This window comes from Salvia miltiorrhiza, chromosome 4 (genome assembly GCF_028751815.1).
Source record: "Salvia miltiorrhiza cultivar Shanhuang (shh) chromosome 4, IMPLAD_Smil_shh, whole genome shotgun sequence".
In the NCBI taxonomy this organism is placed as follows: Eukaryota; Viridiplantae; Streptophyta; class Magnoliopsida; order Lamiales; family Lamiaceae; genus Salvia; species Salvia miltiorrhiza.
In genome coordinates this window covers 22,839,864-22,911,952 of record NC_080390.1, presented here as the reverse complement: position 1 = coordinate 22,911,952, position 72,089 = coordinate 22,839,864, and the positions used below count along the sequence as shown (strand labels likewise).

The window sequence follows — 72,089 nt, the reverse complement described above, 5'->3', positions numbered from 1 at the left end:
TTTCGTAACAAAATTGAAAATTTCTTACGCAGTACATATTGGATAAGGAAAGTCAATTATGTAGTAAATCTGAATTTCCATAATAAAATTGGCGTCAATATTGGAAACACGTAGGTTGGATAAGGAAGGTCAATTATTTGATACCAATTTTACCCTAATTTGATAATTTCTTACGCATTACATGTTATTGACCCACGAATTGAATGCATACGAAATAAGAGAACAAGACCGTAGATTAATAATTCTTTTTGGTCAAGATTAGCTCTTATTTTATACACTAAGGGGTGTTTTCACCCTAGCCCTTCTATATATATATATATGAGTAAAATTTTGAAGTAGCCAAAATGAAGCATAAAGTACAATTTATGGCCACACATTGAAAAAAAAAAAACAAAATTTGGTCATTTTTATTGATTTGGACGTTTTTACCCTTAATGAGGCGGACCGGGTAGAATCAGGCACGCGGGTCGCGTGCCGGGTCGGGTTAGGCACTTATGGCACTATTAGTGCCATAAGTGCCAGGATTTTACTTTGGTTTTATTTTGGATTTCCGTTGGCACTTATGGCACTATTTAGTGCCATAAGTGCCAACGGAAATTCAAAATAAAACTAAGCAAAATGGTCATTTTGGCACTTATGGCACTAATAGTGTTATAAGTGTCATACGTGCAGCACAAATACAGAAACAACAACATCATTTAAACCCTAAATGGAACATCTAAACCCTAAATGGATAATCTAAACCCTAAATGGAACATCTAAACCCCAAATGGATAATCTAAACCCTAAATGGAATATCTAAACCCTAGGGGGAAGTGTGCAGTTATGGCACTTATGGCACTAAATAGTGTCATAAGTGCCATACGTGCAGGACAAGATCAGATCTGGCGATGGCTGAAATCAAAGGAGGCGGAGATCAGATCTGCCAATGGAGGAGGCGGCGCAACGATCAGATCAGATCCACCACCGCTTCATCAGATCAGATCCACCGTCGCCGCTGCCTCATCCTCCGCCACCTGACATGTCCGTCCTCCACGCCGCCGATTTCAGAGGACCGAAACTCCTCCATCGCCGCCGCCTCATCCTCTACTCCGACGAATTCTGCCCAAGTGGCGCGCTAGAGAGAGAGAGAGATAAGAAAGAGAGAGGAGAGAGCGGCAGCCGCTGGAGAGAGAGAGAGAGGGAAGATCTCCTCCACCATCGCCGCCTCATCCTCTACGCGCGCTGGAAAGAGAGAGAGGGAGATGAGAAAGAGAGATAGGAGAGAGCGGCAGCCGCTGCCCGCTGGAGAGAGAGAGAGGGAGATGAGAAAGAGAGAGGAGAGAGAGAGAGAGAGAAGGGTAGAATAGTCATGACATATAAAAAATGGCCAAAATTTATGTTTTTTCAAATGGTGGACAAAATTTGATGTTGTATGTTGAATAGGGCCATCCGGCGAATTGAATGCATACGAAATAAGAGATCAAGACCGTAGATTAATAATTATTTTTGGTCAAGATTAGCTCTTATTTTATACACTAAGGGGTGTTTTCACCCTAGCCCTTCCATATATATATATATATATATGAGTAAAATTTTTGAAGTAGCCAAAATGCAAGCCCTTCCATATATAATATATAAGGGATGACTATAATAAAAACACTTTTAAGTGTATAAAATATGAACGATTTATGGCTGTTGAATCTGCAAGATCTTGTGGCTTCAAATTATCCTAGAAATCATACATAAAATACACGCATGAAAGTTTAGAGGAGATTATTGTCATTTACCCAAATCATGATCTGTTACAAAGATTTGCTTAATTAATTAAAAATTTATTTCCATATCTTATCAAATCAAATCTTTAATAATTCATCTCTAACCTAAAACGTCATTGCTGGGTATACAGAAAAAAAAATTCTCTTCTACTTAATGTCAAAAGTGAAAAATAATTTGTGCATATAATGAAATATAATTCGTAACAAAAGTACTTTCAATTCATAACATAGAATGAAAATTTTTCATGTTCCACATTAAAGATTTTTTCACAAGCCTATACATTAATTTTGCAATCCAAATTCTGAAAACTGCACAGGCCGCCGGCGCCGCAGCTATGGAGATGGAGCAATCATGTATTGCGCTTGCCTCATCTCGCTTGAAATTTAATTTATGTTCACGATATCTGTTTAAATATTTAGTGTGGAGGATGTTCCAAAATAGTTAACTCATCTTCATCTATTAATTCGTAACAACATTACTTATAATTCGTGATTACATTAAAAATTTCATAGGTTACAATATTACTTCCAGTTCGGGCATAAATTAAACTCGCAATGTATTAAATATAATTTGTAACAAAATTACTTCCAATTCGTGCATAGAATGAAAATTTTCCATTTTACATGAAAATATAATACGTAACAAAAGTACTTTCAATTCGTGACAAAATTTTCATGTGGGGTGTGTGAAAATGCTTATTTTATATGAAAAAATCGTAACAATAAAAGTTCGTAACAATTCATAACAAAAGATATGAAAAAAGCCTAACGACTATTGATATTATCGAAAGCAATCATATCAAATGTTTACTGCCATATTTATTTGGCGTGAACTTCGGAAACGCTTCAAACGCATAACAATTGAATGCAGTAAAAAAAGCCAAATACCTATATTACCCTTTAACGTAAATTTGCTACGAATTTCAAGCACTTGTGTTATGAACCGGACGCCACTTAATCTTCCAATCTCTACCGTTGATTAATACGGATATATGGTGAGGATTGATTCTTATTTTATATACTTAAGAGTATTTTCATGGTAGTCCTTACATATATATATATATATATATATAGGGTTAGGTTCAATGAAAAAGGCCTAAATGTAAGAAAGAAGAGAGAAGTAATCTCATCCGTTGATCTTATCTAATCTAACGAACATGATTTGTTCACGCCATGTTCAACGGATTTTTTCGTTGAACATTCGTGAACATATACAATATTTTTGGGGGTTCTGGGTTTCGACCCCCCATATGTTCAACGAAAAAATCCGTTGAACATGGCGTGAACAAATCATGTCCGTTAGATTAGATAAGATCAACGGATGAGATTACTTCTCTCTTCTTTCTTACATTTAGGCCTTCTTCATTGAACCTTGGCCTATATATATATATATATATATATATATATATATATATATAGGAATGGGATCATATAGATCTCAATGCTTATAATAGATCCGTAGATCCAAATCTAGACCACACATTTATGACATGTGGCGCATCAAGATGCATAAAGTCATTTCAAGGCAAAATCTGGAGAGATGTAAAATTGGAATGTAATTTTCGAAATTAAAAAAAAATAAAAAAAATAGATTTTCTCAAAATAGGTATATTTTAGATGCATAAAGTTTCATACGAGAATGCATGAACTTTCATATAATAATGCATAAAGTTTCATATAAAAATGCATAAGATTTCACCCCACCCCAACCCCACCCCCACACCCCTGAACCCCACCCCCACCCACCCCCCTCCCATTTTTTTTTTTTTTTAAAAAACTGATTTTCTGACCATTGACCCACCCCTACCCCCCCCACCCCCCCCCCCACCAAAAAAAAATATTTTTTTATTTTCTCAAAAACTGATTTTCTGACCACTGACCCCCCAACCCACCCCGCCCACCCCCCACCCCCCACCCCCCAAAAAAAAACTTTTTTTAAAAAAAAACTGATTTTTACATGCATAAAAAAATTACATGTTTTACATGCATATACTTTCGCACAGAAATGCATATACTTTCACACAAAAATGCATATACTTTCACACAAAAATGCATTACATTTTTTGAAAAAATATAATTTTTTTTGGGCTGGAGGGTGGGTGGGGGGTTAGCGGTCAGAAAATCAGTTTTTTTTATAAAAAAAAAATTGGGGGGGGGGGGGGGGTGGGTGGGTCAGCGACTCAACAATCAGAAAATCAGTTTTGAAAAAAAAATTAGGGGGGTGGGGGGTCAGTGGTCAGAAAATCAGTTAAAAAAAAAAATGGGTGGGGGGTGGGGGGTGGGGCAGGGGTAGGGTGGCGAAAATACCAGATTTATTAAAATGAAATGCATTTTTTTGTATAATTTAATGCATTTTTATGTAAAATACCTTGCCACGTGTCACCATCTTGATGCGCCACATGTCATAAATGTGTGGTCTAGATTTGGATCTACGGATCTATTATAAGCATAGGGATCCACATGAACCCAACCCTATAGGGGCGCGCTCCAATGAGACCCCTTATTTTTCGTGTAACATTGAGGACAATGAATAAGACATATAATACTAATGAACAAGACGTATATCTAACGAACAAGATGTATATACTGATGAAAAATAAAATTTTAAAAATTGGTAATGAACAAGACATATATACTAATGAATAAGGCAATATATACTGATGAACAATGCAATATATAGTAAAGAATAACAAAATTAAAAATATTCTGCTCCCTCTAGGATTCGAACCTTGCGAAAAAAATTCTCCCTCCAAATACAATATCAGCCATAGGATTGATAAAATAAACGCACCAGATCGTGCCATAGATATCACTAAAATTATGGGGTCTCATTGGAGCATAAAACACTTTTAAGTGTATAAAATAGGAACAAATCATGTCCATTAAATCATAGTGAATTAATGGCCCAGATTAAATTATATGGAAATCCGAAATTCGTAACTGTTTCCCTTGCAATTCATACGTTTTTCTTATTACGAATTGAAAGTATTTTTGTTACGAATTATATTCTATGCACGAATCTCAAGTTATTTTGTTACAAATTATGTTCTGATTAGGCAAATTTCAAGCCACGAGATTAACCAAGATCTAATGGACATGATTTGTTCCTATTATATACACTTAAAAATATTTTTATTTTAGTCCACCCCTATATATATATATATATATATATATATATATATATAGGAATGTTATGCTACATATCTTATGTGAGCACCTTACGTGAGCACCACTCACGTTTAGCCCTTGTTAGCATTATCTTTTTTATTTTAGACAATTTTTTTTCTAATACTTCATAAATTGTTATTAGGATCATTAATTTTATAAATAATAAAAAATCAAAGTCCGATTTGTTCATATTCCCTTTAACTTCGAATAATTAATAAAAAGAACAAATTAGACTTTGGTTTTTATGTTATTTATAAAATTAATGATCCTAATAACGATTTATGAAGTATTAGAATAAAAATAAATATCTAAAACAAAAAAAGATAATGCTAACGATGGCTAAACGTGAGTGGTGCTCACATAAGGTATGTAGCATAACATTCCTATATATATATATAGGGAGAGGTTCAAGAAAGAACCATAAATAAAAGAAGACCGGAGAACCATTTTCAGCCATTCGATCATCAAGATCTACGGTGGATGCATCATCTTGTTGGATGAATGCAGATCCTGGGTTCGAATCCTGAAGGGAGCATTTTTTTTAAAAAAAATTTAGTGCATTAATTTTAACAGCAAATGCATTAATTTTTACAGTGGATGCATTAAATTTGATGGTTCTCCCGTTCTCACAAATAATGTAGTTCTCTCTAGAACCACACCCTATATATATATATGGAGAGGTTCAAGAAAAAACCATAAATAAAAGAAGAACGGAGAACCATTTTCAGCCATTCGATCATCAAGATCTACGGTGGATATATCATCTTGTTGGATGAATGCAGATTTTGGGTTCGAATCCTGAAGGGAGCAATTTTTTTTATTTTTTTGAATGCATTAATTTTAACGGCGAATGCATTAATTTTTATATTGAATGCATTAGATTTGATGGTTCTCACGTTCTCACAAATAATGTAGTTCTTTCTAGAACCACACCCTATATATATATATATATATATATATATATATATATATATATATAGGGAGAGGTTCAAATAAGAACCACTAATAAAATAAGAACGGAGAACCATTTTAAGCCATTCGATCATCAAGATCTACGGTGGATGCATCATCTTGGTGGAAGGATGCAGGTGCTGGGTTCGAATCCTGAAGGAAGCAAAAAAATTATTTTTTTCGGATGCATTAAATTTAATAGCGGATGCATTAATTTGTATAGCAGATGCAGTAATTTTATTGGTTCTTATGTTCTCACGATAATTGTGGTTCTCACTATAACTGCACCATATATATATATATATATATATATATATATATATAGGGGTGGGCTAAAATAAAAACATCTCTTAGAATAAAAAATAGGAATCATTTTCAACCCTTAGATCATCAAGATCTACGATTGATTCATCACCTTGTTGAATGAATTCATGGTCCCGAGTTCGAATCTCGTAGGTAGCAAAAAAATTATTTTTCGCAATTCATACAATTACACAGCTAATTTATATATGTTTTACATAAAATTCATACATTTTACCTAGTTCGTATTTTATATGTTAAGAAGTGTGCATCTTCAATTATATTCATATTTAGTAAATATTACATGTTATTCTTTCAAGTTATGAAATTGAGGTTTATAATAAATATATATATATATATATATATATATATATATATATATATATATATATATATATATATATATCATTCCTTGAAAAAATATTCATTCAAGTTATATCGTAATACTTAAATTAATTTAGATAAATTTCAAATATTTTTTATGTTTCAGATTATTGCATATTAAATAATTCTTGGGTTTTGAATATATGCAACATTTACTTAGGGGACGTTTATTTTGCATGATTTATTATATGCATGATTGAGTATTTTTATCCTCAAGATTAGAATATCTTCAATCCCACCTTTTCTATGGATAATAATCAAACAAACTAGATTGAATGATAAAAATAATCAAGAACCTTGGGATATCCCACAGTTTCAATCCATCAAAGTAAACAAGGGATTAGCCTTGCCATTTTTATCTCATCAATGCTAATCCTCCAAATTAAAGTAAACGCCCCCTTGGACATTTAGTTTGGTGGATATGATAGCTAAGATTGATAGGATTAGAGGGGTGATTAAATAATTCACCTAACTTTGGAGTGATAGATAATCGCTCAATTGGATTATTAGATGGTTAGATGGGGGCCGGATTATCAATTACGAACCTAATCATACAAACCAAACACTTGATTAAGGTGAATTATTTTATCAATCATATCGTATCACTCAAACCAAACATAAAGTATAAACTGATATGTTTTGAAATCGATCGATTCATAATCAGTTATATATATGATTTTGCAGATCTTCAATTAAAATCGCATTAAGTGCATATCAGTTAGTATTATTCATTGAAGTTGTATATTAATACTTAAACTAAGATAGAACTTTAAATCTTATTTCAATGTTAAATCTGTATATTTAATATTCTTGTATTTTGAATAAAACATCACGACATACAATCACACCAGAAATGGGCATGTTGGTGAAGGGAACCAAATTTCAATGCCCATCTTATCAAAGGGAGATTTGCACCACAAAGAAACTAAAAAAAAGATGAAAAGGAGTTAAGTGTGTATCCTATGTACAAAGAATTAGTTATAAATGGTACAATATTCAATCACAAGCTGAAGCAATGTAATCAGTTTATCTATGTTTGTGACATTTGTATATATTTATTATTGATGATGCAATATAGTGAGAAGGTGTTGTTCAGTTAAAGATATAGAACAAAATCATATTAACAATTAACTTATAATTCAATTGAGATAATAGAATAAAATTATGATAATAATTATTAATACTGAGTAAATTAGCTCACTAAATTAACTTATACTATATAAATAGGGGGTCCAATTGCTGGACGTTTTTATTCTCTACATCAATTGTTTTTTTTGTAAGTGTTGATATAATCTCAGTTTTAGTATTAGAAAGAAAAAGAAAATGTATATAGGCCATATGTTTAAAATATTCCATAGTCAAAACAATAAATAAATTATAGTCATATGTTAAAGATTAATGTAGTCAAAACCTTTTAATCGTAGAAAATTTTAGCCATATAAATAAAAATATGAAAATAATAACATTTATGACCAAAATACTCTTTTAGTGGGTAACAGTGTGAAATACACTGTTACACACTTTTTAGAAGCGAAAAATATGTAATAGTGTATTTTGAACTATTACACACTTTTTCACTTACACATTTTACTATTATCAGTAAAAAATACACTTTTACACGATTTTCGCGATTATGATACAATATAGTGAAAATCGTATAATAATGTATTTTACACTATTACACACTTTTGCAAAAGTGTGTAATAGTCGCCATTTTGTAGGTAGCAACAATTTTTTTTTTTTTTTTAATTTTTTTTAAGAATATACTTGTACATTTACATCAAAAGGCTAGTTTTTACAGTTTTTTTATTCTCATGAATAGTTTTTTCTTTTACTCAATGAAAATGTATAATTTGGCTCTTATTAACTCTATTTTAAAATACCACATGTTGCAAGAAATAATCAAAATAATAAATAAATATATTATCAAGAATTTAGTCAATTCTAAGTTTCTAACGTTCATCAAAATTATAAATATTTAAGATCAATCAAATCACTATAAACTGTGTATCAATAATAATCTCATTATATTTATTATAACATAATTATAACCTTATAATTTATTGTACTGGTATTTAGAAAAACCATTGTTGTATATTATAATTCATCAATATATATAAACTAGGGTTAGGATGCGGACGGAGGAGAATGACAAATTAAAATATGTTCTGTGGATGGAGGAAGTATAAAATTTTAATTAGCACCCATACATATCATCAATAAATAGTAATTTTAAATGTAACAAATACTTTAAAATAACATTTAATTATAAAAAAAAATATCTCTCGTGCATCGTAGAGACACAAAATTATTGCCTTTTAAATAGGACAATTCACAATTAAAATAGATTTAGCTGTGAATTGCTAAATTTGAGATAATACTTTACTCTAAAACAAATAGATACTAATTACATCAACAACTATATTAGTGTCGTCTTCCAAAATTTCAAAACCTCTCAAATCTATTTTGGCACTTTTGTCATCCCCTCAAAGTCAAAAAGATCCATATATATATATATATATATATATATATATATATATATATATATATATATATATATATATATAAAGTTCGTGTTAATTAACCTCAGAAAATGATGGCTTTATCCAAACTAAACTTGTCAAAAACTAATTTGAACAATATCATAATGCAGCTCATAGCTAGTGCTCCTATTTGTGCAGCTCATAGCTAGTGCTCCTATTTGGTGGTGGTGTGTGGGGAAGAAGAAGAAGTTTAGGGGAAATTCCTATTTGTGCAGGCAAGCTGCTCGACGAATTGTCCCACTCAGGTTTTGGGGCAATCTCAGTTCAGAATTATTAGTAGTTGCTAAACATTGTCTTCAAAAATTCTGCGTTAGCTTCAGCTATCTGTTCTAGTGTCCGGCCGGCCGGCTTTGGTTTTCTCCGGCCGGCGAGATGACTGCTCTTTCCATCATCGAGTTCCCCACGTTGGGAAAACCCTTGGCGGATGTTCTCCCCTTACGTGCTGTCACCAATGGGATCGTGTTCTCCAACCATGTTATCAACGCGAAAAGTACCTGCTTTCCTGCGACGGAGGTTGCCCCTCTTTCCATTGAAGCGGCTGCAATTAGGGATGGTTCCTTATTCCCGGAAGTTCAAGAAATTGCGTGCTTTCAATCAAGGGTTTCTCATTTGTGTATGTCTGATAGTTCTACGACTTCTACCACGGCGTACTTTGATAGGGATCCGTTGAATTTGCTGCATGGAGTTTCTGCCGACCAGCCGGAGACGGTTTTCAACGGGAGTTTCTCTGCGAATAACGTTGCTGCGCAATCTCAAGGTTTTTCAACTTCGACGGCGGATATCAATACTAGGATTTCTGTGAAGGCGACGACGGCGGCTGTGGAATCTGATAAATTTTCTCAGGGTCTTCCCCCCACGGACTCTTTGATCGTTGCCTCCACAGCGGTTCAGGACTTTGCTCCTCATGGAGCTCGGTCGGATGAGCAGCAACATACACAAGAGCCCCGACCTAAAGGGAAGACGTTTGCCGAATCCCTTAGGGTTGCTTCTGGGCGACCTCCCGATGTTCCGGCGCATGACTTCGCGGTTTTGAAGCCGACTATGGTTGAAGATCGGCCTTGTCTCATTATATCCTCGGCTTTCCGAATGCGTCAAATCAAATCCTTTCAACATGCTATCCACGGCCGGATCCTACTAAAAAAAGGTCAATCACCGAGATTCGCCGCTGACCTTCACTTGGAACTCTCGGCAATTTGGAATCCCTCATCTTACTGGGAAGTGATACCTCTCGGTAAGGGTTTTTTCACGTTAAAATTCTCGTCACAAGAAGACTTTGCTACTGCTTTTGCTAGGAATGCTTGGCGTCTGCGTGCCGAAATTCTTGTTCTACAAGCCTGGACTCCGAATTTCAACCCGTACAAGCTGGAATCCTCCATGGCTCAGGTATGGGTTCGTATTTTCAATTTACCCCATGAGATCTGGCACCCTGAGGTTTTAACTGGTATTGCTCGACATGTCGGTACTCCTCTTCTTATTGATGGGCTATCTGCTAGAGGGTCCGTAGGGCAATTTGCTAGAGTACTTGTTGATTTAAATGTTGCTATTGATAACCCTTCGTTTATTGATGTGAAATGTGACGATGACACGTTCGAAATTGAATTTAGATATGAGGATATGCCTCTTTTCTGTTGTCTTTGTTCTTCTATTGGACATTCTACAGATTACTGTCGCAAGCTCTCCTCGGAGGCTGATGACAATGCGACAGAGCCGTCTTCTCCGACTAATACTTCGAATGAGGCTACCGGCCGACGTGGTAGGGGACGCAGGAACAAGTCGGGACGTCTGCGAGCGAGAAGTCGCTCGATCTGGCGGCCTCGACCTACGGAGGATAACGACGCGAAGGTGAGGAATGCGGCGGTCCCTCAGAAATCGGTGACTATTGCTGTTGAGGCCGATCACAATTCGAGGACTGTTACTTCAGGTATTGCCACATCCAACAAGTTTGACATGCTTGAAGATGGCATTGAGATTGATCAGGGAAAGGGGCCGAATGATATGAGCATTATCAAGGATTCTACTCAAAGGGCGGAGTTTAGTAAACAATTGGGAGATGGGCAGTGCTGCTTGATCTCGGAATTAAGAGATATTTCGGATCGAAGGAGCGACCAGAAGACTAATGAGTCCAGCGATGATAGAGTGCCTGAGCAATCCAGCCTGCCTGAGCAAAGCCGGACTCCGGAGCAAAGTCGGGAATCTGAGCAGAATGAGCTAATCATGGCGTCTGAACATCAGTTTGAACAGAGAAATCGGTTGACTAAGCAGAATTGGACGACGGAAAAGTGCCATATGCCGGAGCTCGACAGTTCCACAGAGCAATCCTGGAGGACCGAGCGGTGCATGGGGACAGAGCAGAGTTATGAGGATAGTCAGAGCAGATTAAACCCGGAGGATCTGAATACTAACCAGGTGCATTCTCAAGAACAGACCACAGGTTACATGGCTGACAAGAACAATGTCCCTTCTTCTCGGCCTGATCATTGTCAGATGGCGATCACACATCAATCTGGTACCCTCTCGTCGAATTCAAACCGTAGCCTCGGACCACATTCTCCTCATCCGAAGAAGGCTTCGGCTGCTAGACCGCCTCTCCCTCAAGGCCGGGGTGGACGGGGTGGGCGCTCCTCCTCATCAAGCGGTATCTCTTTAGACCCTCCCAGGAAACCTGGTGGAGGAATGAAGTCTGTGATGGTCGCCCGAAGAGGCCGATCCCCTGAGCCAAATGTTTTCCTTGACAAAGTTTCAGCAGCTCAATCTGCTGGTGCTTCTATCCAGAATTTCACCATTGATTCCTCCACTGCTGGCGCTCTCCAGTGTATGTCAAATATCTCGATTCGGGCTTCTACTAAACGGTGGGGAGATGAAGATGGGGATGATATTAGTGTTCCTCTTCAGGAGGATGGCTTCTCTTTCGGTTCTCAATGAATATCTTAGCATGGAATATTAGAGGCATCTCTTCCTCTATGGCTCTTCTTTCACACTACTGCAGCCTTTATCAACCGTGTTTTCTTGGTATTTTCGAGCCTAAGACACGGTTCTCTGGGATCCCAAGTTCTTTTTGGCGTTCTTTACATCTCGCTCCGGTGCATCAAAATTCACGGGACAGACGGCGCTCCAATATTTGGGTGTTTGCTGACCCCGCTTTAGTACCGACGGTTGTTTTTTCCTCTGCTCAGGTGGTGGTCATTCAGTGTACTATTATGGGGATTGATTGCACTCTGGCTTTCACTCATGCTTCTTGTAACTATGTTGAGCGTCGCCAGCTTTGGTTAGATATGATTCCTTTTATTGTGGGTCATTTCCTTATAATTGGGGATTTTAATGCTATCTTAGGGGCCCATGAGCGGAGGGGAAGACGTGTCCCTGCTTCTACCCCTTGTACTGAGTTCAGGGCCTTCATTGATGAACATAACTTGATCCAGCCGGACTCTTCGGGTCCGTTTTTCACATGGACTGACCGTCGGAGATTTCCTTCCCCGATTGAATCGGTCCTGGACCGTGCTCTTTTCTCTCAAGCTTTCGAAGATATGTGGTACTCTATCAATTCGATGGTTCTTCCTAGACTTGGATCCGATCACTCCCCCATTCTGTTGAAATGCCAGGACACGGCTACTCCTCCCAAGGGTCGTCGTTTTCGTTTTCTTAATATGTGGTGCTTACACGAGGGATTTCTGGATCAGGTCCATGCTTCTTGGTCCCAACCGCTGGATTGTCTCTGCCCGATGGTTCGGGTTATGAAAAAGCTGAAACGTCTTCGCCCGACTCTCAAGACTTGGAATAAGGACACTTTTGGGAATTACAATGTTACCCTCGCCGATCTTCAGCAGGATCTGAGTTCACTTCAGGAGAATATTGACGAACGAGGGTATACAGATGAGCTCTTTGATCAAGAGGTTAACTTGCAAGCTCGCATTGGATCGGTCCTTCTGCGTAAGTCTGAGCATCTGCGGCAGCAAAGTAGGGTCTCTTGGCTTTCTGATGGAGATAGGAACACTCGCTTCTTCCATTCTATGGTTAAGTGGCGTCGTTCCAATCAAAATATTAAGAAGCTTAATATTGATGGGGTTATCTCGGAGGACCCGGGTGTCATGGCGGCCCATGTGATTCATTTTTATGAGGATCTCTTTTCGGAGCCGATTTCTCCGCCGGTGGATAGATCTTGGATTTCCGGTTACATTACAGCTTCAGTCTCCCCTGCCCAGTCTGACATGCTCGTTGCTACTCCCTCTGCTGAGGATATTCGGCTGACTGTTTTCTCCATGGACATGAATAGTGCCCCTGGACCAGACGGGTTTAACGGCGCTTTCTTTAAGCATTCGTGGGAGGTGGTTGGGGAGGACCTTATTGCTGCCGTTCGTCGGTTCTTCACTCATAGCTATCTTCCACAGGGCCTTAATTCCAACTTGCTTTGCCTTCTCCCAAAGAAGACTGATGCGGTTCTTGTCTCTGACTTCCGACCTATTGTGTTGGGAAATTTCCTTTTCAAGGTCATCACCAAGATTCTTGCCTCTAGGTTGAACGAGGTAGCTGCTGTTATTGTCTCGGCCAATCAGTTTGGGTTTATCTCTGGGCGTTCTATACAGGAATGTATTCTGCTGGCCTCTGAAGGAGTGAATTGCATGGAGCGCTCAATTCAAGGGAGGAACATGGCTCTTAAGGTAGATATTCGGAAAGCTTTCGATACCCTGAATTGGGATTTTGTGGAGGTTGTGCTGGATTGCTTTGGTTTCCTTCAAACTTTCAGACACTGGATTAGAGTTATTTTTCAATCTGCCAGAATTTCGGTTCTCTTTAATGGAGAGCAGCATGGTTACTTTGGTTGCTCTCGAGGGGTTCGTCAGGGAGACCCTTTGTCTCCGGTTCTGTTTGCTTTGGCGGAGGAGGTCCTCAGTAGTATGCTCTCGGACGCTGCTGATAGGGGATTCATTGCCCGTATGAGGATGTCCCGCTCTTTGCTTTTTCCCTCTCATCTCCTGTATGCTGATGATGTCCTACTTTTTTGTAAAGCTACTTGGCGCAGCTGCAGGATGATTGAATCGATTCTTCATATATATGCTTTGGTTTCTGGACAGTTCTGCAATAAGGCCAAATCCAAGGTTTTCTTTGGCAAAGGTGTTTCTGTTCAGCTGAGACGTCGACTACAGCGGGATCTGGGTTTCTCAACTGGTTCCCTTCCTTTTATCTATTTGGGAGTCCCCATTTTTGCTGGTCGTGCTTCTGCTGCCCGTCTTATCAGCACTCGTGATCGCATCATCGCCCATTTTCCTAGATGGCAGGGCATGCAGTTATCTATGGCGGGCCGTCTTTGCCTCGTCACTTCAGTCATTCAGAGCGCGGCTGTTCACAGTATGCTGATATATCGTTGGCCAACTAAGCTTCTTCATGATTTGGATAGAGCTTGTCGGTCGTTTATTTGGACTGGCTGCACTACTTCTAGGCCTAAGTCATCTGTGGCTTGGAATCGAGTTTGCGCCCCCAAGACTCAGGGTGGGCTTAATGTGAAATCCTTTACACACATCAGCCAGAGTTTCATGTTGAGGTTAGGCTGGTTGCTGATTACTGCGGACTCGATGGGTTTTCAGTTGTTTCGCCATCGCTATCTGGATGCGTGCCTAAGACCTCGCTCCCCTTGGTTCTCTTCTACGATTTGGTTGGGCACCCGAGCTGCTATCCAGACTCTCGTCAGCGACACTCATTGTTCTATTGGTTCTGGTTCTACTATTCTTTTTTGGACTGATAACTGGTTAGGGTATCGTCTGGTTGATAGAATCGGCATTCCGGATACTTTTCATCATGCTCTTTTGCAGCCGATCTCGGATTACTACTTTGATTATACCTGGCACTTTACTTTGAATTTTTTGCAGATCTTTCCGGATATTGCCTTTGATATTGTCTCGGTTCCTATTAGCGAGGGAGAGGATCGAAGAGCTTGGACCCATTCTCATTTTGGTGAGGTCTCCGCGTCGCTTGCTTCGGATCATATTCGTCCCTGCTTTCCGACCGTTGATTGGGGTAAGTGGATCTGGGCTCCGTTTATCCCAATGCGGCGTTCCATTGTCACTTGGCGGGTGATTCTGGGGCGTCTTGCGACTGCTAGCTCTCTTCGTCGTTCGGGGCTGGTTGGTCCGGGCTGGTGCCCTCTCTGCCGGAATGCGAATGAGGATATTGATCATCTTTTTTGGGACTGTACTTTTGCTCGACAAATCTGGCGCTCCCTTTTCGGCTGGTTCAGGGTGGATAGTCCGTTAATTCACGACATTGGGAGTCTGCTTCTCTGGGCAATGAAGGTGCAGACTAGCAAGCAGGTTGTAAATCTTTGGCGAATGGGTGTTATGTCCACGATTTGGAGCATCTGGAATATTCGTAACAGAGTTGTATTTGATGCGGCTTCGGTCTCTGAGAGGGCACTTTCGATCCAGATCAAATCTTTTATTTTGGAAACTTCCCAATTATGTTCTGGTGAGATGGCTAACTCTGTTGAGGACTTACTGATTCTTCATGGTCTTGGGGTGCCAAGCAGACCTCGTCGCCCGACCTCTTTTGTTTATGTTTTCTGGATTCCGCCTCCGACTCCTTGGCGCAAAATCAATATTGATGGCTCGGTTCATGGATCCCCTCCTCTGATTCACGCTGGTGGAGTTATCAGAGATTCTTCTAGCGTTCTGGGTTGTTTTCATTTCTCTGCTGGACGTGGTTGGGCTTTTGAGGCAGAGCTGCTTGCCCTCATCATTGCTTTGGAGCAATCTGTCAATCATGGTTGGAGACACGTTTGGATCGAGACTGACTGCGCTTATTTGGTGGATCTTTTCAGTTCTCGGTCAGACACGGTTCCTTGGAGGTTCTTCAGCCGGTGGCGTAAGGTTCTCTCTTCCCTTGCTGGTTTTCATTTTATTATCACTCACATCTACAGGGAAGGGAACCGGGTTGCGGACTGTTTGGCTTCTTCTGTAGCGGAGGAAGGCTATTGGAATTTTACGATCCCGGATATCCTACAGTTGGTGAAGGATGACAGGCGGCAACTTCCTTACATTCGGGTTGTCAATTGAGGTGTTCTTCTTTCTTGGGTGTTCCTCTCCCCTTTTCTTGCTTGCGTTTTGTTTGTTTCGTTTGTTTGTTAGTGATTCTGCCTGTCTGGTGTGATGACTTCTCCCTTTCGCACTTTCTTGCCTCTCTTCTTCTTTGGTCCAGCTTGGTCTCCTTGGGGCACTGGTTTGTGTTTGTTGGGGTTGTTAATCTGGTTCTTTTGGTCCTGCTGTCCGGGTGTTGGGAAGGTTTCCAAAGTTTGGGTAGTCACACTTGGCGGTCCTTGCTTGTCGTGATTTGTCCGGTAGATGCTAGCAGGAGTGTCTTCACTGCGATAAGCTTAATATCTTCTCTGGTTGGTATTGGAGTTTGCTGCTGGTCTTTGCTCCTCTGATGGATCCATCATTATGAGCATGGGAAATCACGCGGGAAAACTTGGGTTACCACCAATGGTTTCATCCCGTGATCTTGACCTTGAAAAGCACGTTTTGAGCATAAGCTTAATAAGTTTGAGAATTGATTTAAAAGTAATTGCTTTAGGAGATTCACTGCTAGCGGAGAATTGGGTCTGATCGTCTTGTTTGGGCTTCTCGCTGTGATGTCCCTTGCTTTTGTTCTTCCCTTCATCTGTGATGGTTGGATCTTTTGCTCCTGGGTTTGGTTGGTGCTTGTTTTGAGGTTGTGCCCCTCTGGAGTTCAACCTGTACTGAAGTTTGTTTGGTGGCCAGTTTGTCTTGTTTGGTTGGGTCTTCCCTCGATGGGCTGGGGCTCGTTTTGTGGTGTTGTCCCCTCTTTTTCCTTTTCTGTGTTTGTTTGCTCTTTTTTGCTGTTTCGGTTTCCTCTTCCGTCGGTTGTTGGTTTTTGGCAGATCTGCGCCTTTTCCCGTTTGCGCTGATGCGGCGTCTCCAGTGGTTCCGGAGGTGACCAGAGCAGGGAAGATTCATGATGCGTTCGGTGGGCATCCTGTGCTGCACGCTCGGCTTGGTCCGGCCACTGCAGATTTCTCTGGATGGCCAGTGCTGCCCCCTCGGGTTTTGTTGTTGGCTCTTTTGTGCTTGAGCTGTGTTTCTTCCGGCTTAGGGGGACGAGTCGCCGATGGGTTTTGGTTTGGCCGTAATCTGTGGCGGCGAATTTCCCGTCCCCCTGAACTGTGGTTTTGTTTTTTGGTTTTTCGTTAGGTCGTGTTGCGCCTTACATTGGTCCCTTGCTGTACTGCTTTTCGTTACACCGGTTTTGTAACAACTTTTCTTTCTTTCTTTTCAATAAAATTTTCATTTCAGCTAGTGCTCCAATCCGTTCGGGTCGGTGAAAGCAAAAGCCACTATGACTTGTTGCTAATAGTCATATGTCAAAGACACATTCACTAATGCCCTTATTATTTATATTATTTAAATTATTTTTATTTTATTGAAAAAGTGGGAGAAACTCTTCAAATACACATTCACTAAAATATCTCACGTTCTTTGATTATTTTTATCATTTAAACTAGTTTTATTTTATTTTTAATTATATCATTAAAAATGTGAGATTAGAAAAATCTTACTCTTAAAGATAAAAATACTATCAATTATGAATTTTATTGATCATACAAAGTAAACATCCCTAAAAAAATAAATTAAAATGATTTGGAATTGGTTGACAACTAGTACAAATTTGTTTTGAATTTTAGTCGGAAACCGCCACCACTAATAGCCGTCTTTGCTTACTCATTCTCGAGGCATACACGTTGTTGACCCTCACTCGACTTTACATGCCTATAAATATCCCTATTTTCCACCACTAATCTATTCATACAAACAACTATATCCTAAATGGGGTCTTACAATATTAACGGCATTGTTGTGGTAGTAGTAATGGTGTTGGGTAGCTTAGTGGGGTTGTCACAAGGCCAAGGCACGAGGGTGGGCTTCTACTCCACTTCGTGCCCTCGTGCCGAGTCCATAGTTCAATCGACCGTAAGGTCGCATTTCCAAACCAATCCTACCATTGCTGCAGGTTTGCTTAGAATGCATTTCCACGATTGCTTTGTGGAGGGCTGCGACGCCTCCATTCTCATCGACGGACCCGGCACTGAGAAGACTGCGGGCCCCAACCTTCTCCTCAGAGGCTATGAAGTCATAGACGACGCCAAACGCCAGATTGAGGCCGTGTGCTCCGGCGTAGTCTCTTGCGCCGATATCCTTGCTCTTGCCGCCCGTGATTCCGTCGTCGTCGTAAGTAACTAATTAATTAAATTTTACTTAATTTCTCAAAAAAAAAAAAAAAACAAGCACTTAATATGAATATATGCAGAGTGGTGGAGCGAGTTGGGCTGTACCGACGGGGCGGCGCGATGGCCGGGTTTCGCAGGCGAGTGCTACTGCCAATCTACCTGGTTTTAGGGACTCCGTTGATGTCCAAAAGCAGAAGTTTCTAGATAAAAATCTCAATACTCAGGACCTAGTTGCCCTTGTCGGTAAGCATTCAACTTTTTTCTTCATGCAAAATCTCTCATTGTATACTCTATCTCCGCTCTAATTAACTATATATCATTCATAAATCTCTAATTATAATTCATTAATATCTAATTATAATTTAATTACAGTGAATAGATCGTCCAACCAGATGTAGGGGAGTGTGTCGTCATGCACATAAGTTTCAGTATATCAAACTTTGTGTCTCGCTTTCAATCTTTTTTATATTTCCTTTCCTTCATCTTTATTTCTTCGAAGTATGTTTTATATGTTTAGTTTAATTTTATTATTATTAACTAAGGATTATTTTATCCAATTAAGGTATTGAAATAAAATATATAATAGTGAATACAATGACATATATAAGCTTATATTGAGTTACTAGTGTGGCTAATGCTTAAGGTCAAAAGTTTGAGATTACGACCTTTTAAAACAATTTTTTTATATATAAATAATTATATAACATTGGATTCCATGCAGCTAGCACGACAAACACAAAGCATGCGACGTGATATTTTATAAGATAATTAAGATAGCTGAGTTACGTTGATTAATATGTATGGATATAATTGCAGGAGGGCACACGATCGGCACGTCGGCCTGCCAGTTCTTCCGGTACCGGCTGTACAACTTCACCAACGGTGGGCCCGACCCGACAATCGACCCGGCCTTCCTGCCGACGCTCCGGGGCCTCTGCCCGGACGGCGGCGACGGCACGAGGCGCGTGGGGCTGGACAACGGCAGCGAGAACCGGTTCGACGCGGCCTACTTCGCGAAGCTGAGGGACGGGCGGGGGGTCCTGGAATCGGACCAGAGGCTGTGGGGCGACGCCTCCACGAGAGGCGTGGTGCAGCGCTTCCTGGGAGTGAGGGGGCTGCTCGGCCTCACCTTCAACGTCGAGTTCGGGAGGTCCATGGTCAAGATGAGCAATGTCGGAGTTAAGGTCGGCACCAACGGTGAGATCCGTAGGGTTTGCTCCGCTGTTAATTAGCTCCACCTTCATCATCATCCAATCAAATTGTCTAGCACTCATATAATTTAGCTAGGGACGTGTACGTCTTCAAATTTATTTGCATATTTGGGTGTGATAAAATTCAGTTACATCCGTCTATACGTTTTTATATTTTTGTTACCATGTAAAAATGTAATAAATTTTGTTACATTTAATGATGTTGTAATAAAGTTTTATTATATGTAGGTATTACAATATCTTTTTGTTATGTCTTTTAGTTTAATTTTTTTTTTCTTTTTTCCGCTAATTATCATTACATTCAAATATAAATTAATTATAAATACTTTCTATTAATGATGAGAATATGAGTTTGCATGTCATTATAAATACTAATAACATTTGTCAATAAAAAATATTTGTACTTTTATATATCGCAAAGAAATCAGTATGATCATCATAAATACTAAATAATATTATTCTCATGTTATTACAAAAAATATAATCTCAGTATGAAGAATCCAGATAGAGCATAATCGTTTGTTTGCATGATTCAAGTGTTTGGCAATTGGAATGCCAGACAAAACACACGAATTAATTAGTGATAACGCGCACAACCAACGACAAGCTTGATATTGGACATGAATCATATCATCACGTGGAACTTTTGGACTATTTTTGTTGGTCCTTCAACTATTCTTGCTTACTTATCCATATAATTATCTTCTTTTTCTTTTTCCTTTTTTGAATGTAAGAGTTATATTCTTTTTCTTTTTTTCAACGGCGTGTTCTCCTTTATTATATGCTCCATAATTTATCACAAGAAAATAAAAAATAAAATAAATAAAAAATTCTTTTTGAATCTATCATTTCTTTACTCAATTTCTGCAAAAGATAATTTGACTCTTTTTTATTCCTTTTTTTTCACTTTAAGTAGGGTTAGGATAATATTATCGAATAAAAAATAGACGGATAATATTATCTCTCCTTGAAGTGGAAATGAGAAATGAGAATGGATAAAATTTTCTTTTGCAAAAAATGAGAGGGAAAAAAAAGGAAGAGATTTAATGGAATTTTTTCTTTATATATCCCTCATTTTTCTTATTATAAATTTACAATCAAATAGAACACATTCTTAATGCAAGAGTTGTTGAAATATGAGCTAAAAAAACATAGGATTAGCAATGAAATGTAATATTGCCATTTAAGCTTTGGACCTAATTTTATTGATGAATAATTTCATTTTTAGTTTTTTTTAATAATATATTTTTGGCGTTAGTAAAAGAAATTAATTTTGAAAATTCATCTTTATTATATTTTTATTAAAAAAATCATCGTTAATAAATAATTTTGTTTAAATATATTTACGCAAATTTATTTGCACTTCAAAACCCTACTGTTGCCACATCGGTTAGATTACCGAATTCGTGAGAAAAGGTTGGAGCATAGTTGGAGTTAGTTTGTGTATAAGATTTGCAAAGAATATGAGATAATCGAAGATGGTGGCTCACGGCGGTGTTTGATCTGCGTGTGGAAGACTTCTGATTATGTATTACAGAGAGACAAGACTTCACCGCTTCCTTTAAATCAAACTCTAATAAAAATATGCTTTTAAATAAATAAAAATATTTAATGACGGATTGAAGATGGAAAATTTCATCGTTAGTTACAAAATCATTGTCATTAACACTTAAGACTTTCAGTATTTAGGTTTCAAACAAAAAAAAAAAAAAGACTTTCAGTCGTTAGTAGTTTTTGATAAATAAATAAAAAAAAAAAATCACGACGTCAGTTGCATCGTAATGTCCGTCGTTAACCAAATTAACGATGAAGTCTCACCAATTAGCGAGTGTTATTTCCTTTATAGTGAGATATATATATATATAGGTATTTAAATTAAAGAGTTCAGTAAATAAATATCAGAGGAGCTTTTAAGCTCTTGGTTTGTGTGTACGTACATGTGCAGTGATGATGGATACAGGATACTGATATTTTCTTTACGAGTTTCCAACTCAATCTAACTTCCAAATAAATATTAAAAAAATAAAGAGAGATAATTTTAAAACACATACTATTTCAGTTACATCACAAAATGAAAAATAAAAGTAGTGCTCATAACTAAATTAGTTTTTATTTAAAAAAAAAAAAAAAAACAAACAAACACTCAGAGGGTGAGGTGTTAGGCAGACCCCCCAACCTGTAAATAAAACATCAATCAATATTTCATACACGATGTTGTCCAAAAGTGACAACGTCCAGTGAAATCAACAGGAAAAAACGAAAAAATCAAATGGACTATAAAAACATACATAGATGTAGCCCAAAAGTGACTACATTCAAATGACCTAAGAAACATCAAAACGAAATAACTATCATCATGGAACCTAATTCTAAAGTTAGGATAACCAAGCTGGTCCATCCTAACCACAGATAGAAAGTATCGTGGAACAGAAAAACAATCAAAAGTAGTCAACGCCTGAATCTGATGCCCTCTCCTCGTCAAAAAGTCATTAGGCTGGTTTTCCTCGCGGTGGATGTGGATGAAACGGACCCGTCGATGCTGGATATGTTGTCGAAGACAATAGTATGTCGGACACTAGTATGACCGTGATGCCCAACAGACACGAGCAAAACAATCACCTAGGTATGAGCTGAGAAAGCAATAGTCAGCCTAAGACCCTCAAGCAAAGTAGATAACTCAGCCTAAAAACTAGAAGTGGCAGCACATGTGGTACATAAAGCAGAAAAGAGGGCTCTTGTATGATCACGAACCATGCTTCCGTCGTCACCATGCTGCGTCGGAGAGTCATAAGATCCATCTGTATTCAGCTTCACCCATGGGGACTCCAGGGGAAGCCATCGCACCATAGTGGAACAAAGAGTCCTCTTCACGGGTGGAGCTAGAGGCATGAAGTCAACCTGGGGAGCGCATCTACACCAATGAGCCACATTGAGTTTCCCCGCCGTAATAAATAGACGAAGATGATAAGTAACCTGCCAAATCACATGAGAAACACGAAAATGAATAGCCATATGCTTACGACTATTCCTCTCCGTCCAAAGGAATATAATCAAACAGGGTATCAGAAATGAAATATGCTTCTTGGCCTCCCTAGGGAAGGCTCACCTCTAGTGACCTAGTCTACGTGCAATATCAGTGCTCGTGTGAAAAGGTGTGTGCATAGAAGGAAACCAAGAGTTAAAATAAGTCCAGATAATCAAATAAGCCTCAACTCCACAGAATACATGCAGACACGACTTGGATTGAGGAGACACTCAACACAAACATATGGAAGCAAGAGAAACGCCCTGCAACTGGAGACGAGAATCAACATGAAGACGATCAAATAAAAGACGTCGCAGAAAAATAGATTTGGTGGGAGTAGGACAATCACCACAGATATCAACGAACAAAGTCTGCCTAGACAGCCATCTCCGGACAAGATCCCAAGCGGAGAAAGTTGAGAACTCACCATGGCTGGTCAAATCCCAACGCATCACAACCTCCATCCCCATCACGATCGGTGTCTGGCTCAGGGCGTCAATCAAATCAGCATGAAGATCATATAAATCACGTAAATCATGCAAGTGAGTCTCATCCCATGCAAAGTCATGCTACAAATCACAAACACGGGGGAAATTGTGAGAATTTTCGGGATGACTATATGAGCCTAAGGGGCAATCCCTAAACCATATGTCATCCTAAAAACTGATCCTACTATTCCCTAGAGACCATAAAATATGACAATGTGCAGAATTAGAAATGCGCATCATGCGACGCCATGTAGGACTAACATGCACATTGTAATGCAAGTGCTGAGGAAAACGGCCATTACTATACTTAGCCTACATATACCTCGCCCAGACACTACTAGAAAAACGCTCATAGATAACGGATTTTATCCGTTATCTATGAGCAAAAAAACCGTTGTGTATAGTGGTGTTATCTATGATACGTATCATAGACAACGATTTAAAAACCGTTATGTATGTGAGAATAGATAACGGTACGAGACGCTCATACATAACGGTATGAAACCGTTATCTATAATGATTATACATAACGGTTTATACCGTTATGTATGAGGATTTTTCCGTTATGTTTTGTATTTTTTTTGTTTTTTTTTCCTATCATAGTTAACAGTTTTTTTTCTATACATAACGGTATGAAACCGTTATCTATAATGATTATACATAACGGTTTATACCGTTATGTATGAGGATTTTTCCGTTATGTTTTGTATTTTTTTTATTTTTTTTCCTATCATAGTTAACAGTTTTTTTTACTTCTTATAACGGTTTTTGCACCTTTTATAACAGTTTTTTTGCACTTTATATAATTGTAGTATATTTTTAAATTTTGCAATTTTTATAAAACGACAAAATGATAAAATCAACAATAACAATATTATATATCATCCAAAATATTCATACATTATCATCCAAATATAATGAAAACTTCACATATATTCTATTTAGCTAGATGTTTAATTAAAAAATATTACAAATGCGCGCAACTTGCTAGACATTTGAAACGACGTTCTCTGCTTCAGCCTTCTCGTTTGTAGTAGTCCTCATAGCTCATCGACTCCCATCTACTTGATCCGCCAAGATGATAAACTCAATCACAATAATGAACTGGAGAATTAAAAAAATCCGACAACATGTGAGTTACATAAGTAATCTTCAAGATCTCAATGTTATATCTATATTGTTAAAATGAGAAGAAGATTACCCTGCACCAACACGAACATACATATGCAATGTCCAATTTAGCTGAAATTTTACAGAAACCTCCTACTCATGCTGAAGTTATTACAGTAAAAATTTCAAGTTATTTGGACAATAGGAACACTCTCGAAAATCCCTCACAAGACATTGGTTTGTCCAGCCAAACTTGACAGCAATACAGTTTCTGTTGAAACTCAACATATAACTCATATTTTGGCCAAATAAAAGCTATAAGATCTCAAATACATCATCTTACTACACATTAGCATGTTTTAGCTTGAAATTTAAATCATATTTAACTCATCAACACCAAGAAAGCAAGTTATAACACAACCAATCACCACAAGTTCTCCACTCAATACTAAAAGTCGTTCTTCCCTTATTCATAAATCAAAATTGGCTCAACACATAGTAACATGCTCAATATCCCCCAATTTCTATCATATAATCACATTCCACGCTCCCAAGAGTTCAATTACATAAGCATCAAACATTTAGCTATCTTACCTCAAGAATGCCCAAATTCACACTATGATACGTATCATAGATAATTATGTTTGAATCCTTAAGTGTGCCTATGTGTGCCTATGTGTGCTTCCGCTATGAAACTCTATGGAGAGGTGGGAGGAAAACCATACACCATTTTCCTTTAGTAATCACTTATGAAAGTGCACAATGAAGCAAGTTCGCCAAACTCAATTATACTAGAAAAGATAGCATATGGTCCAATTCAACCGAACTTGGTTCTGAGATATGCTTATCAAAAGAAAATGGCACATGGCAACAACCTCACATAAAAAAGAAACAAACAAACAAAAAAATGCAAACATCTGAATGGAATTGGTGATGTAACTCACTTGAATTTGGTTCCTTGGAGAGAACAGTATGACTCGTATCCTTTTTCTTTGCTTGGAAGCATGGACAGACCAAAGTACAACACAAAAGAAAGAAAGCCGGTAGTGCCATGGCTAGCATTTTTGGTTTTAATACAGGATTATCATATTTATCCTTTCCACCCAAAGTTGTTTTATCATTATCAATCTCACTATATCTGTCTCTAACAACATCGTGAAGGGATTTTCTGCCAGACAGTAAAGACAATTTCTCTGCAAGATACAGGCACAGAAAAAGTATTAGTATAAAACTGAAATATCGGTGGTTAATACAGAAATCTTAGATAATGGCCAAATTTCAAGATAGAAGTTTGATGGTATTGATACCTAATGACTGGCAATACTTATTTCTGATATTTTCCTGAACAAAGCATTGTCTCTCGTGATAGTCGCGCATAGCCTTACAGAAGAAATACCTATGTACCAATTTTCCATCAATATAAAAGAGTTCATGGCTAGGATCATCCGAGTTACTAATATGGTACTTTCCACAAGCCGTTTGATGCTCCAACAAGCCAGAGGCAGCTGTTACCGTAGATTCCACAAGCAAGCACAATGTTAGCAAAACCAGACCCATTTCCTTCGGAAGGCCAGACCAGAATCCTCTAAACGGTGAATCTCCACAACAACACACAAGCTTGGCTGGCTACTGCCTAGCTAGGGAAGTCAAACAGATGGAGCATGAGTTCAGTTACAAAGTTAAAACTGAATCTCCATTCACGGTTCACAAATTCCTCTGCTCAAGCCAGCACACTCTCCACAATCAAAAACTTCACACTGTAAAAGAAAAGGTTCTCTATTCACACTTCCTCGAAGTTCATCCATGCACAATAACAGTTATAATTGTTTCAACTGCTACATGCACTACATTTTATCCCCTTCACAATAGAAACTTCACACTGTAAAAGCAATCACTACAATCTCCTATAAGGAAGATGATTATACTTCTAAACTATTAACCAGCAACAATCCACATTGATAAACATACAGAATCTGTCACTATTACTTTTCCAGTGTTTGTAGCAAGAAAATTTCATTTATCCCATATAGCATCGAATTAGTTCATCTCTTAGTCTTTAATAGTGTAATATATCTAAAAATCTGGACTTAATAGCGTCAATATGTTCAAATCCTTTTATAGATCAATTTGGGGAAGCCTCTTTCTAGATTTGAGCCCTAATTTAGCAAAAAATTAAGTCCTGATTGGAACAACACAAAAATGAAGAAATAAACTTCCCTGAACGGTGGAGGAGGGCAGGGCTCGCTCCGGCAGACAGCGGGGTTGAGATTGGAGCTGGGGCCGCGCGGCAGTGTCTGGAAACTGATGGTGGTGACAGGAAAAGGGCGAAGGTGACTGGGCGGCGGGAGACGGTGGCAGGAGGTGTTTGGCGCTGTTGGTATGGTGTAAATCGCGCCGACTGGTGGCTCTTCCTCGTCGTTCATGATAGGAACGATGGGTGGCGCACGAAGCCGCCTTGTGTAGATGCCGGGAGATGGTGGGGGGCAGCGGTTCTGGAGTGGGTCGCGGTGGTGTTGCGCTGCGACGAAGGCGGCTGGGCTGGTGCTGTGGTGGTCGGACAGGTGGTGCGGCCGAAAGAGGGAGTTCAGCGACGGATTGAAGCTAGGGCACGGCGGCGGCAAGGAGCCGCTGTTGTCGCCGGAGTATGGAGAGAAGAGGGGGCTTTGGGCTGCGCTCGGAAGCGGCGGCCTTCCCGCCGTGCGGTCGACGGGAATCGGCAGGGAGGTGGCTGTAGATTATAGATCTAGGATTTCAGGCGCGGTGTGGTGTGCGTGCATTTGAGTCAGAGAGAGATGAGATTAAGAGGGAGACGAGGGTGGGCGGCAGCGGCGCGACGCAGCGACAAGGGTGGGCGGCGACGGGCCGGCGCGGGGCAGCGGCGCCGGCGGCGGAGTCGAGAGGGGAGAGAGAGAGTCGAGAGAGACAGGGAGGAGGCAGGAGGAGGCAGGGAGATTAGATGTGAGAGACGAAGAAAACTAGGGCTTCTAGTTTCTAAATTTCCTAAATAAAATCTATTTTTTTTTTCTTTTTTTCAGTTTTAATTTTTCAATTTTTGGTATTTAGATTTCTAATTTAGATTTTATATAAGTGTTACTTAATGATAAAACAAAACAAATGTTATGATTTTTTTATTTTTCAAAGTCTATATCTAGAAATAAATTCAGATTTTAGGATAAAGAATTTATATGTTATTTTTTAATATAATATAATATAATATAATTTTAAAAAAATTAATAAAAAAAATTATACACAACAGTTTTTAGATACGCTCAAACATAACGGTTCCAAAACCGTTGTAAATGACTCTTATACATAACGGTTCTTTAACGTTATGAATAAACCGTTATAAAAGATGGTCATAGATAACGGTGGCTTAACGGTTTTGTAATACCGTTATGTATGCAACTAATAGATAACGCAAAAACATAACTGTTTTTCAAAAACCGTTATCTATGGATATAGACAACAGTACATAGATAACGGATTTTTTCAAAACCGTTATCTATTCCTAAAAGTGCGCTCATACATAACGGTTTTTGAAAAAAACCGTTATCTATGCACTGTTATGTATGTAAACTTTTGTAGTAGTGAGAGCAACTCTCTAGCCTGAAAGAGCCACCACAACTTAAAGTTAAAGGCGCGAACTAAGGCAGAAAAATGACGAATACCGAGACCCCCCTTTCCCCGCCCCCCTCCAAAGATAGCCAAATCTGCTCCCAGCTGAACCGGTGAATCTTGTGATGCTCGCCAACAGAACCCCTGAAGAAACGAGCGATCAATTGCTCCCAATCCCAGAGGACACTCTGTAAAGGCTCAATCACCTGAAGGATGTAGAGAGAAATAACACTGGGAGTACTCATAATCAGAGCCAGACGCTCACCAAAAGACCATGAGACCAACTGTCAATCCTATCGTCGACTTCTTTTTAACTCCTAGGTAATAAGAGACTCGACGGTAACCATGAAAAATTGGAACTCCAAGATACGTGTAAGGTGAAGTATCACGCTGAAAACCCCCAATCTTACAGATACTCTGCTCCAACTACCCATGACGATCTCCAATGAAAAAGCAACTCTTGTTATTGCTCACCTTCTGCCCAGAGACCGCAGAATAATGATCAAGATACTCCACCAGGCACTGCATAGACTCACTCTTCGCCTGTACGAAGATGATAATATTATCCGCATAGGAAATTAAGGTGGCAAATGAGGCCTAGCTCAAGTGGCAAAGCTGAGGCACCCAAAAACTTTTCTTTGTGAGAAGTTTTGGGTTCAATTCCCGCTTGTGTGCGGATAGTTTTTCCACTTTTGTGTGGATATGTTCCCACCTTTGTGTGGGTAGTGGTACTTTTGTGTGGATATGTTCCCACCTTTGTGTGGGTAGTGGTTTCGCTTGCGTGTGATTGTTTTTTCATCTTTGTGTGGTGTAGAAGTCCTACCTGCGTGCGGGTTGCTTATTAAATTATGTATTATACTTATTAGATTATTTATTTATTATATACCCTCTTGTAATTTTAAAAAAAATAAAATCGAAAGTTCGAAACAACTCCTAGCTTGTGTGTGTTATAACGTGTTTTGTGGAGCAAAAATGAAGAAATCCATTAATTCATCACTGTTAGCCAACTATCCATTAACAGTAGTTTTTAAATATTTTTTATTATACATAAATTATTAAAACATTTTTATTTATTTTTTGTTAAATCCAATAGAAATCCCGTGCATGTATCTATATATGCTGCCCCACTCTAGCTCTCTGTGTCTCCAGACGTGTGTGCACGTGTAATTTGGAGAAAGGCAGGGTAATTATGGGAGAGAGACACCAATAGCCAAATCAATTTGTCTTTTTCACTCTTTCACAAAGATAAATATATATAGAATATTGTGGATGTCCGGTGATGAGTTCTAGATGTTTCGAGCCTAAAAGAGCTAAACATAGCTAAACTCAAATATCAAGGATCCGTTAATATAGGTCTCTAGGTTCAAGTCTTGTTAACCTTACAAACAAATATTCAATGGAAAAAACATTACAAAGAAAAATGAGTACTTAGTCTAGGTAAAAGTGTTAAAAATACATATATTTTCTAAATTTCAGATTTGATAATAAGAGTCAATTCTAACAAGTCTTCGGATCTACTCCATATCTTTATTACTCCCTCCGTCCCAGCTTTTAGTATCCAATTTTTCTTTTTTGGCTGTCCCACATTTTAGTATCCATTTCTATTTTTGACAAAAGTAGGTGGGGCCCTTACTCCACTTTAATTATTTTAACACTCACATAAAATATGGGACTCTTATTTCACTCACAACACATCAATCACTTTATTAAAACTCGTGCCCTTTTGAACTGGATACAAAAAGTCGGGACGAAGGGAGTACTTTTTTAACTGACTTGCATCCTCAGATCTGGCTTATTTCTTTCTTCAGACTCATCACAGCTCTGCTAGATTATATTATTCAACTCTGCTGGACTTGGATTTGTAGTTGCTCAGATCTACCTAACGTGACTTTTAAACCTGTAACAATATCAAAATAATACGAATATAATAATTTATTTTTAATTATGTATGACTTATATTTGAGTTTTAGGTGGACTTAACTATTAACATATCTTATTTGAACTTTCTTTTAAAGAAATGAAATCTCTAATTTCATCCTTATCAAGAGAATATGTGTGTGCTTGCTGACCGGTGATTAGACATTTAGGCCTACATAAGGCCTACAAGTTAAAATGTGTAAAAGTATGTGAGTCCATGTGATTTATAGTGTAAAATTATTACCAAAAGTAGAAACGAGTCATTTAACTTGGGACACTCCAAAATAGATTACATGTCATTAATAATGGAACGGAGAGAGTATTTAATATGAATGTCAAATTAAAGGTAATGACAAAATCTTTAATTTGATGTAAAAGTTATAAAAAATAAATTTGAAATAAATAAGTTATTATCGTTTAAAGTCACAAAATTAATTTTATTTTCTCTCTTAATTATCTCATCTATCCTCTCCTTTCTCCTATCTTCTTTCTTTGAATGTCACATATTTTTTTTCTCTATCATTCCTTATTCTATATTTATTTTATTTTATTTTCTATGTTTTTGTTAGATATAATTTAATATATATTATATATTTTAATTATTAATTGAAAATTGATATTGACTTATAGAAATTAAATTAGGAACCCCAATATCTAATATGCAAATCTTCAATTGAATTCGTCCCTTCCCAATTCCTAAATCCCCGCTCTCCCCTCTCCGACGCCGCCCTCCGAAACTATACGCCAGTCCGCTCCGCTGCACCACTTCGCCGTCCGTCTACCGCCCGCAACTCATGGTAAGTCCTCTTCTAGTCTTCCGGAATCAGCCTACTGCAAGTTGTTTTGAACGATGTGAATGTGTGTTTTTCAATATGGCGTTTCTAGTTCTGTATTGGAATGGGTTGATCGAAGGGGTTGTGTTTCAATTTTGAGACTGCTGTTTACATTCTTTTCTTAACAATTCAATTTTGTTGATTTTGAAGAAACACGCCACACGTCCCGCAGTGTGTGCTGAATTTTTGACAGCTTATGAGTTGGGTGAACTTGGTGTGTTCACCGTGTTGACAGGTTGAATTTATTTGGCTAGTTGCTACGAATTATTATGCATTGTTGCTGTTTTTTTAGGGAAATTTGCGTGTAAATACACCAACTATGAAGAAATTCCATTTTTAACACCAACTTAGGAAAATCCAATAAAATACATGAACTTAGAGTTTTGTCCATTTTTGACACGCCAGCTTTTTCTCTAATTAGAAATCTGCCCCCATTTTTAATCAAAATATCACAAATACCCCAAATGTTTCTTTCCTATGCAAAATAATCCTTATGAGCTTCTAAAAATTATAATGTTATAATGAATCAAATTATCAGGCCCAACATGCTTCCGTAACACTTCAAAATTAAACTCAACATAAACCAACATTATACCTTTAGTCGACTGGTCTTCTTCAGGAGTCAGTGCTTGTTGCGTTTTACGGACCGTCTGCCCCCAAGGCTTCGTCCAACCACGCGCTCGCAAGGGATGGTTGCAACCTTCCTCCTTCACTAAGTGCCGACGTATAATACTTTGTTGGTAAATGAAAGAAATTTTTTACTAAACCGGAAAATTTGAGCGAAAACAAAGCGTTAATTGAGGAATTATAAAATACTTAATTTATTTCATAATAATCTCCCTAGGGGAGGAGACTAACTTGTTTAGCTACTCATTGGTAGCTAATACTTGTATACAAAAATAAAAAGAACTAAAACTAAAACTTAAAAACTTTGAAAACAAAATTTAAAATACAAAGATAATTTTCTAGAGAGAGAGTGTGTTGTGTGAAATGGTTGTGGGATTTTCGATGATCTCTTCTCTCCAGAGCTCGGGTTTATATAGAGGTTTGATGCCCTCTATGATTGCTCGGTAGTTGGCCTTGGATTCTTTCTTAGTGGCCAGCTCTCTTGAATGTGACATCCACCTTCTTTTGTCGGCCATGATTACCGACACTAGTTAGTGCCTTCACATGGAGTTGAACCTTCCTTTATCTTTTTGTGATAATGGTTGGGGAGGTCCCTCCGCTTTTTCCTCCACTCAGCCTTGTCTTATGCTTTTGGTGAGTGGTGCTTTTCTGGTCCCATCCTTTATTATTCAGTGGATAATGCTGCGAGGGGCCAGCCTGCAACTTTTCCACCATCCTTTGTCTTCTTTTGATGAGTGGATCTCCTGTAGAATTACCCACTTTGGTTAGTGGGTAGTTGGCCTGCATTATTATCCACCCACTTTCGTCGTTTCTCTTTTAGTGGGTGGTCCTCCTGTCTTGAGTCACATGACTCCCTTTTCTTTGTCGGGCCCCTTACTTTTTTGGTGCCCGAGGTGCTCGTCCCCGTGGAGTCTTGTGCTCCTCGTACTCGTCGGACCGGAATTTCTTCTTGTTAGGCTTTGGGAAGAAGCCTTTGCCAAACTCCGGTTCTTTCTGCGTCGGACACTCCGTGCAGATATGATCTACCCAATGGCTTAGATGAGCCATGTTGCAGAACTTGTGACGGGTTTCTTTGCTTCCCGCCACCTTATTTCGCCAGAGTGTCTGCCTCTTTTCTTCAAAGGCCTTCTCTGCGAAGCTTGTAGTTTTCCCTGTCATAGAATTTAACAGGAAAGATCCAAGTCCTGCGTTATGAGAGAACTTGAACTGGTACTTTACTTTGTCCATCTCTGTGAGACAGACCCATAGTCCCCATGCACGTCTCGTGGAGATTTGATCCTCCGTGAATGTTGTGACAATGGAGACTTCATGATTGGGTGCCTTAATTCGGTTTAAGGCCTCCGTGTCGGGTCTCCGAAGCTTAATAAAATGGAAAGCTTCATGATTCCCTTTTCCTGCTGGTTCTGGAGCTGCGCTGAGGAAGTATAGCTCCAGGACATCTCCCCGGTTGAGGGACAGGTTGTTCGCCCAAGCATCATAGACTGTCTCTTGGATCCACCTGGGTAGACCCTTGATTTCGCTAAATGTTGGCGAAGTAGTATAGACTGAGGCTAATGCCCCGAATTCATACCACTCTTTGACCTCCTGAGGATTGGCTCCGGTGGTCATCCAAATGCGAGGATATTTTCCCGCAACATCAACCCGGCAATAGTTCGGATTGAGTCCCTTTCTGGTGTTGAGTTTCTCCCACCTGGACTGATACATCTGCCATACAGGAGAAATTTCAAACATATTAGTATCAATCTTAGATTTGCCTATCAGTGGCCTAAGACTGATCTCTCCCTCTTTTACCCCAGAGGTGGAGGGTTGACATGTTGGTTCGGGCGGTGAAGCCTTAGCAACATCTTTTTCTCGAGGATCTGGTTTTAACACCTTAGCCTCAGAACTTGTGCTAGGGGTATTGGAATCCCCTGCTACAGGTAATCCGGCCTGTACGGTAATGCCTGCTTCGATCATGGGAGCCATGATCCCGCGCAGGAGCGGCTTGTGGGTTGCATCGTTAAGATTTAACATCTTTTTGATACATTCTCGTATGCGGTTGGCTACTTTGGATTCATCATCCGTTTGTATCCTTCCCGCTTGTTTGGCATGGAGTAAACACTCTTGCCATTCTTGTTGTAGCATCTCCAGGTTGTCCAGGAGCTGCCTCTGGTTCTCCATGATAGAGTCAACCTCAGTTGGCTCCATCCCTTGTTAAGAAATCTGCAAGAACATTTTGATCAGATTTCAAGATGACAATATCATAATCATAATATTGGCATTCTGCTTGCCATCTAAGCAATCTAGCCTTTTCAGGTTTAGATTCTATCTTTTTTGTTAAGAAAGCTTTAACGTTAGTGTTATCAACTTTCAAAACGAATTTCTTAGCAAGTAAGAATAGCGGCCATTTTTTAAACGCCTTTCTGACTGCATAGAATTCCTTTTCATTGATGTGCCATCGCACAGCTTCACTGTCGGAAAAGAGACCACTACAGTATCTGCAAGGTTCTTCTCCATATGGAGTGATCTTTGTGAGCACTGCCGCCCACCAGAAATCACTCGCGTCAGTGTAGAGGACCAAGTCATCCTCATCTTGTGGTATTGAAAGTTTCGGGAGATTTTTGCAAATCTCTTTCAACTTCTTCATACCCTCCCGATGCTCCTCCTTCCATATGAATGGAACATCTTTCGTCAGTAAAGGACTGAAGACTTTCCGGTGCTCTGCAAGATTTTTGATAAACATTCCTGCAAAGTTAACAACTCCGAGAAAGCTTTGGAGCTGCTTCTTTTCCTTGAGATCCTCCGAAAATCCCTGGACTTTTTCCACAATATGATCTTGTAGAATTATCCCAAATTCATCGATCTCGATCCCCAGAAACTCCATCTTCTGGGTGGCTATGACTGCCTTCTTTTCAGACAGCACTAGTCCTTCTTGTTGACAAACATCCGCAAAGATCTCCAGATGCCTAACATGTTCATGAATGTTCTTTGATGCAATAAGAATGTCATCAATATAAACAAACATAAACGAAGAATAATCCTTGAAGAGATTATCCATTTTTCTTTGGAATATCTGAGGCGCGTTGGCTAACCCCATTGGCATGACATTCCAGACATAATGTCCTTGTGGAGTTGAGAAGGCTGTGAACTTCTTACTCCCTTCCTCCATGCGAATCTGGTAGAAACCTGATTTGCAATCGAACTTTGAGAATACCCTTGCACTTCTGATGCAGTTGATAAGGTGTTCTCTGCTTGGGATGAAATATCCGTCAAACTCAAGAATGTCATTAATCCCTTTATAATTAATGACCAATCTTGGTTTTCCTCGCTTGATCTCCCCATGATTTCTCACCAGAAATCCAGGACTGCTGTAAGGCGACTTCCCTGGTTTGATCAGCTTCAAATCAAGGTGTTCATTGATTATACTCCTCATATCCTGTTGATCTTGAGTGTTCATCAGGATAGGTCTGAACCTTACGAACTCATGCTCCTTTCCAGTTTTAACTTTTAAGGTAGCTTTGAGCTGGTTCTTGTCCCACCATGCCAAAGGATTCTCATGGTAACACTTCTGAATCCTCCTTTTGACGTCGGCTATGGACACCTGTTCTTCTTCCTTGATATCTTTGTGTGATATCAGGGAGACTTTGAGGATTTGAATTTCTTCCTCGGAGAGATCTGGGAATCCCTCAATTCTGCATTTGAGCAGAACATCTCTGAATCTCCGGTGATCATTCATTTGTGGTCGTCGGAGTCTGCCATCATCACCACGCTTGCTGCGGAACTTGATTGGCATCGAGCGATTAAAAGCTCCGTTGAGCCTTTGTACAATGATCTTGTGTTCACAATTGGTTGTGAACACCAGCCTCCTGGCTTCATTGTCCTGTGTATACCTCTTGAAGGTTTGCAGAAAATTATTGTCAAATAATATATCTGCTCCAGTATCATGGAAATATATCGGTGGTGTCTTGACCTTGTACCAAGGTGTTTGACCAGCTCCGTCGATTAATATTTCTGTCTGTTTTACTCCCTTTGATAGGAGCAAAATCTTTTTGGAGAAATCCCTTCCCGCAATTCGAGGTAGTTCTTCTTCAACTTCTGCTGGAAAGACTCCTCGTTTTGCTGTACAGATTCCTGCTCCTGAATCCACATAAACAGCAAAATATTCTGCTTTGAATTTCTCGTATAACATCCCTACAGAGATGTATATCGAGAATGGACTTGTCATTAGATCAGCAACTTCTGTCGGCCGATCGTAATCTCCATTCCACTTGCTTTCCACGACCATGGTTGATATTTGTCGAGGAAATTGCGTCCTAAGATCAGAACGTCAGTCTCTTGTCCGGCTTGGCCTTCGACTTGGATTTCAAAGCCTCCGACCTCCAGAATTCCGATATATCGGTTACTCTCTGGATTTGCCAAATAATACAACATGTTACGAGGAAACTGATTTTCCTTTTCGGTTGTATTAAATCTTGTGGAAACCCATTTCCATCCTTCGGGACATTTGAGCTTGATTCTCATATCCGGGACTGGTGTTTCCTGAATCGCCCTTCTTTCATACGAATGAGAGAAGCTTCTTGTTATAGGCCCTGAAGTTAGCCTATTTCCCTGGAATGATAGCCTTGGTGCTCCTAATCTGAGACTCTGGTTATGGCTAAGCACCTGCTTGTCTCCTACGTCGATGTCGATTTCCCTGATCTGGGGAATCTCTACTCGGTTTGGATTGACTGCCTTGGCAACCTCTTTGAATATTTCTGGAATCTCGATAAATTCTTTTCCCAGAAATAGCTCCGTGTGATGGGAATTTGATAAGGCATACGAGACTTGATAAGTCAGTGAGTATGGCCTATTTCCTCCCGTCATAAGCTCCTTTCTTTTGTAGTCCTGATAGAGTGTCAGGGCTCGACTGAAGGACGAATATTGTAGATTATAAGCGATTTGTGGGTAGAATTCGGTTATAATCTTCTTGGCATAGAGATTGCCCGAAAAGGCTCCAAGAACTGCTTCTCTGGCATCCCTGATTCTCTTGTCGCAGAGTGCAACATCAATTGGTTGGTCTGTCCCTGGGAAGAGGGAAGATTTGATTACCAATTGAATTGCTCCAATATGAATCCATTTCATCGTATTCGCGACTTCTGGCTTCATTCTTTGAAGATCCCGTCGTATATCTTCGGCTGGAACAAGTTAGATCTCCACCTGGTTGCTTGTAATCTCAATTGGAAGCGCCAATTCCTGACTGGTAACGCCAAAATAGACATGGTGCTTCCGTTTGAATGGGCTCAAGTTGTGTAAGACTTGATTCAATCGCCCATTAGAAAACCCTTGGTATGTTTGTACCGCCTCGGTTTCCTTCTTGAGTTTTTTCACGAGCTTCTTCACCACCTCTTCTTGTGGAATCAGAAAATGGCTAGTGAATCCATTCTGATCCTCCTTCTGGGTGTGGTAGACCTCGTGTTCTTCTTTAGTCTGACTCGTCTCCGGTTGATCCATCAGTCATCTCCGAATCTTCAGAACTAAAGACTTCTTCTTGCTCATATATACTCTCATCAGAGGATATATCTTCGAACTGATACACGGGTATCAATTCCTGGTGGTAGATAGCATCTTCGATATCCGGTGTGGATTCGAATCTCCTTATCTTCCTCTTCTCGTTGTCTGGGCAATTGGTTGAAATATGCCCCTTTGCACCGCACGTCCAGCAGTTGCAATCTTTAAAACTTTCATTTGTTTTGGCTTGGGTTCGCCTGAAAGTTTTCCTCGCCGGGATTCGCTTTTGGGATGAAAATCGGCTTCTTGATGGTCCGCTCCGTTGGCCTGATTTGTAGGAGCGTGCCTTCTGTCTGGTCCACATAGTTCTTAGCTTCCAAGAACTCCTTCTGGACTTTCTTTCATAGGGTTGGTACCTATGTTTCCTTTTGCTCCTCCGTTGATACAACAACTCGGCTCCAATCTCTGTCGGTAAATCAAGATTGTTGCACATCAATGGAGAATTTTTATTGAGCTTCCTCAATTTCTTGAGGTTTCTCTGGTCCGCCGCCTTCTGGCACCATTCGGACAGCTTCCTGTGAATGTAGGACATCCATCTTGATGTACTATCCAGTGGATAATCCCCTGGTGACACGTATTCGTTGATGAGCATTTCTCTCCATGGACTCGGAAACTTTGTGAAAAAGAGGTCCCTGGTAGTCCGTTCATCAACTAACCCCATATGTGAATATATGGCAAATAGACGCAGAAATTCATCAAGAGCTTTTGGCTCGAGCACCACCAATCTTAGATTGTAAAGTGCCTGTTGATATTTCTTGCGTTTCTCGTCTCCTGACGCTTCGAAGAAACCCATTCCAAGAAAATGGATTTTCACCTGGTTTGTTGCCACCTCGAGGATTTCTAGAGCTGATTCTTTTCTGAATAACTCGTTCTTTGCCTCGGCTGGCGTTTTATCCCAGAACTATTTTACCATTCCGGATAAACTTGCCTCGAAGATTTTGAGAAAATCTTCTTTCTCATATTCAATTGTTGCATTAACAATTTTCATCGCTGAAGCCCATTCATCAATGAGATTTTCCCAATCTTTGAAACTGGCTTCACGAGGTTGAGAATCAATCCATAGGGGTGGATTGGTTCTAGTGTGACCTTTCCTACAGGAGTATCCTGCATCTTGGGCCATCTTCTTTTTCTGGTTCGTGTTTGGTGGATTGTATCTTCACGAACCCTCCTTCCTTCGGATGATCCTTCTGGTTGATGCTCTTGTTTGGGCATCTCCCCTCCTTGATTCATTTTTAGATCTACCATGTTTAAGTTAGCAAATGATTCTGCTAACTCTTGTAGATCCTCCAATCCAATTCGATCAAGGCTATTCATGAGATTTGCCTTTCATGATTCGGATTATGTCCTCCGGGCTCAAATCCTTGGGCTCGGCTTTGATTGGTAGTGGATACGTCGGGTCTTTGGACCATCTATTCCGAATTTTTCCGGAACATGGTTTACGCCTTTCGATTTCCTCCACCTTCTTCTTGATATCACACAAGAGGTTTAGAATTTCCTCCTGTTTGAGTGATATTCTGCTTATCTCCATCGGTAGTTCATACAGCTTGACGCCGTAATACTCCACCGTCTTTTGAATCTCCCGCAAGTTGACATTGTCGGAAGAGCTTGGCTCGATCTTATGGTAGCTTGGAAAAGCTACTCCTGCCTTGTCCTTTGGTTCCATCAAGTATGATATTGATGGAGGTTGGCTCTGGCTCGTCTGTTTGCCGCTTTGGCCACGGCATTCTCCAATAGGGCATCAAGATGCTCCTGGATGTTCGTAATTATTTCACGAACAGTATCCTCGTCTTCAGTGATATTGAGCATAAGGTAACGCCAATACCATCGTAATTCACCCATTAGGTGACTAGCTTCTCTTTCCAAAATTTGGAAAGATATCCTGTATACAAGACATCTCGGACATTCGTCCGGATCCATACCAAATCTTATGGAGTCTCCTCCCATATAGGTTAATCCCATAGGTAAATCATAAAATAAATTAAATATAATATAATTCATCAATTAAAACCCGCTCTGATACCATTTTAGGCGTGGTATATAATTAGAAGAAACATCATAAGGATATAAGGTTCTTTGGGCTAAGATGTCCCAAATGATAACATAAGTGGGTCTTTGTGTAATTAGTTACAAAAAGGGGTCATTTTTGAATTTTTAATAATTGAGCCATGTCAAATTTGGACAAGAATGGAAGTTGGTGTATTAAATTGGAAGATCCTAAGTTTGCGTTAAATTTGGATTTTGATCAAAGTTGGTGTTTTTTCATGCAATTATCCCTTTTTTTAAAAATAATTTTTAGCTAAAATAATATTACGTTATATTTAAAGTACAAGAAAGAGCTTTGGTTCAGTAGATAAGTTGTTCGGTGTATTTTCTGGAGACTAGGGTTTAAATCCTCTAACTAGCAAATTATTGTGAATTTTAATTTTTTAAATGGGTGTTCGGATACCTAATCAAATCGGTTGGGTAACCGATCACCTAAAATGGTTCGGGAACGGTTAGTGAAATATGACATATTTCTAGTTTGGGTAAACGAAAATTTGGGTACGAGTAATTGAACCCGAACCGGTCGACAGCCCTACTTACGACTCACCGATAAAACTATTTTTCATATAATTTTTTTTTATTAAAATTGAGACCCAACTAAAATAATGCAATATCATCTTTCAATACTAAAATTCTATTAATGAATAGACAATTTTATTTATGAAAATAAATCTTGTTTTTTCTGCAAAATCAAATCTTTGGATGTTGCATAGGAACTTTATTTTAAAATTTGTATTTAAACAAAATGACCGTATAAATATGATTTAAATATGCATTCAAAAGATTTACTATTAAACTATATGCAAATAAATAATTTTGAACATCTTACAATATTATATGATACATAATGATACTCATTATCATTAAAACCATTTACCTTGTAATTCTCATTATACAAATTATAATAATCTCAATAATTTTCACCAGTTACATATTAATTCTTTGTTAAGAGCTAAAATAGATCGCTTTTTATATATGTTTTTATTTGATGAAATTTTATAAAAAGTTGATGTGAGGTTGGAGATTTTAGAAAGATAAGAAGAAAAAGATTTAGGCATATTTGACATAGGATTGATTCATTGTATTTCTTGTTAATCGTATATAGAAAAGATTTATTAATATTATAGGATTATAATTTTTAAAAATTGATATGTAAAATTTAAGACCACATCTTATATGTGACATCATCTTATCTGAATCTTACAAGACTTTTGAGCACCATCTTGTCTGTAGTTCGAAATATCATATTTGACTTTTGTACGTCAAACTTCTAATCTTCATCTTTTCTGAAGCTTGTTATATGAGATTTGACTTATGAGTATCATCTCATTTGCAGCTTGAAAAATAAGAACTGATAAGAATGGTTAAATAAATAAGAATGAATAAATATGAAAATGCTTAGAATTAAAATAAATAAAATAGTAAAAATTTGTGATGCCCCATAAAACTATCCTATTTTCGTATTAAATGTAAAATATATGATTAGGGCTTTTCATATCCAATTAGAAACTTTAAAAAATAATAAACAAAGAAAACAACAGTCAAACTACATTAATGTAAAAAAAATTGAAGATGATCGTAGGATTCAAATTAAACAAAAGTAAAAAAAAAAAAAAACATATACTCCCTCCGTCCCCAAAATAAGTTCCTCTTTGGGGACGGCACGGGTTTTAAGAAAAATGATAAAGTGTATTGATAGTGGAGAAAAATATATTATAATTAGTATTGAGAGTGGTGAAAATGTGAAAAAGTGTTATAATTAGTATTGAGAGTGGTGAAAAGTGAAAAGTAAGAATAAATAAAGTATTATTAGTGGTGGGGTAGTTGTCCAAAAATAGAAAGAAAGAAAGAAGGAAGAACTTATTTGGGAGACGTCCCAAAATGGAAAAAGATGAACTTTATTTCAGGGACGGAGGGAGTATTATGTAGATTTTTGGCATTGTGAGCTATTTATATATATTATTTTTATTGAATAATTATTGTAAGTGTAATGATATATATTTATATTTGTAGTTGCACGTGATTTAATCATATAAATATAATTAGTTAACTTGCGTTTGATAATTACACTGATTTACACAAATTAATCAATTAAACTTAAGTATTAATCCACTAATTAAGTTAACTATGTGTTATAATAATAATGACATAATTGAGAAATATTATTAATCAAAAAATTCCCAAAAAATTACATAAATTAAAAGAAAAAGTTACTAAATAATAAAGTTGACCAAACTAATCACATACTCGAGAAACATAAAAGTGGTCGTAATACCAAACTTGTATACCATTTATATAAATCAAATTTAAGAAACAAAATAATTCAAAAATATTGACGTTCCACAAATTTATTGACTTTATTATAAATTATTCTTTTTCCCCAAGCATAGCTGCATAGCTGCATAGCTCTAGGCATCGCTGACGGCGAGACAATTAATTAGGTTCCAACCATGTCGATAATTATGCCCATAGCCAAAGTAGAGGTGATCATTGACAATACATAACTCTCTTATATATTCCGCCATAACTTGACGATAAAGTTACATGAATAATATGAAATGAAGCGTGTAGGCACGCAAAATTATAGGATATAAAAAATATTTTATTAATTTTATATCTTTGTTTATTTTGGAATCTTATGAAATCCAAGATTAAATATGATATATTATTAATAAAGATCTTATCATATTTCAAAGATAGAGATCAATTTCTTTGGCAGCAACTCAAATCTAATATTGATATATATCAATTTTCAAGAGCCAATAGGATCGTGCCACGTCAGCCCTAAGCCCATAATCATGTGGGCTCTGGCTCAAAGTTTGACTCTTCCTACAACTATAAATAGGGGTCCTCATATCAGTTCTAAACACGCATAAATCATTTGAGAGCTCAAGCATTGAATGAGTAATTTACTACAACGAAGTCATCTCCAACAATCAAGGCATTCTTCGTGGAAGCAATCCAAAAGCTCAAGTCAAATCCAACGCTCGATCCAGAAATAAGGCGCAGACCCTCTGCATCAACGTTGTAAAGCCCAAAGCTCAAGGTTCAAGGCCTTCTACAAGGAAGTCAACACGTTCTTCATCAAATTCAGAAAATAAGGTGGAACTCCTCTGGATTGACGTCATCAAATACAAATTCAAGTTCAAGTCATCAAATCAAATCCAAGAAGATCAAGAAGGCGAACTTCCCTCCAAAGATTTCAAGAAACACATCAAATTCAAATTCAAGTTCAAGCCATCAAATCAAATCCAAGGAGATCAAGAAGGCGTACTTCCCTCCAAAGATTTCAAGTAACATTTGAAGAGGATAATCAGAGGATCAAGTGGAGATTCGCAACCCGCAATAAATTCATCTCAATCCATATATTTTGGATTTGTACACATTTTTGTATTTCATTAAATTGAATACAATAAAATTTGTGTTTACAAATTTTGGCACGCCCGGTGGGACATCTCTACCTCTCATCTCTCCTCTTCACCAACAACAACTCAAGCATATACAAATGGAGAACAAAAGCTTCAAGTGCTGCCCTAAACATCACTTTGGAGAATATTGGTGTTATCACTCGAGGCAAAGCTATGCAATTGGAGGAGATTTTCAAGTCTGCTTCAGCAATGGAAGATCATTCAACCGCAAGCTACTATCTTGAAGCTCCTGTCATGGTGACAAACGCTTCTACTCTGGAGGAACAAGTTGCTAGCATAACTAAGCTTCTTGAAAGCATGAACAAGCGTATATTGGAGCTCATCTTAGAGAAAGTAGAAGGAAGTAGAGTGAATGACGAAAAAGATGAAAAAAGCGATGATTCAGAGTCATTCGAGAAGCACCATGAAGAAAAGACGCCTCCTAAGAACATCGAAGTATGCGCCAATGGCTTCATTCACATCAATCAACTCAAAGACTTCATCATGGGAACGGTCAAAGACAAGTTCGAAGGGACCTCGAAATCAGCATAGACTTATAGCAAGCCATATACTACAAGGATTGACTCCTTGAATATGCCAATAGGCTACCAGCCTCCAAAGTTTCAACAATTTGATGGCAAAGGCAATCCAAAGCAACATGTGGCTCACTTTATGGAGACATGCAATGATGTGGGAACATATGGAGATTACTTGGTGAAGCAATTTGTTCGTTCCCTGAAAGACAATGCATTTTATTGGTATATGTCAACTTGGAGCCAAATTCCATTGATAGTTGGGGGCAAATGCAAAAGGAGTTCCTCAATCACTTCTATAGCACTCGAAGAACAATGAGCATAGTTGAGCTTACAAACTCAAAACAATGGAAAGAAGAGTCAGTCATCGACTACATCAACCGATGGAGGGACTTGAGCTTAAATTGTAAAGATCGACTATCTGAAGCTTCAACAATCGAGATGTGCATTCAAGGCATGCATTGGAGCCTTCAATACATCTTAAAAGGAATTCGACCAAATACGTTTGAAGAGTTGACTACTAGAGCTCATGACATGGAGTTAAGCATGATCGCAAATAAAGTTGATGATCTATACATGCAAATGTCAGACGACTTTCAAGAAGACGAAAAAGCAAGTTATGGGGGCAAATCTCTTGAAGAAATCCCAAGTGAAGATGATGAAGAAACTTCAAATGTAACCACAAGCCAATCTTCAAGTTGAAATTCATAAAGTCAAATGCTCCTTGGTAAGAGCCTAAACTACCAATTATGCTCCTTGAGAATAGCCTAAACTATCAACGAAGCCCCCAACATGAGCAAAATGATCATTCAAGTTGAATACTCCTTGACACGAGTATAAAATGTCTACAAATTTAAGTTCAAGTGAAGACTCATTGACACGAGTATAAAATGTCTACAAACTCAAACTCAAGTTGAAGACTCCTTGACACGAGTATAAAATGTCTACAAATTCAAATTCAAGTGAAGACTTCTTGACACGAGTATAAAATATCTACAAATTCAAATTCAAATGAAGACTCCTTGACACGAGTATAAAATGTCTACAAATTCAAGTGAAGACTCCTTGACACGAGTATAAAATGTCTACAAATTCAAGTTGAAGAATCCTTGATACGAGCATAAACTATCTTAATTCAAATTGAAAAACTCTTGAATATGAGTATAAACTATTCACAAATTTGAATTCAAGAACTCCTTGATATGAGTATAAATTATCTAATAATTCAAAACTGTCGAGACTCGTTCATTTCCACGAGAAGTCGTCCATAAACAAGTCTCGAGGGGGCATTTGTAGGCACGTAAAATTATAGGATATAAAAAATATTGGGTAAATATCATATTAAACCTTGAACTATACCCGCTTTATCAAAAATACCTTGAAACTTTTGAAATGCTCTCTAAACCCTCAAAGTACCAAAGTTTTATCAAATATATCCCGCATCTATTTTCCGGCCACCAGAAAAGTGACGTGGCTCGCCGGATGCCACAGTGTAATTTAAATTTTATTTTTTTTAATCCATGTCATTTTTTAGTTCTCTTTTTTAATCCATGTCATTCTTTTATTCTCTTTTATTCTAGAAATTAAAATACATGGTTATCTTCCTTTTTAAAATATCTTAACCCTAATTAAAGAACAAAAACACGCTGACCTCTCTATACCAACTCAAACTTGCGATCTCTACTAGTTGTGACTACAAAGAAGAAAATTCGGCGATTATAGAGAAGAAAAGTTTGCGATTACATACCTTCGATCTTCATATTGGGCGAAAAAGTTGGATCACCGATTTTCAAGTTCCAAGGTGTGAAACTACTTTCTTCGTTTTGATCACCAAATTCTAATTTTTTATGCCATGTGTGTTTGATAGAGTTTTTTATTGCTTTGTAGGGTAGTGTTTGCCTTCCTTTTTCTGCCGCACGTGAGAGAAAAAAGTGGTCCTCACTTTTTATGAGTCAAAGGTAAAGAAATACATTGGTTTCCCTTTTTCTAATCGTTTTTTGTCGTATTAGTAAATAATTAGTGATTAATTAATAGGTAATTAATTAATTTATTTTTTGGTTTCGCATGGTATCAGCATGAGTTTCCCAGATTTGATTACTGTTAGAGTGCATTTTGGTGGAAAATTTGAGGGAGAAACTAGCTACATAGGTGGTGAGCTTCATATTCTTGAAGAATGGGATTGGTATTCGTGGACATTTTCTCATTTAGTTGACGGGTATGTTGAACCGGGGTGTCATGATCGTATGAAATTTGTTTTTAAAGTTAAGAGCACAGATGACCTTATCTTCTTCAAAGATGAAAATGAATATCGGACCACCATATATAACTGTGTTGATATGAAAAATAAGTGTCTTGATATTTATGTTGAGTGTGGGAGTTTGGTTGAGGATATTGAAGATGCTTTGGATCCTAATGATGGGTTTAATGATTTTGATGTTGATGGTGGAAAGCACATGAATACTGAGGAGGATAATGAAGGTTTGGAGAGTTTAGAACTAATTTCTGGGAAGGGTTTTGAGGGGTTGCAAGCTGATGTGGAGAACGAAATGGATTCCGTTTATGAAGGCGGGGGATTTCTCCGAATATGAGAAATCCGATGATTCCATTTTTGAAGATGAAGATGCCAAGAAAATTGGAAATATGGAAAAAAAGTTGCAATACGACAAGGATTGTGATCCTAAGACTCTAAAATTGCAACTTGGCATGCGATTCGCTGATGTAGCAGAATGCAAGGAGACGGTGAAGTTGTGGGCGATTGTGAATGGGCATAACATAAAATGGGTAAAATCTGAAGCCTACAGAATACAAGCAAAATGTGAGGCAGGTTGCCCATGGAATTTGTATGCTAGCAAATTGACTCGTGAGCCAACATGTGTTATCAAGAAATATGTCGGGAAACATGAATGTGTGAGGCCAATCTACAATAGACAAGTCACTTCGGCCTGGATAGCAGATCGCTTCTTGGAACATCTCAAAACTAATCCCATGTTGAAGGCCCTCGAATTGCAACGGGAGTTGAGAAAGAAATACCAAGTTCGAGCCCCACTCTTGAAGTGCTATAGGGCGAAGAAAAAAGCAATGGACATTCTACATGGAACCCTTGAGGACCACTATGCGAAGATTCGATCATACCTTATGGAGTTGCAAAAAAGAGATAGAGAGGGCACTTTCTTATTGAAGACATACTTGAACCATGAAGAAAAACCAGTTTTTCAGCGGGTATACTTGGGTTTCTCAGCACTTCGTAAAGGTTTCTTCATTGGATGTCGAAGGTTTATATCTTTTGATGCATGTTTTCTAAAGACCACTATTGGAGGGGCATTACTGGCTACAATATCAAAGGATTGCAATCATAAGATGTATCCACTAGCTTGGGCAGTTGTGGAGAAAGAGAATGAAGAGACGTGGATGTGGTTTATGGAGAAGTTGTTTGAGGATCTTAGGATCATTGATGGATTTGGATGGACCTTTATGAGTGATAAGCAAAAGGTATAAATTCTTCTATTTTCAACTAAATTTTGTTGTTGTGTTCTATATGTTGTCCCTCTCTGTTGCACTGTCAAAAATACAAAGTTAAATGCAATTATATATTTTATTGAAAAGAAATCAGTAAAGAATACTAAATAAAGATGGTTGTTGACTATATCTGATATATCTTACTCATTGACTTGTAGAATTATTTAATAGGAAACATATGCTGCAGAAATAGAAAGTTAAATTTCATATTTATGATACATAAGTTTTGTTTCACTCTATTTTATTTATTTTTTGCATTTCCTATTCTTGAGCAGTTGGAATCTTTAATGTTCAAGTATGTTTCTTAAGTATAAGATGGAGTTTTTCGTTTCAGTTTTTTATTAGATTAACATTGATGGAATTTTTACATTTACTAATTAGAATTCATTAGTTACCAAGTAGCTTTCTTTGAACATATTTTCCCTGATTATGTGTGATTAATGCATTGATGGAGTTTTCTAATATTTCTATACACAGGGGTTGATTAATGCAGTCCACACCCTAGCGCCAAATGCTGAGCACCGACATTGTGCTCGTCATATCTATGCAAATTGGAAGAAAAAATGGCCAGGGGTGAAGTTTCAAATCCTTTTCTGGAATATAGTGAAAAACACTTGCATGTCCGAGTATAATGCACAATTGGCTGCACTGAGGGCAGAATCCAGCGATGCGGCTGAGGACTTTTTGATTCAAAATCCTAAGAGTTTTTGTAAGTCTCACATCAACTCTTACAACAAGTTGGACATTGTCGATAACAATATATGTGAATCTTTTAATAGCTACATACTTAAGTTCAGGGATAGTCCTTTGATTGACATGCTTGATGGGATAAGGTTGTTACTAATGAGAAGGTTATATGATTTGCATAAACTTTCCGAAGGTCGAAGAGATGTCTTGTGCCCCAACATTAGGATTAAACTAGAGCATGATTTGAATGAAATCAAACATTGTGACGTTGCACCGGCTGTTGGCGGGAAGTATGAGGTACAAAAGTATAATGACACGCATATAGTCGACCTAGTTGAGAAGGTATGCAGTTGTCGATATTGGGAGCTCACAGGGTTACCTTGTTTTCATGCTTTGGCATGCATTGTCCATTGTAGGGAAGACTATGCGAATTTTGTTGATGTGTTTTACCATAGTTCTAATTGGGAATCATGTTATAAGAATGGTTTGCAACCAATTCAAGGAGAAAAAGAATGGCCTCTTGTGAATGAACCACCTGTGCTCCCACCACAATATCAAAAACAGCCCGGTAGGCCCAAAAAAGTAAGAAAACGAGGACATGATGAACCGAAAAAGGTTGGAGAGTTATACTTGTCCAGAAAAAGGAAGGTGAAAATGTCTTGTAGCAAATGTGGTGGCTCTGATCACAATGTTAGGACATGTAAAGCAGCCACTCCTGAAAAGGTAGATTTACATATTTTTTTCTAAACAAAATTTACCATTATTGAAGTACTTAGTACTTATATTCATTGTTTTATTATTAGATAACACAGCCGAAGAAGGCATGAGGAAGACCAAGGAAAGATGCGTCTATCTCAAGTTCTTCTTCAATACATATTGATCAACCAACAAGATCAAGGCCGAGAGGGAGACCAAGGGGAAGTACTTCAAACCAAGAAATACCAACAAGAGTGAGCTCAGGCCTTGGTTTGTTGCACACCGATACTGGAAATGTGTATCTTATGGTATATTTAACTTTGCATTTACTTTTTGATTCAAAAGTTGTGTATTAATATGATCTTTAATGATACGATATTTTCATAACTCGACAGCCTTCAATTGGACGAAGAGTGCAAGTTATGAATGAACTGCGTTCCAGTCAAAGCTCTCAAGTCATTGACGCCCAAACACCTCCGTGATCGTGGAAGCATGTTGTTGAGAGTTTTTTGGTGAACAAGTTTTTTGTTGAACAAGTTTTGTTGCAAGTTTTTTACTGCAAAAGGAGAACTCTGTTTTTATAGGAAGGTGTTGGTGAAGCTTGATTACTCTGTTTTATTTAGTTTTTTTTATGCATATTCTATCTTTGAGTTCTCTCTCTTCCTGGTTACAATTCCTATGTATGCACCTCTTGGAATGCTATTTTGAGTTCTCTGTTTTTATAGAAAGGTGTTGGTGAATGTTATTTTATTGTTTTCAGTTCTATCTCTATTCTTTAGGTAGTTGAGCTATTTTATTGTTTCTATTCTTTGTTTATTGTTTCTATTCTTTGTTTATTTTCAATCAACTTAACACGCTGCCAAATGATTTTGGGAATAATTATCTCCAATTCTTCTTTCAATTCATCCACTCTCCCCATTAATTCTCTACACTCGTTTCATGTAAAACCATGATTCGATTCAATTTCTGATTGCGAGCCCGTTTCAGTCAATGAATTATTCTCCTCGGCAAGAAATCTCGACTAGAACTCTCTAAATCATTTCCACGGCGCAGCACTCTATCTCTTCCTTCTCCTTTCTGTTCTGTTTTCCTTTCTAGCATTTTGTCGAACAGTTTATATGCGTCTCTGCTGTTTATTTGTTTTTCCAGATCAGGTTTCTCTTTTCAGTTGGTTTTTGCATAGCACGATTACAAGCTGAAGTTTGGACATCAAATTATGTTTCCAACAGAATTATATTCTTCTTTCAATTCATCCACTCTCCCAATTGCTTCTCTACACTCGTTACTTGTCAAACACAAATTCAATTTTTATAGTCTCAACCACCAAATTAGATATTTCTTCGCCTATCCCAGATTCGAATTTGAATCTATACGTGAGCCCAATGATGTCGTCGCTCTATTTCGGGATCTGATGAGAACAGAGCTGCTTCCTTCTGTTATGCTTTTCTCGAAATTGCTGAGTGTTGTGGTCAAGATGAAACAATACTATCTTGGCCTCCGAGTCTTTCCACCGCGTGAACAAAGCGCAGGTGGAGCTCCGGCGTCCACCGCAGCCTCGGCATCTTCGACCGGACATAAAGTCTCACCGGCGGCTTCTTGTCGCTCTCCTCCACCGTGCTGTTGCTCGAGCTCCCTCCGTCTTTCGCCTCCTCGAAGCTTAACTCGTTTTGCTCTTCGCTCTCATCTTCATCATCCATTCCCTCGCAAGGGCTTCTTTTCAGATATTCTTTTTCACTAATTTCCATTCTTTTTGTTTTTTGGGATTTTTTTTCTCACTCTTGAATTCACAGACAAAAGATCACACAGAAAATGGGATTAATTCACATATAGCTCTCTTACCCTTCATCTGATCGACGAAATGCTTCAAAGAGTTCGAGCCTGATGTTTATAACCTTTATGTCGCAGCCCGTTTCCCAACGCTAGTAATAGCGGGGTACGAGTATCGATACGACTATTTTTAAAAGAATAGAAGATAAGATGTATAGGTCAAACATCAAGCGGAAGCTCGCATAAAAGGTGTTAAGAAAATCATCATAAATGAACCCAAGGGTAAAATCGTCAACATCGTTATAACTTTTTAATTATCAGGAATTTCATGAACAAAAACAAAACGGGTATAGCTCATTTTTCATAAGAAAGCATAATATGCAGAGTATCGCAGCAAAAGGCATAACAATTATATGTATGAAGACATATAACCGCGAGTATATTGCTTGATTAGAAAGGAATAAAGTATCCTCTCACTAAGGTTTATCAACATCCGAAGAAAAACAAAGTACATCATCCTTAAGACTCTAACATCAAAGGAAAGCTGCAAAGAAACTTCATCGATGAAACAATTCCCACCAGCACCAGTCCAATCTCGCTCCCAAGCTTAGCCTGTACATTTAGAAATATATGCAGGGCGTGAGTAATAATACTCAGTGGGCAAACGCCGGAAAAACTTCAAAGGCGCTCTTAGAGCTATATGTTTGGAACTTGCCACTTCATCAGCAATACACAGAAATAAGTTAGCATCAAAGAATCTGTGCATGCAGTTTTCATAATCATAACATCATAAAGAAACGATAGCGCTATCAAAGTATTCATCATGCATGTACCACATCTACAACTCATCATTATCGGTACTGAGAAGTAGGTCTCCCTCTCAAGTACCGTGACTGGCCGACCCGAAGACGGCTCACAGTCACCTCTGTGCACAAAATCCCGCTTGTGGCAGGATCGAATTCGTCTCATCAGTAGAGGGTAACATACAAGCTCAACATCAAAAATTGGCAAGTCAAACAGTTCTTAAACATCATTTATCTCAAATCATTTGATAAACTCATAAATATCATCATCAATCATTTTAGAAAGCTCATACGATAAACGTATACTCAAAATATTACCCACCTGTAGTCCTTCGCTTAAGCTCGGATAGGAATAGGTGACTTACTTCTTCGTCTCGCTCGGATCTTCATAAATCATCAACATCATCACGAAAGTTCATGTGATAAAACAACCTTAGTTAGTACTCAAAACTGAAATCCAAACTCGTCTCAACAATAACTTCTCACTCAACGTCTATTTACCCAGTAAAACTAAATCCCTAGGCATACTCGACTTCTAAGGATTTCCATGACTTACTCTCGATTTAACTCTCAACTCGGACCATACTCACAGCAGTCAAGCACATAGGCATGCACAAACACATAAGCATACAACTTCACATAACATATCACAACAAACAAACATAAGTTTGACTCGGAGACCAGAGCAGAGAAATGCTCGGTGGTAAAGGTGGAAAAACTCAGCAGAGCGGAGTGGAGCAGCTTGGCGGAACTGCGGAAAATACTCGCCGGGGCAGAGGAATCAACTTGCCAAGGCAGCGAAATCATGAACTCTCTGGCATAGCAGTAGAGAAATGCCAGAGGAATGACGAACTCTCTGTCGTCAGAGGAATGGCGAACGTCATAGGAATCAAACATCAGAGGACTCGATCGTCAGGGGATTTGACATCAGAGGAATCAGACATCAGAGGAATCGATCGTCAGAGGAATCGATCGTCAGAGGAATCGATCTCAGAGGAATTGAACTCAGAGGAATCAAACTCAGAGGAGTCGAACTCAGAGGAATCGAATTCAGAGGAATCGATCTCAGAGGAATCGAACTCATAGGAATCAAACTCAGAGGAATCGAACTCAGAGGAATCGATCTCAGAGGAATGGAACTCAGAGGAATCAAACTCAGAGGAGTCGAACTCAGAGGAATCGAACTCAAAGGAATCGATCGTCAGCAGAGAAATGAACTCGCTGGCAGGGCAGCGGGGAAAAGAACTCTCTGGCATGCCCGCGGGGAAATGATTCTCTGGCATATCCGGGGAATGACTTCTCGGCTGAGTAGAGCAAGACTCAAGACAGAACGACGCAGTCAAGAGCAACTCGAAAAACTCATCAACTTTTTCATTCCCAGAAATCATCAAACACTCTCAAACATCAAAAATACTAACACTCTACATCATGACCAACTCAAAAACTCATTTTAAACACTAATTCATCAACATCACGTTAATCCTTTCATATATTCATGCTCATCATCAAATCGTCATTCAAGACATAACCTCAGGGATTTTCCCAAATTCTTATATAAAACTGGTTTTGTAAAAATCATGTCTCAAGACTCAGCTTTGCAAAATACATCTTAATCGCCTCAAATCAACACATATAACATTTTTCTCACCCCTAATTTTCGAAAATGACGAAAAAGGTGGAGGGGGAGTTTCTCATGCTTCAATCATCCTTCTATACACATATATCACATAATAAAGTCTAGATCCAAAAGATTAAAACACTTACTCAAGTAGTTTTCAAGAAAAAATGAAATCTTCTCTCTATTCTTCAAGCATCAAACTCCACTAATCTTCTTGAATCAAGAGTAGAAAGTGTTTAAGGACTAGATTTAGTGGAGGATTTCATCATAGTTATGTCTTTAGAAGCTCGAGCTTGGTCTCCAATGGAGGAAAGAAAGAATGGCGTGAGGGGGAGAGAAGAAGGTGAAGGGCCGAAAATGATGAGAATGACGGAAAGAGAGAGAAACTCTTTGGTTTTAACAAGATTCTTATTCCTTAAGATAAGAAACATTAAATTCTCAAATAGTACCTTGTCTCCCCCTTAGCAGCAAGTCTCATCCGCCAATTATCCACATGTGGGAAAAGAGATTAAAAAATTGGTGGTGAGTGTAGGAATGTGTGCGGTGGTAATTCTAATCATGTATGCTAATTTTCGAAAATCACACTGACTCAAAAATAAGTGCACACGTAACAAATAAATCACATAACGTCAAACAAATAACTCACAAAGTTATCACATTAACGGATCATCACTCACCATCACTCTAATCGTCACTCTAGTTTAATCCTCTTTATAGTGATTCTCAATCACTACCTCAACTCTATCTCTCGTCTTTCATCTCAACTCTAAATCAATTATCATCTCCATCTCAACTCGCACATCATTCTCAATTCTATAAACATCTTTATTTTACTCATTTTACCATCCATCGATAACTTCCTCTCGATTTTAATAAGCTAATCTTTAACTCTCAAAGTTCTCAATGGTATTTCGATGCTACTTCAAGGTAATATCATCAAGGGTTCTCTCCCTCTCTTCCTCGACTCTATGTCAAACTCATTATTCCTATTTTTCTTAATAGGACAGTCAGACTCTGATAACTCGGTATCCGGAAATTCTATTCCCGGTGGTCGGAAGTAAAATAAAATCTTAACTCAATTCAATCAGCATTTCTAACTCGATTCGTTTCTCAAATCTCATCACTCTATCTTCATCATTGGTTTGTCCACTTATAACTCTATTAATTAAAAGAGAATTTGTCTTCTCTGGTCATAAAAGAAAATAAATCTCGCATCTCGACATCTCAGTATTCTCAATAGTGTTAAAACACTATCCCCCAACATAAGGAAAAAGTATGGGGTGTTACATCCTACCCCCCTTAAAAGAAATTTCGTCCCGAAATTTGAGTTATTCATTTTCGGGATAAAGCTCTGGGGGATACACTCCCGCTGATTCCAAGTAGTCCATCAAATGTGACTATCAATTTCTTCTACGCTTCCCAAACTTTGCTTTTTAGCCATCTAGAGTTTTGTCCCTTGCTGCTTTAAACATCTGCTTACAACCATCTTTTCTGCAATTTCCCATGCTGACTCTCTTTTTGACCATGATGTCTCCATTGGATTTTCACCAAAGGAATCGACTTGTTCCTCAATTGTTGGATTTTTCGGTCCAAGTATAGCATCAGATCTCTCTCTTCGTAGCTCAAAACTGGTACCAGGGGCACTTCTTCTTGATGGATGACGTGTTTTGGATCAAACACGTACTTTCTCAGTTGAGAAACATGGAAAACGTCTTGGACGTTCGCGAAGCTCAGAGGCAACGCTAGTTTATAGGCTACTTGGCCTCTTCTTCGGTCTTAGTATTTCCTTGTTTCGAAAATAACACGCTCCCTGAGATAGGGAAAACTTACATAAACATCGTTTCTAACGTCAAAAGAATCTATCAATGATTACTCAACTGTCGGATTTTCCCGAGGTCATAACTCATGGCAGGTGGTCTCACTTCTGTTGTGGAAGTCTCTAACAGGTGTAATAGTATGAGGCTGCCAAAGTGGCGCCCTTACGTGTTAACACATCAAACATCTTGCTACGAAAGATGCCATCCCTCGCTTTTTATTCTCTATTCAAAACGTCGTTTCAGTCTTGGCACGTAATCATACTATCTCTGTCAGAGCAGCGAAATCACTAGACCAGAGCAGCGAAATCACTAGACCAGAGGAACCGAATGCCAGGGCAGCGAAGTGAATCGCCAGAGGAATGGCTTCCCCTCTGGCGCAGATATCTCACCTCGTCAATAACTTATGTTTACATCTCAGCGCTCTCATCTCATCAAAAGTGTAACTCTAATGCTCAATATCTCTATTTATCATCATAACTCCATCTCATTTTAATTAAATTCTCATATCTCGGTACCGTAGTACTCTCTGCAGTGTCTCGACACTACCACTACTCATCAAAGTACGTGTTCGCTCGTGATTTCATTCTTCAGCTTTCTTATCAGGCATACTCAATCTCTTTCCTTAAACAAAATGGCATTATCTGCCGCCTCTTGATAATTCTCCATTTTCTAGATTCGAATCTTCATTCGCAACCTTTCCATCTTTTCATCCTTCTCTGCCAGAGCAGAGGAATCGTGATTTCTCTACCAGAGCAGAGGAATCGGCGCCAGCTCTGTCCAAAGCAAAGACCGCTCAAAACATAACTCTCTTGGCAGAGCAGAGCTTCTCGGCCGTAAGTCCGGTGTAATGCTCAATGCAGAAATTTCTATTTCTGTCGTTTGTGGGGGTATTACTTCCTTCAAATTCATCTTCTCGAAATCCATGATTAGGTTCACTTCTTGAGTAAGGAGAAATCCTAACTCTCCCTGATTCTCCCTGCTTAACGTGTCAACTACAACGTTAGCCTCTTCAGGGTGATAATTCATCTCACAATCGTAATCCTTTACCAACTCTAATCGTCTTCTTTGTTGCTCAAAGAAAAATTTGAGACTTTCATGATCAGTGTATATCTCACACCGTACTCCATAGAGATGGTGTCTCCATATCTTCAAAGCATGCACTACGGCTGCTAATTCTAAATCATGTGTTGGATAATTTATCTCATGCGGTATCCACTTGCTTTGACTCTTCCCTCTCTAAAGTTAGTTCCGCACCAGAGCACAGGAAACAGCGCCAATGTAGAGGATTCGGCTCCAGTGCAGAGGAATGCTTTCAGCTCTGTCGTCAGAGCGGAACAGAGCTCAACTTCAGTTTTGCTTCCAGAGCAGAGCTCAACTTCAAATCATTGAAAGGTAAGATATCTTTTCCCTCTTGCATCAGCACGCAACCTAGACCATTCTTCGATTCATCAATGTAAATTGCATACTAAGTCTCTTATTTAGCTCTTGAAAACTTCGTTCACAAACGTTCGGCCAATGAACTTGACTTTTTCAAGCCAAAACTCGCATATACTAAACTTCTCATAAAGCTTTTCAACTCGTAATCTCTCTCTAACTCGATCTTGTCTAGGTATTCGCGAAAAATGCGGTTCATGTGATCCATGAATACTGTCGGGGCATTCGTCAAACCGAAAGACATTACTATAACTCATGGTGTCTATATCTCGTACGAAATGCCGTCTTCGGAAATGTCTTCCGATCGTATCTTCAGTTGGTGGTATCTCATTCTTAAATCAAAAATTTGAAAAAGTGCTCGCTCTTTGTAGTTGATCGAACAGATCATCGATCCGGGGTAACGGATACTTATTTTTTTATCGTCACTTCGTTCAATCCTCAAAAATTGATACACAACCTCAAACTTCCATCTTTCTCTTTCACCAAAAAGGATTGGTGTTTCCCGCTGGGAAACACTAGGTCAAAAGAAACCCATATCTAGCAGTTCTTGGAGTTGCAGCTTTGACTCTTGCAACTCTGTGGGGGCCATTCTGTATGGCTCTTCCGACGTCGGTGACGCGTCGGGCTCTAAATCAATCGTAATCCAAGCTGTCGGTCTGGGGTAATCCCGATAAAGTCTTAGGGAAAAACATCTTTATACTCACGCTTGACTGGTATCATCAACGTTTGCTTTGGATTTGTCTCTCTCTGGCTTGGATATACAACATACGCGGTTGTATCATTTCTCCGCAAGAACTTTCTTGCTTGCAGTGCTGAGATGATCAGCGTCTTCTTCCATTTTCTCTCAATACCAATGAAGGAAGTAGGTTCTTGGCCAGGTGGCTGAAAAGATATCCGTCTCTCCTTGCTTTGTACCTTCACATGGTTTTCCTCTAACCAGTCCATTCCAAAATTTATATCTAAATGCCATACATGCATCAATCTCAGGTCTCTCGCCTCGAGCTTAATCGATCTCATCTTGAATTCTAAGTTAGGGCACACGGATGAAACCGTAGTGGTTCAGCCTATGGGTGTGATTACTTATTAGAGGTTGTGGAACAGGCTCTTCGTTCGGTATCGAACAAAATACCGTGGACACACCCTTCAATTCGTCTATATCGGACAATTTTCCTCAGTTCTTGTCCCGTGCTTTCTGCTCAAGCGCGAATAGTCTCTGTTGATGCGGTTGATTCGCCTGCGGGGCTGGCGGTTGCCTTCTTGACTGACGTGGTCGAAAGGCTGGCTGTTGTCGCTGTGGTGGAAGTAGCGATAGGATTCCCTCCATTGCTTTTGAGTTGCGGCCGAACTGACTCGTTTGCCCTTCGCTTTCACTTTGCTGCCGATTCAGACACTGGTTCGAGTAGTGCCCGATTTTTTCGTAGGTGTAACAGCTGTTCTGTCTTATCTTACATCATCTCAAACGTAATTCATTGCTCTTCGACAAGGCGACATCCCTCGTAATTCTTGAAGATTTACTGCTGCTGAGGCAGTTGGGTCAACGCCAGGCCGTTTGTCTCAGTTCTGCTTTGGCGGTGGCACATTCTAACTCTGCCACGGCTTCTTAGGGCCTTGACTTCGGTCATCTCATTTTCTCTTTCCTTCTTGCCCTCGTCCAGAAAAAGATGGATTCACATTCGAGTGCTCTTAACCGATTTGGGGTGCTGATGCTTAAATCGCGTTCTTTGGCTGCCTTGCCAAATCTATATCAAATGCTCTTTTTAATGCTTCAGTACACATAACCGCACTCCGACTCGTTAAATCATCTCGTACCTCTTATCTCAAACCCGATCGAAACAATTCTGTCATCTCCTCATTCATCTCTTCTCGATATGTGGCATACTAAACCAAGTCGCGAAACTGACGTTCGTAATCAGCTACGATTTTATTGCTTTATCTCTTATCATCAACTCTATTTATTTCTTCAATCGGTTTCTCTTTCTCGTTAAAAGTCTAAGGGAACATATATCAACCTTAGAACTAATTCTCATAACTCACCAATCATAAGATTCTTACTCAACATCATACTATTTCCTTAATTCTCATAACTCAACGTCAAAGACATATTTCATGTCTATCATCGTAACATCAGCTCAAAACTCTACTCAAGCATAGAGACTCTCTGGTCATCGTCGTAGAGACATATAAGAAAATTTTCTCTTTCGAGAACTCTTACAAAATGCGGGGCATAACGGAAATAAAACATTCCGTAATACTACGGCGCTACTACTTCTATACTAGTCGTCATCTCAGTCTGCTATCACGGAAAATGTCATCTGTTCTAATCTGTCATATCGATCTCCTTGAATCTGCTATTGCCTATTTGGCTTAGCATCACTTCTTCTCATCCTCGAAAAGGTTAGCTTTCTACATACTTGGCTAATATAAGAAGATCCATAATCGAACTATTGTGCTCGTCCCGTAATAATATATTCTACGTCTGCTCTCGTAACTCGTGTTTTCTTCCAAATTCTCTTCTTATCATGCCATCCTAGTTACCTAGACATTCCTAACTCTTGTCGGATGTGGTAGGGACTAGGATGTGATGAATAAAATGTCTGATCTTGAACAAGACGAGCTCAAGTAATGGAATGATTTCATAATAGCCAGTGCTATCTCAAGGATAATGAAGAAGTTACAATCAAAGGAAGATCAAAAGCTAGAACAGAAACTAGGATAAAAACTGAGATATAGTATGATGGGAGTAAATCAATACTGGAAGTAGAAGCAATCCACTAAGTGGAAAATGAATAAATTATCCACTGTTAAAGCAAGGGGTAAGGTTTTCCAACACAAACGGCTCAGGCTCGAACACAGTGGATCTGGAAACATTTCTCAATGGCAAGTAGTTTATCTCATATAGGAGTTCAAATGGATGCAGAAAAGTTTAAATACGACCAAGCGGGATAGGGACTCAATAAGTCCATTCTCATGATCACTCTAGCGATGATAAACGCGGTCCTGGTAAAAGTACCTCTATTACGAAGTACAATTGGTCAAAAGTATCTATGCATCCCATGAGATCTCCATAATATATTCGCCCTATCAGGGTCGTGTCTATAAATTGCGATGAAAACTCTAACTCTTATCGTATTATCTCAACTATCTCTCTCTCTGCTTCTCTTCTTCATCCTCTTCTCGGTTTATATATCTTCCGTTCCCTCTTCTTCTTGGAGACATACTACAAATGAAAAGAATTATATAACTATCGACTTCGAACTAGTCGTTCGTCAAAATAAAATACTAATTCTCTTCTTCTTACTTCGCTTCTATACCTCATAAGTGATCTCAAAATTCTCACCATTCTTGTCCACTCTAGTTCTCGTTTGTCATCATTCGGAAATTCTCGTCAGTCTCTATTTCTCATTTATCATCAAGCATCAACATCATCATCATTCTCAAAGCTCTGATAAAGAAAGTGAAACTCACTAATCCTCAACACCTCTGTATATCTATGTATGTAAGGAAAACTGCCTCTCTCTCTCGAGGTCTTTTACAAAAGTGAGGTCTTATGTACCAAAGCCCTAACTCCAAAATGATGCTCTAACTACACAAGCATCATAGGTACTAAGCACCTATAGATATATATATCAACTATACATCTAACATATGTACGCGTCTACTAGATACACGTAATCGCTAATCGTCGTTTCCCGAAATCCTGCTCGTCACATCGTCAACCTCCATATCCTCACTCGGCTCTGAATCCTGACTCTCGTACTCGTCGATCAGTCGGTAGACGCTATCATTGCTCGGCTCATCCTCAACTTTGGTGTCCACCATCGGACCATAAACCGGCACCTCAGGAACAGGAACCCATGTCTTGTCTCCGTCAGCAGTAGTATGATGCTGCAATGGCTGGGTCCGTCCGTAGCCGACCATCATCTCTAGAGTCTCCTCATCCGGATCCTCCTCCACCGTCGGTGATAGTGTGCCAGAAGTTCGCCCAAAGTGTCATCTTTGTCCGGGATATACTCCCTGGACCATCGCTGCATCGCTGTCTCAATATAACTCGGCATCTCATCCTCGTTTGGTACGGTGGGGCATCGGCTATACTAGCCTCAACATCTCTCCTCATCTTCCACATCAACTTTCTCATATCAGAATTCATCATTATCAAACAATTCCGTCATCAAAACAATACATAACTCATTAGTGCATCAAACTCAGTTCTCATCAGAAAAGCGATAAGAAACAACATCAACCTCTTACCTCGTTAAGCCGGAGGAGATGGGGTGCTGGGGTTTCGTTTCAAAAAGACTCTCTCTCAAACTAGTCTAAGAATTCAAATTAGACTAGTACTCAATCTAAAAAGAGTAGAAACAATCAAAGGTTTAACTCAATCAAGCAATAAACTCAGAGCAAACGACCTGGCTCTGATACCACTATGTCGCAGCCCGTTTCCCAACGCTAGTAATAGCGGGGTACGAGTATCGATACGACTATTTTTAAAAGAATAGAAGATAAGATGTATAGGTCAAACATCAAGCGGAAGCTCGCATCAAAGGTGTTAAGAAAATCATCATAAATGAACCCAAGGGTAAAATCGTCAACATCGTTATAACTTTTTAATTATCAGGAATTTTATGAAAAAAAAAACAAAACGGGTATAGCTCATTTTTCATAAGAAAGCATAATATGCAGAGTATCGCAGCAAAAGGCATAACAATTATATGTATGAAGACATATAACCGCGAGTATATTGCTTGATTAGAAAGGAATAAAGTATCCTCTCACTAAGGTTTATCAACATCCGAAGAAAAACAAAGTACATCATCCTTAAGACTCTAACATCAAAGGAAAGCTGCAAAGAAACTTCATCGATGAAACAATTCCCACCAGCACCAGTCCAATCTCGCTCCCAAGCTTAGCCTGCACATTTAGAAATATATGCAGGGCGTGAGTAATAATACTCAGTGGGCAAACGCCGGAAAAACTTCAAAGGCGCTCTTAGAGCTATATGTTTGGAACTTGCCACTTTATCAGCAATACACAGAAATAAGTTAGCATCAAAGAATCTGTGCATGCAGTTTTCATAATCATAACATCATAAAGAAACGATAGCGCTATCAAAGTATTCATCATGCATGTACCACATCTACAACTCATCATTATCGGTACTGAGAAGTAGGCCTCCCTCTCAAGTACCGTGACTGGCCGACCCGAAGACGGCTCACAGTCACCTCTGTGCACAAAATTCCGCTTGTGGCAGGACCGAATTCGTCTCATCAGTAGAGGGTAACATACAAGCTCAACATCAAAAATTGGCAAGTCAAACAGTTCTTAAACATCATTTATCTCAAATCATTTGATAAACTCATAAATATCATCATCAATCATTTTAGAAAGCTCATACGATAAACGTATACTCAAAATATTGCCCACCTGTAGTCCTTCGCTTAAGCTCGGATAGGAATAGGTGACTTACTTCTTCGTCTCGCTCGGATCTTCATAAATCATCAACATCATCACGAAAGTTCATGTGATAAAACAACCTTAGTTAGTACTCAAAACTGAAATCCAAACTCGTCTCAACAATAACTTCTCACTCAACGTCTATTTACCCAGTAAAACTAAATCCCTAGGCATACTCGACTTCTAAGGATTTCCATGACTTACTCTCGATTTAACTCTCAACTCGGACCATACTCATAGCAGTCAAGCACATAGGCATGCACAAACACATAAGCATACAACTTCACATAACATATCACAACAAACAAACATAAGTTTGACTCGGAGACCAGAGCAGAGAAATGTTCGGTGGTCAAGGTGGAAAAACTCAGCAGAGCAGCTCGGCGGAACTGCGGAAAATACTCGCCGGGGCAGAGGAATCAACTTGCCAAGGCAGCGAAATCATGAACTCTCTGGCATAGCAGCAGAGAAATGCCAGAGGAATGACGAACTCTCTGTTGTCAGAGGAATGGCGAACGTCAGAGGAATCAAACATCAGAGGACTCGATCGTCAGGGGATTCGACATCAGAGGAATCAGACATCAGAGGAATCGATCGTCAGAGAAATCGATCGTCAGAGGTATCGATCGTCAGAGGAATCGAACTCAGAGGAATCGATCTCAGAGGAATTGAACTCAGAGGAATCAAACTCAGAGGAGTCGAACTCAGAGGAATCGAATTCAGAGGAATCGATCTCAGAGGAATCGAACTCATAGGAATCAAACTCAGAGGAATCGAACTCAGAGGAATCGATCTCAGAGGAATGGAACTCAGAGGAATCAAACTCAGAGAAATCAAACTCAGAGGAGTCGAACTCAGAGGAATCGAACTCAGAGGAATCGATCGTCAGCAGAGAAATGAACTCGCTGGCAGGGCAGCGGGGAAAAGAACTCTCTGGCATGCCCGCGGGGAAATGATTTCTCTGGCATATCCGGGGAATGACTTCTCGGCTGAGTAGAGCAAGACTCAAGACAGAACGACGCAGTCAAGAGCAACTCGAAAAACTCATCAACTTTTTCATTCCCAGAAATCATCAAACACTCTCAAACATCAAAAATACTAACACTCTACATCATGACCAACTCAAAAACTCATTTTAAACACTAATTCATCAACATCTTATATCAAACTGGTTTTGTAAAAATCATGTCTCAAGACTCAGCTTTGCAAAATACATCTTAATCACCTCAAATCAACACATATAACATTTTTCTCACCCCAATTTTAGAAAAGAACCAGAAAGATTTTTAAAGGGCATGAACCCTAATTTTCGAAAATGACGAAAAAGGTGGAGGGGGAGTTTCTCATGCTTCAATCATCCTTCTATACACATATATCACATAATAAAGTCTAGATCCAAAAGATTAAAACACTTACTCAAGTAGTTTTCAAGCTGCTGAAATAGAAATTTTATTAAAAAGAAAAGAGAAAAGAGAGACCAGAGTCAAAAGGAAACAAGCAAAAGCACCCGCAAGAAACCCCGGGTAACCAAAAAAGAAACCAAGACTAAGAGAACATTTTAAGAGGGTCGTCCTCGTCTAAAACATCGTCATCTTCATCGTCCAACATATCGCCCCAATTTTTCTTCTTTTTCGAAGAGGCCACAACCGACATAGCATGGGCTGCATCGGTAGAGTTAGAGGAGTTGATCACAAAGTTTTGCAAAGTCTGTCCTCCAAACTGAGCATACTTCACTTTATTCAGGAACTCCACAGGCGAAGAAGTGTCAAGACCTGGGCTCTGCATATCATCACGGCCTGCTGAGTTTTGGAAATCCGAAGACATGCCATTGATAATGATACGACGGAGCCGGTGCTTGATAGAAGACTCAGAAACTCTCCCCTTCTTGGTGATAGCCCCTTTCGGACGCCCTCGGCTACGAGAAATGGGTCCTGTCGTCCCAGTCAAAGTTAGCACAACGTTGTTGTCAGTCTTAACAGCAAGCGGCTGAACAACCAGAGGTGCAGAAGTCCTCTCGTGTTCCTGCTCAACTACCTCAATTTGGCTCTTTTCGTCATCTGACCCAGGCTGTTCCATATCCTCTCTACCCTGACTGTCCTCAGATATGCAAGCATCTGAAGCTCGGCCTCCATCAGAAGGCGGCTTGTCCATGTTATTATCACCAACAAGTCTTTGTTCATCTTGCAACTCTAGAGAAACCAACACAGCAAAGGGATTGGATGAGGTAGGAGAATCTGAAGAGGAGTTCAGTTTCTGTCCAACCTCAGCTAAAGCTGCTTCCTGTCCAGCCCTTGCTGGAGATTCCTGATTTCCGGTGTAGGGATGAGGATCAACCCTGTGGTCATCTACCTTGGACTGACCACGTTCCCGACCCTGATGTTCCGTAAAGCCCTCCTCGGTCGTGGTCGTTTTACTCCTTCTGCATTCGTTAGAAATATGTCCCACAACATTGCAAACGGAGCAGTAATAAGGCAAATTCTCATATCCAAACTTGACAGTAAAATCAATGTCGCCACACTTAATATCTAAAGCCTCAGGAATATCAGCCGAAACATCTAACTCAACAAGAATTCTAGCAAAGTGACCCACATGAGCCTGTGCAGACTGACCATCAATCAAGATAGGCGTACCCACTTCTCGTGCGACCCCGGAAAGAACCTCTGGGTGCCAATATTCATGCGGCAAATTAAAGATTCTAATCCATACCTGAACAAGGGTAGAATGCGCTTTGTAGGGATCAAAATTCGGCACCCAAGCCTGGAGATAGAGTATACCTGAGCGTAGACGCCAAGTCGTTTTAGCGAAAGCCGCTGCCCTATCCTCGTCGGTGGTGAAATTAAAAGTGAAGTAACCTTTTCCGAGAGGATAAATCGACCAACCAGCAGATGGTTTCCAAAGCTGCTGAAGTTCCTCCCAAAGATCCGCTGCAAACCGAGGTGACTCACCTTTGCGGAGGATCAGCCGGCCGTGAACCGCATGGGCGAAACGCCGGACTTGTCGTTGGTGGAAAGAAGGCTCTAAAACAAGGCAACGCTTGAGATCCACCAACTCCGGCCGGAGAATTGTATAGTCATGAGCAGGGACATCCCTAGGTTTGGAGACTTGCTCGGTCGGACTGCCATCCCTAGCTTTCAGTTTATCTGCAAAAGAGGCATTTGGCTGAGGCACCTTCGGAGCAGACGTCTGACTGACCACTTTCGGGTTGAACACGCCAACCCTAGAAATAGGGTTAGCATATGAAGGCGGTGGTTGGGCAGTCCCGATCGAGCGAGGCGGGGTCAGGCCCTTAGGACCATCGGCCTGAGTAGAGACGCCGACAGTATGGGTAGTCATCACCGCAGCGATTTCCGGGAACGAAACATCAGCAGTAACCCTAGAAGCCTCCGCCGAACTATTTGTGACAGTGATGCTAGGAGGCATCGTGATCCCAGACTCGGGGAAGAGAAGCGCCGTCATTACTGTGGCAGAGTTCATTGTCGTCTGATCAGCAGTGGTGAAAACCCTAGTAGAACTGTGGAGTGGCGATGAAGATCGACTGACAGGAGCAAAGTTATTAGACACTATGGGGTAATTTGGGAGGGGAGACTGGAGCGAAGCCATTGAGAAGCGCCGGCCGGCCGAGAGGCCCTCAGCCTAAACCCTAGTAAGGGCGGCCGAGAGGCATAGCGAGAGCTCTCTGGTTTCTCAAAATTTCTCAGATTCTTCCGTCCCCCAACTAAAATAATGCAACATCATTCGCTCAAGTAGTTTTCAAGAAAAAATGAAATCTTCTCTCTATTCTTCAAGCATCAAACTCCACTAATCTTCTTGAATCAAGAGTAGAAAGTGTTTAAAGACTAGATTTAGTGGAGGATTTCATCATAGTTATGTCTTTAGAAGCTCGAGCTTGGTCTCCAATGGAGGAGAGAAAGAATGGCGTGAGGGGGAGAGAAGAAGGTGAAGGGCCGAAAATGATGAGAATGACGGAAAGAGAGAGAAACTCTTTGGTTTTAACAAGATTCTTATTCCTTAAGATAAGAAGCATTAAATGCTCAAATAGTACCTTGTCTCCCCCTTAGCAGCAAGTCTCATCCGCCAATTATCCACATGTGGGAAAAGAGATTAAAAAATTGGTGGTGAGTGTAGGAATGTGTGCGGTGGTAATTCTAATCATGTATGCTAATTTTCGAAAATCACACTGACTCAAAAATAAGTGCACACGTAACAAATAAATCACATAACGTCAAACAAATAACTCACAAAGTTATCACATTAACGGATCATCACTCACCATCACTCTAATCGTCACTCTAGTTTAATCCTCTTTATAGTGATTCTCAATCACTACCTCGACTCTATCTCTCGTCTTTCATCTCAACTCTAAATCAATTATCATCTCCATCTCAACTCGCACATCATTCTCAATTATATCAATATCTTTATTTTACTCATTTTACCATCCATCGATAACTTCCTCTCGATTTTAATAAGGTAATCTTTAACTCTCAAAGTTCTCAATGGTATTTCGATGCTACTTCAAGGTAATATCATCAAGGGTTCTCTCCCTCTCTTCCTCGACTCTATGTCAAACTCATTATATTCCTATTTTTCTTAATAGGACAGTCAAACTCTGATAACTCGGTATCCGGAAATTCTATTCCCGGTGGTCGGAAGTAAAATAAAATCTTAACTCAATTCAATCAGCATATCTAACTCGATTCGTTTCTCAAATCTCATCACTCTATCTCCATGATTGGTTTGTCCACTTATAACTCTATTTAAAAGAGAATCTGTCTTCTCTGGTCATAAAAGAAAATAAATCTCGCATCTCGACATCTCAGTATTCTCAATAGTGTTAAAACATTATCCCCCAACATAAGGGAAAAGTATGGGGTGTTACACTTTAACACTATTGTGTATACCGCTGCCTCTCTGCTTCCTCTTCCCCCCGCCGGAGATACGGGCTTTCGAATGCCACGCGAAGAACAGCGCAAATCCTGAGAGATTTTTCTTCTCTGGTAGAGAGGGCGAGTTTAAGTTCGTAGAGAGGGTCAGTGTGCTTTTGTTCTTTAATTAGGGTTAACAGATTTTAGAAAGGAAGAGAATTGTGTATTTTAATTTTTAGAATAAAAGAGAATAAAAGAATGACATGGATTAGAAAAGAGAACTAAAAATGACATGGATTAAAAGAAATAAAATTTAAATTACACTGTGGCATCCGGCGAGCCACGTCACTTTTCTGGTGGCCGGAAAATAGATGCGGGATATACTTGATAAAACTTTGGTACTTTGAGGGTTTAGAGCATTTCGAAAGTTTCAGGGTATTTTTGATAAAGCGGGTATAGTTCAAGGTTTAATATGATATTTACCCAAAAATATTTTATTAATTTTATATCTTTGTTTATTTTGGAATCTTATGAAATCCAAGATTAAATATGATATATTATTAATAAAGATCTTACCATATTTCAAAGATAGAGATCAATTTCTTTGGCAGCAAGTCAAATCTAATATTGATATATATATATCAATCTTCAAGAGCCAATAGGATCGTGCCACGTTAGCTCTAAGCCCATAATCATGTGGGCTCTGGCCCAAAGCTTGACTCTTCCTACAACTATAAATAGAGGTCCTCATATCAGTTCTAAACACACACAAATCATTTGAGAGCTCAAGCATTGAAGGAGTAATTTACTACAACGAAGTCATCTCCAACAATCAAGGCATTCTTCGTGGAAGCAACCCTAAAGCTCAAGTCAAATCCATCGCTCGATCCAGAAATAAGGCGTAGGCCCTCTGCATCAACGTTATAAAGCCCAAAGCTCAATGTTTAAGGCGTTCTACAAGGAAGTCAACACGTTCTTCATCAAATTCAGAAATAAGGTGGAAGTCCTCCGGATTGACGTCATCAAATACAAATTCAAGTTCAAGTCATCAAATCAAATCCAAGGAGATCAAGAACCCGAACTTCCCTCCAAAGATTTCAAGAAACACATCAAATTCAAATTCAAGTTAAAGTCATCAAATCAAATCCAAGGAGATCAAGAAGGTGTACTTCCCTCCAAAGATTTCAAGTAACATTTGAAGAGGATAATCAGAGGATCAAGTGGAGATTCGCAACTCGTAATAAATTCATCTCAATCCATATATTTTGGATTTGTACACATTTTTGTATTTCATTAAATTGAATACAATAAAATTTGTGTTTACAAAGCGAATTCAAGATATATTTTCAACAATACAATAAATAGATTCATATATATTTAGAGAATCAAAGAAAAAAATAATTCACGTTGATTGGCAATACAATAAATAGATTCATATATATTTAGAGAATCAAAGAAAAAAAACAATTCATGCTGATTGGCATTGGTTACTGCTGAACTCAATTGGGTGTTGGTCCCTTACCTTTGCTCGCTAACTTGATCAATGGGAGAAAAATGGAGGGTGGCTAGCAATTATTTTTATAATGCACTCAACAAAAAAGCTTGAATGACCAATTTGAAGAATTTACCGAATAAATCTTTAACTATAAAGGACCTTTTATTCACAATGAAATTAAGAACAACATAACATAAAAATAAGTCCACTCTTGGCCGAGACTTTCTCAAAACTATTTCTCTTGCCAATCGAAGATATGTGAAGTAGATCTTGCATTACCTCTTTGAGGGTTGAGAAATGAGGCACTGCTGAAATAGAAATTTTATTGAAAAAAAAAGTCAAAACCCTTGAAAGCGCAGGCGCAGACTAAGGGCCGAATCTCAAGAAAGAGAACTCAAACAAAAACAAACAAACAACGAAAAAGCACCAAAACCACCAAAATAAAACAAAACGGGAAGGGGGCGGAAAGTCAACCTCAGAGATTCCGGCTGAACCACTACCCCTAGGATAACCGGCCCCCAACAAACCCGAAACAGAAACCAAACAGCCAGACAAGCTGAAACAAGAAAACACCTGAAGCAGCAGGAGTAGGACGCTCCAAAATAGACGCCCAAAACACACAAAGACCACCAGAAAAGCCACAGAAGCAGGAGCCAGCAACACCAACACCGAAAACAACCCAAGGATTCCTAAAACCTGCCAAACCAAAGAAAAAAACAAAAGAAGCCGAGCAAAATAGAGAGAAACACAAAGAAACCCACGAGCGAGCCCGACCACAAACCACGAAAAAACCTACAGAGGAAAACAACCCTTCCAAACATGACCAAAGCAAGCTCCAAACAACCACCTCAAGATCAGAGAAAGAACACAATGGGTTCCACTCACCAAACATGTCTCATACTAGATCAAGTCCCTCAAGAAACTACAAACCCCAAGGAGTGTGCAAAGCTAAGACTTTGAGATGCAACAGCAAGATGATACAATTCAATCCGATCATACCCAATTCTCCGCTAGGAGTGAATTTCCTAATGCAATTACCTTTACAATTAAATCTCATTCTAAAAAATATGATCAAAAGCTTTTGCTTTCAACAGTTAGGCCAACTTCACGGGATAAAACTTTTGGGGATAACCAAAATATACCCGCATGGTTTTCCATGCTCATAATGAACCCAACAGTTACCATCAGAGGAGCAGAGACATTAAGCTATTAAAAACTCAAAATTCAACCAACCAAACCAAACCAGAGAAAAGATATTAGGCCTATTGCAATGAAAACACTCCTCCTAGCATCTACCGAAAAAATCACGTCATAAATTGCTCATCAAGATGTTGCATCCAAAATATTAAACCCCTTACACAACTCGAGAACTATAGGAAACAAGAGGACAAGGACAGTCACCAAAGACAACCACATACCAGAACCACAAAGGAACCTTCGCTAACCAAGAGGAACATGCATGAGCAAGAAAAGTCAAGAGGGTTATTTGCCAAACACAAGCAAACAAGAAAGAACACCCACCCCCAAAGGCAAGAGAAGAAGATACCTCTCCAAAGTGCAACTGAGTCCAAGCACGACGGTCCTCTACCCCACTAATAGGGACCGAGAGAATGTCAAAAGCAATGTCCGGAAAAGCCTGCAGAAATTTCAAAGTGAAGTGCCAAGAACTACCGAAGAAATAATCCGGGATCGCCTGCATGAGAAATGGACGGACATCACTAGGAACTCCAATTCTGTCAATGAGTCTATAACCCATCTAATTATTCATCTAGAACAGAATAGAGGAGCCCAAGCCGATGGAGCAATGCGTATCATCAACCAAGGAACTAATAGCATCTCTAGTACCCAACCAGATCGAAGAGGTAAATGAAGGAGATCTAGGACGGAAATAGGAGTCCGAATATCTCTGACGGAACAACTGGAAGCCTAGGGAATCAAAAGTAATCAGCAACCAAACCAACCTAAGCATAAAGCTGTGACTGATGTGAGTGAAGGATTTGACGTTCAGACCACCCTGAGCTTTAGGAGCACAAACCCGGTTCGAACCCAAAGAAGAAGTCGGTTTGGAAGTTGTGCTGCCAATCCAAATAAAGGAACGGCAAGCACGATCTAAATCACGCAACAACTTCACCGGCCACTTGTAAATCAACATGTTATGAACAGCCGCACTCTGAATAACCGAGGTGACCAAACAAATACGGCCCGCCATGGACAGTTGCATGCCCTGCCATCTAGGAAAATAAGCAATAATGTGATCCCTAAACCCTAAACCACGGTCTTCTACCCCACTAATAGGGACCGAGACGATGTCAAAAGCAATGTCCGAAAAAAACTAAAGAAAATCCAAAGTGAAGTTCCAAGAACTACCGAAGAAATAATCCGAGATCGGCTGCATGAGAAATGGATGGATAACACTAGGAACTCTAATTCTGTCAATGAGTCTATAACCCAGCCAATTATTCATCCAGAACAGAATAGAGGAGCCCGAGCCGATGGAGCAATGTGTATCATCAACCAAGGAACTAATAGCATCTCTAGTACCCAACCAGATCGAAGAGGTAAACGAAGGAGATCTAGGACAGAAACAGGAGTCCAAATATCTCTGACAGAACAACCGAAAGCCTAGGGAATCAAAAGTAATCAGCAACCAACTCAACCTAAGCACAAAGCTCTGACTAATGTGAGTGAAGGATTTGACGTTTAGACCACCCTGAGCTTTAGGAGCACAAACCCGGGTTCCAACCCAAAGAAGAAGTCGGTTTGGAAGTTGTGCTGCCAGTCCAAATAAAGGCAAGCACGATCTAAATCATGCAACAACTTCACTGGCTACTTGTAAATCAACATGCTATGAACAGCCACACTCTGAATAACCGAGGCGACAAAACAAATACGGTCCGCCATGGACAGCTGCATGCCCTGCCATCTAGGAAAATAAGCAATAATGCGATCTCGAATGCATGCCAGACGAGCAGAAGACGCCCGACCAGCAAAAATGGGGACACCCAAATAGATAAAAGGCAAAGAGCCAATAGAGAAACCCAAATCATGCTTCAAACGATGCGCATTTGAAGAGGGACACCCTTGCCAAAGAAAACTGTGGACTTGGCCTTATTGCAAAACTAACCAGAGACAGCAGCATAAATCTGAAGAATAGAATCAATCATCCTGCAGCTACGACGATCTGCCTTGCAGAACAACAGAACATCATCCGCGTAAAGAAGGTGGGAAGGAAAGAGCAGGGACCGAGACATCCGCATCCGAGCAATAAGACCTCTATCCGCAGCATCCAAAAGGAGACGACTCAAAACCTCTTCTACCAGCCCAAAACGAACAGGAGACAAAGGATGACCCTGTCGAACCCCACGCGAACAGCCAAAGTAACCATGATGTTCCCCATTGAGAACAAAAATTCAGGCAGACTGAAAAGTGACTCTGATCCACTGTCTGAAAGTGAAAGGGAAACCAAAACACTCCAGCACAACATCAACAAAGTCCCAACTAAGAGTATCAAAAGCCTTGTTGATATAAACCTTAAGGGCCAAATTCCTCCCCTGAACTGAACGCTCCATACAGTTAACCCCCTCAGAAGCAAGCATAATACTCTCCTAAATAGAGCGACCCGAGATGAAGCTAAATTGATTGGCCGTAACAATCTCCGCCGCTACCGCATTCAACCGCGAGGCCAAAATTTTGGTGATGACTTTGAAGAAGAAGTTCCCCAACACAATCAGACGAAAATCTGAAACAAGGACCGCATCCGCCTTCTTGGGAAGAAGACAAAGCAGGTTCGAGTTAAGACCAATGGGGAGATAGCCATGGGTAAAAAAACCGCCTAACAACCGCCACCATGTTCGCTCCCACCACATCCTAAGAATGCTGAAAGAAGGCCTCATTAAAACCATCTGGGCCAAGCGCACTATCCCTATCCATGGAGAAGGCTACCAAACGAATATCTTCAGCCGAAGAAGGGGCCGTGAGCAAAGCAGAATGAGCCGAAGAAACAGAACCGGGAATGTAGTTCGAAATCCAGGATCTATCCACTAACCCAGAAACAGGCTCAGAGAAAAGAGTCTCATAAAAGTCAACCACATGAGCAGTCATAGTATCCGTGTCCTCCAAAATGACGCCGTCAATGCTGAGCTTCTTAATGGATTGATCGGATCTACGCCATTTAACCATAGAATGGAAAAAACGGGTATTCCTATCATCATCAGAGAGCCAAGAGATCCGACTTTGCTGTCTCAGGTGATCGGATTTATGCATGAGAATCGTGCCAATCCAAGCTTGCAAAGCAACCTCCTGATCAAAGAAATCAGAGGTGTAACCATGCGCATCAATCCCTTCTTGAAGGGAGCCCAAATCCTGCTGCAGCTCAACCAAAGCAATATTGTAATTCCCAAAAGTATCCCTGTTCCAGGCTTTGAGAACAGAACGAAGACGCTTCAGCTTCTTCATCACTCTAACCAGTGGGCACAGACTATCAATAGGAATATTCCAAGAAGCCCTAACCTGATCCAAAAAATCCTCATGAGAGCACCACATATTCAGAAAGCGGAAACGGCGGCATACAGGGGCAGAGGCCGTGTCCTGGCATCTCAACATGATAGAAGAGTGGTCAGAGCCAAGCCGAGGAAGAACCAGAATAGAAGAAAAAAACCAGATGTCCGAGAAATTCTGAGAGAAAAGAACTCTATCAAGAATAGACTCAATCGGAGAAGGGAATCGCCGGCGGTCAGTCCAAGTGAAAAAAGGACCAGAAGACTCCGGCTGAATCAAATCATGATTCTCTATGAAAGTATGGAACTCGCTACAAGGAGTAGAAGCAGGAACACGGCGACCTCTACGTCCATGGGCGCCCAAAATCGAATTGAAGTCGCCAATCATAAGAAAGGAGCCCGCAATAAAGGGCTTAATATCTAGCCAGAGTTGGCGCCGCTCAATGTAATTGCAAGAAGCATGAGTAAAGGCCAAAGTAGTATCAATCCCCATAATCACACACCTAATTACCACCACCTGGTCAGAGGAGAAAAGCACATCTGGAGATAAAGAATGATCAGCAAAAAACCAGATGTTAGACGAACGCCTCCCACGATCATTCTGATGAACAGGAGAGAAGTTGAAAGAGCGCCAATAAGAACTCAAAATACCAGAGAAATGAGTCTTAGGCTCCAAAATACCGAGAAAGCTCGATCTGTATGTACTGCAGCAATGGAAAAGAAGAGGCATAGCAGAACTAATGCCTCTGATATTCCAAGAGAGCACATTCATTG

The 72,089-nt window shown here is 39.3% G+C and overlaps 5 protein-coding genes across 6 annotated transcripts; 3 read left to right on the top strand and 2 right to left on the bottom strand.

Annotated features, from left to right (window-relative positions):
• Window positions 1-17,861: 17,861 nt before the first annotated feature.
• Window positions 17,862-19,796, top strand: LOC131019444 (peroxidase N1-like). The gene is made up of 3 exons (XM_057947992.1): window positions 17,862-18,336; window positions 18,416-18,578; window positions 19,152-19,796. Exons 1-3 carry the CDS (start codon window positions 17,935-17,937, stop codon window positions 19,565-19,567), a joined length of 981 nt encoding a protein of 326 aa, XP_057803975.1. The 5' UTR covers window positions 17,862-17,934; the 3' UTR covers window positions 19,568-19,796.
• A 4,117-nt stretch (window positions 19,797-23,913) lies between these two features.
• LOC131019443 (calmodulin-binding receptor-like cytoplasmic kinase 3) lies at window positions 23,914-27,190 on the bottom strand. Of its 2 annotated transcripts, XM_057947990.1 has the most exons (3): window positions 25,477-27,187; window positions 25,114-25,362; window positions 23,914-24,163 (listed from the first exon to the last, which is right to left on the bottom strand). In XM_057947990.1, exons 1-3 carry the CDS (start codon window positions 25,724-25,726, stop codon window positions 24,147-24,149), a joined length of 516 nt encoding a protein of 171 aa, XP_057803973.1. In that variant the 5' UTR covers window positions 25,727-27,187; the 3' UTR covers window positions 23,914-24,146. The 2 variants fall into 2 exon arrangements, with proteins under 2 accessions (XP_057803973.1, XP_057803972.1); XM_057947989.1 differs by lacking the exon at window positions 23,914-24,163 and having other exon boundaries at window positions 24,238-25,362; window positions 25,477-27,190.
• An 18,120-nt stretch (window positions 27,191-45,310) lies between these two features.
• Window positions 45,311-46,165, top strand: LOC131023167 (uncharacterized). Its single transcript, XM_057952711.1, has one exon. The coding sequence runs from the start codon at window positions 45,311-45,313 to the stop codon at window positions 46,163-46,165; it is 855 nt and encodes a 284-aa protein (XP_057808694.1).
• Window positions 46,166-46,532: 367 nt separating this feature from the next.
• LOC131019442 (uncharacterized) lies at window positions 46,533-48,256 on the top strand. Its single transcript, XM_057947988.1, has 3 exons — window positions 46,533-47,596; window positions 47,677-47,877; window positions 47,965-48,256. The coding sequence occupies exons 1-2, from the start codon at window positions 46,805-46,807 to the stop codon at window positions 47,698-47,700; spliced, it is 816 nt and encodes a 271-aa protein (XP_057803971.1). The 5' UTR covers window positions 46,533-46,804; the 3' UTR covers window positions 47,701-47,877; window positions 47,965-48,256.
• Window positions 48,257-70,686: 22,430 nt separating this feature from the next.
• Window positions 70,687-72,087, bottom strand: LOC131023165 (uncharacterized). The gene has a single exon (XM_057952710.1). It carries the CDS (start codon window positions 72,085-72,087, stop codon window positions 70,687-70,689), a length of 1,401 nt encoding a protein of 466 aa, XP_057808693.1.
• Between the last annotated feature and the right edge of the window lie 2 nt (window positions 72,088-72,089).

What these genes read in the sequence shown, in the direction of transcription:
- LOC131019444 (XM_057947992.1), top strand. Translation starts at nt 17,935, where the DNA reads ATGGGGTCTTACAATATTAACGGCATTGTTGTGGTAGTAGTAATGGTG. An exon ending in CCCGTGATTCCGTCGTCGTC is followed by an intron (nt 18,337 to 18,415) that starts GTAAGTAACTAA and finishes GAATATATGCAG; the next exon opens with AGTGGTGGAGCGAGTTGGGC. An exon ending in GGACCTAGTTGCCCTTGTCG is followed by an intron (nt 18,579 to 19,151) that starts GTAAGCATTCAA and finishes ATATAATTGCAG; the next exon opens with GAGGGCACACGATCGGCACG.
- LOC131019443 (XM_057947989.1), bottom strand. Translation starts at nt 25,726, where the DNA reads ATGGGTCTGGTTTTGCTAACATTGTGCTTGCTTGTGGAATCTACGGTA. An exon ending in TAAGTATTGCCAGTCATTAG is followed by an intron (nt 25,363 to 25,476) that starts GTATCAATACCA and finishes TGTATCTTGCAG; the next exon opens with AGAAATTGTCTTTACTGTCT.
- LOC131023167 (XM_057952711.1), top strand. Translation starts at nt 45,311, where the DNA reads ATGGAAAAAAAGTTGCAATACGACAAGGATTGTGATCCTAAGACTCTA.
- LOC131019442 (XM_057947988.1), top strand. Translation starts at nt 46,805, where the DNA reads ATGTCCGAGTATAATGCACAATTGGCTGCACTGAGGGCAGAATCCAGC. An exon ending in AAGCAGCCACTCCTGAAAAG is followed by an intron (nt 47,597 to 47,676) that starts GTAGATTTACAT and finishes TTTTATTATTAG; the next exon opens with ATAACACAGCCGAAGAAGGC.
- LOC131023165 (XM_057952710.1), bottom strand. Translation starts at nt 72,087, where the DNA reads ATGAATGTGCTCTCTTGGAATATCAGAGGCATTAGTTCTGCTATGCCT.